Source organism: Perissodus microlepis, chromosome 22 (genome assembly GCF_051167445.1).
Source record: "Perissodus microlepis isolate ML-2025 ecotype Zambia chromosome 22, ASM5116744v1, whole genome shotgun sequence".
Classification (NCBI taxonomy): Eukaryota; Metazoa; Chordata; class Actinopteri; order Cichliformes; family Cichlidae; genus Perissodus; species Perissodus microlepis.
The window spans coordinates 21,500,403-21,571,255 of NC_140481.1; the positions used below are offsets into that span (position 1 = coordinate 21,500,403).

The 70,853-nt window shown below is 41.9% G+C and overlaps 4 protein-coding genes and 1 non-coding gene across 6 annotated transcripts in view; 2 read left to right on the forward strand and 3 right to left on the reverse strand.

Annotated features, from left to right (window-relative positions):
- Positions 1–1,344: 1,344 nt before the first annotated feature.
- On the reverse strand, positions 1,345–11,413 carry LOC146363054 (tripartite motif-containing protein 46-like). Its single transcript, XM_084919894.1, has 3 exons — positions 11,207–11,413; positions 10,366–10,461; positions 1,345–10,110 (listed from the first exon to the last, which is right to left on the reverse strand). The coding sequence occupies exons 1-3, from the start codon at positions 11,396–11,398 to the stop codon at positions 10,084–10,086; spliced, it is 315 nt and encodes a 104-aa protein (XP_084776020.1). The 5' UTR covers positions 11,399–11,413; the 3' UTR covers positions 1,345–10,083.
- Positions 11,414–12,985: 1,572 nt separating this feature from the next.
- LOC146363055 (ictacalcin-like) lies at positions 12,986–15,049 on the forward strand. 2 transcript variants are annotated; one of them, XM_084919986.1, is made up of 3 exons: positions 12,986–13,088; positions 14,390–14,535; positions 14,749–15,047. In XM_084919986.1, exons 2-3 carry the CDS (start codon positions 14,398–14,400, stop codon positions 14,887–14,889), a joined length of 279 nt encoding a protein of 92 aa, XP_084776112.1. In that variant the 5' UTR covers positions 12,986–13,088; positions 14,390–14,397; the 3' UTR covers positions 14,890–15,047. The 2 variants fall into 2 exon arrangements, with proteins under 2 accessions (XP_084776112.1, XP_084776113.1); XM_084919987.1 differs by lacking the exon at positions 12,986–13,088 and having other exon boundaries at positions 14,392–14,535; positions 14,749–15,049.
- A 7,618-nt stretch (positions 15,050–22,667) lies between these two features.
- Positions 22,668–37,293, forward strand: snx27a (sorting nexin 27a). The gene is made up of 13 exons (XM_084919407.1): positions 22,668–23,145; positions 26,092–26,317; positions 26,755–26,947; positions 27,189–27,253; positions 27,965–28,069; positions 28,165–28,243; positions 28,533–28,696; positions 30,153–30,242; positions 30,923–31,072; positions 31,753–31,881; positions 32,146–32,205; positions 32,380–32,428; positions 32,893–37,293. Exons 1-13 carry the CDS (start codon positions 22,835–22,837, stop codon positions 32,961–32,963), a joined length of 1,692 nt encoding a protein of 563 aa, XP_084775533.1. The 5' UTR covers positions 22,668–22,834; the 3' UTR covers positions 32,964–37,293.
- A 5,225-nt stretch (positions 37,294–42,518) lies between these two features.
- Positions 42,519–42,591, reverse strand: trnak-cuu (transfer RNA lysine (anticodon CUU)). The gene has a single exon. It is a non-coding gene; the product is annotated as a tRNA-Lys (tRNA).
- A 10,473-nt stretch (positions 42,592–53,064) lies between these two features.
- chrna11 (cholinergic receptor, nicotinic, alpha 11) overlaps positions 53,065–70,853 on the reverse strand; it is a 20,816-nt gene continuing 3,027 nt past the window's right edge. The window contains exons 2-10 of the mRNA XM_084919380.1: positions 70,687–70,826; positions 70,297–70,341; positions 69,012–69,121; positions 68,846–68,925; positions 66,480–66,647; positions 66,205–66,399; positions 63,907–63,993; positions 60,349–60,458; positions 53,065–58,955 (exon numbers count right to left, since the gene is read on the reverse strand). Of these exons, the coding sequence (XP_084775506.1) occupies positions 58,221–58,955; positions 60,349–60,458; positions 63,907–63,993; positions 66,205–66,399; positions 66,480–66,647; positions 68,846–68,925; positions 69,012–69,121; positions 70,297–70,341; positions 70,687–70,826 (1,670 nt within the window). The 3' untranslated portion in view covers positions 53,065–58,220. The remainder of the gene's footprint in view (positions 58,956–60,348; positions 60,459–63,906; positions 63,994–66,204; positions 66,400–66,479; positions 66,648–68,845; positions 68,926–69,011; positions 69,122–70,296; positions 70,342–70,686; positions 70,827–70,853) is intronic.

Here is a 70,853-nt window from a genome sequence, read left to right on the forward strand (position 1 = left end):
TGCATTTATCGAGACTTTCAACCCCAGGTAAGCCAAATATGGATCTTCGGATCCACATTATGCCAGCAGCTATTCTCCACTGTGAACTATGTTAAAAACAAACACCGCTCACGCCTGACAGATGACAGCTTACAGTCCTGCGTAAAGATGAAAGTGACTTCGTACAGCCCCGATCTGCAGACGCTGTGCGCAGAGGTTCAGGAGCAGAAGTCCCATTGTAAACATACCATGGCAGACCCGACGATGTTTGCATGAACGCGCTTTTCAGCATGTCTTTATTGACCACTTTTCACACACGGTTGCTGTACGCACAGTAGCGGTTTTAGATACGGGCGACACGGGCATCGTGGTGGGGGGCGGCATCACTGGCATCGGTAAAAAATAAATAAAAAATTGCTCGGCTCATGCTGCGCGACGTCATGCCAGCGCATACTGGGGATGGCATAGGCACCAATCGGTTTTCTATCGCCCATTTGCTGGGAGTAAGGGCGCCCTCCGTTTGCGAGGTGCGCCTGCTGCTTGCGGCACAGGGAGGAGAGGGCGGGGCGGCGGGGGATTCTCTGGCTGGCTCGAGCGGCATCTAATAACCAACTCGCAAAATAAAGCAAAATTAAAACAAACCAACAAACACGAAAGCAGCATACATTATGATACAGACTTATAATGTTTTTCCTCGGTGCGCCTGCTCGCTGCTGAAGTCAAAGTAAACTTTATTGTCATCTCCGCTACATACAGTCCAGTATATAGAGAGACGACGAAGTTCCAGTTACATCAGTGCAAGTAAACAAACAATAAATATAAGAAGAGTAAGAAAATAAATATACACTTTAGGACTCGAGGTAAAGGGATCAATAACAATTTAAAATTTATATTTTGATTATTTAATGTCTTACACGCAACCAGTGGAAAGGGGAGGGAGACCTGCTGCTTCCAAATAGAGCACATTTCATTTAGAATGTTGTAAATCCAAGCCCATTATGTATTCATGATTTGAATCCTGGGTTCAAAGCCATCAGGTCCTCAGTTTAGAAAAAAGAGAAAAGAAGAGGAGAAACGAGCAAAAGATACAGGTAAGCAGATGTGTCATTGGATAATGGCAGGTCATGTATCCTGAAACATGATGGCTGTTTGGTAGCCGTTTGCATACTATGCATACTCTCTCTCACTTCATGTATGTGCGTGTTTCTCTGGTGAAATTCAGTATGGTTCCAACAAGTTTTATGTTAATGTACAATCCATAATATGTTTTATATGTGTATGTGTGTGTGTATGTGTGTGTGTGTGTGGGGGGGGGGGGGCAGAGGGAGTGTTCGCCCAGGGCGCCAAACAGACTAGTGTAACCGGTTTCTGCTTCATCCCGCTGCAACAGTTCGGCCCAAACAGACTCCTCGACTCTGCGTTGTGTAGTGTTTTTAAAAAGACAAGGAGTCTCTGATCGATCGTTGCCACTTTATTTCCTGAATGGAAACAACGGTGTATTATCAGTGCACAGGCTCGCCACACACCACTCCGCACAGCACACTCTCGTATGGCTACGGCAGACTGGCAGCGATTACTGCAGCAATATTACGATTTCTAATATACAATACAATAACAGCAACAACAAGTGATGTACCTGAATGGAAAGAATGGTGTATTATCAGTGCACAGGCTCGCCACACACCACTCCGCACAGCACACTACGGCAGAACATCCCATTAGCATTCCGCTTTAGCATACAGTTTTACACAATAATAAACAAATGAAAAGTACATAAAACTGGTGTTGGACATGTGTCCACTAAGCACTTATTACACTCGGTGCCCATCAGCTAATCAAACATGTTTTGTGTGTCTGTACTACTTAGCTATATCGTGTGCGGAACAATACAACTCGCCTCTCGTATGGCTACGGCAGACTGGCAGCGATTACTGCAGCCAGCCTCACCTAACCAGCCACACCGAGAGGGGGGGGCGCTGTTTCCCCATTACACTGACATTTGTGGCAAGTGGAATAACACCACATAAACACTGTTACATTCCCCCCTGCTGAATTCCACTTGCACACTCAAATAAACAAACACCACAAACAAAAAAACACCCTTAAAAAACAGGTACACCACAGTCACCATAACACAGAGGACAAAAACCCAATAATCCTAAAAAAAAAAACAAGATTAAAAAAAAATCCAATAGCTAATCCACAGCTATCAACATGTGATAAATCTGTTCAGTAATACCAGGTCGCACAGTCACAAAGAAAATTCAGTCAGAGGACTATCCCCAAAGGAAGTAGTTAATCTAGTAGTAGGCTGTGGCATTTAGCCACAGGTGGCAGTAGTGGACTGACCTCATTTGAGACTGCTCCAGCTGCTATGTGATAGTGTATTTGCTACAAATTGAAGACCATATGCAAGTTTAGGAAATTAACCCGTGTATTATGTTGAAGAAAAAAAATGACATTGAGTGGATTTACACAGTACGGGTCAAAATGACCCGCAAAAGAATCAGAGTTGTCAAAAAACTGCACTAAAACAATAGCAACTTTAATTTCCATTAGATAAATATGTAGAACACAGACATACAGTTTGACGTTCCACAACTATTTTTAGGAACAATTTGGTAGAGGTTTTTCGTTCTTACAAACACATTTCTTTTGAACTTGCCCGATATTCTCAGTTTTCCAATGTTCAACATTTTCAGTTTTGTCCACATGATGGACAGAATGTAACTGTGTGCTTACTGCAGATGTACTTCTTGCATTTCTCACAAAAAGTGCTTGTTTTAAAACATGAATCTTCCTAACTTAGATTTAAAACAAAAGATTTCTACATCTGGCTGTAGGCTATGGCACTTGGCCAGAGGTGGCGCTGGTTGATTCGAGTCCATGTTAGTGCACACAAAGTAAACTGCTCGCTTTAGTTGTGAAGTAAAAACACTGAAATCGGAGGAATAAAACGTGCGAGGGGGATGATAACGACGACTAGATTCTCCCGATCGTTTACTCTTGCTGTCCTGTGAACAACATCGGTGTGGTGTTAATTGTTTGCCGTTTTCGCGATCGCGTCGCGCATGAGAATATCACCAGGTAAACTCGTGACATTTTTAAACATTTTGTTGTTCAACAGCATCAAGACTGACGGAGTTTGTTTGAGATAACCTCACAAGCAATGTTCCCTCTAATTTTTCATGTGTCTGAGCAACACACAAACTCCCTGAGCGGTCCCTTAGACAACTGTGAGCAACAGCAGACGTGTGCACTGTGGTCATGCCAGCATAGAATCCATCCAAGTTACATGGTTTATTAAAATAATCAAATTACAGCATTTACATTTATGTTAGACTACTTTTAATTAACTGCTTTGAATGAAAGAAAAAAAAAATCTTGTTCATGACCTGTGTAGTATGTTAACACCAGTGTTGGGACTAACGCGTTATTAAGTAACGCGTTACAGTAACCACGTTATTATTGTGGTAACGATCACGGTAACTAGTTATTATGCCAAAATCAGGAACACGTTAGTCGTTACTGGGATTTAGATAGGGTCATTACTCGTTACTTCGTGTGGTGGCTATTGCGGAGCTTCCACAGATTCAGTAACATTAGCAAGTGGTGGAGGCCAGCAGGTGGATGACAGAAAGGGGACGCAGAAGGAAGAGAGACCCGAGGCGGCCGCTGGTCCGAACTTCAGGTAAGAAGTTATGACCTGCAGTCTATCTGGGTCAGATATGAACCAAGTTTAGGTGGAGTTTATTTTCGTTATTCTGACTTTTTCATACTGTGTACTAGCTAGCATGACATACAGCTGGGTGGGTGCTATGATGTTAGTGATGTTGAACTTTATTTTGTTCATAAGGTTAATTATTAGAGTTGCCAACCGTCCCGTAAAAAACAGAATGTCCCGTATTCAGAGAAAATATCACGAGTTTCGTATTGATGTGAAAAGGAACGCAGTTTGTCCCGGACTTCAGCTACAATGAAAAAGACACAAAGCTGGAGTTATTCTGTGTTTGCTGCACAGCTGCCTCTTCTCCTCTCATCCTCTCACCCTCCCTCTCCTGTTTCTACTTCAATCATGAAAACTGATCAATGATCAGCTGATCGGCTTTTCTCTCTTGTTTGTTTATCGAAAGAAACCAGCCGATGTCCCGTTAAACAACAGCAGCACGTTGTTAGAATTTATTTAATATTAATTTCTAGTATCAGCTGATGTTTGCTGGAGCCACAGCCGTAAAAGCTGCTGGTCATGATATCGGTTAGGTTATCTGGTGAGAGGGAAACATGAAGATGAAACCAGGAAATGTTCTTACTGAATCATCAGAGCTGAGCATGTGATGGAGAAACAGGTTTACCTTTTAGGTGACGTGAATGAGTTGAAGGGAAGTTATGAACTGTTTCTGAGAGACAAATAACACCAGGATCCTTTTTTAAGTAGCTGACAGCTGGTAACTGTGCAGGGGCGGGTCTAGCAAAGTGTTGCCAGGGGGCCAGGTAGGGCATTAACAGGGAGAGGGGGGCACAAGGAAATACTTTTCTTTCTTATTCTCATTTAAAATGTCTAGCTTTTAAAAAATAATTATCTGAATCTTACAACAAGCGATTGATAGATTGATACATATATACCATCAAAACAGTGTACATCACTGTCACAACAGCGTTTGTTTTCATTCAAAGGCTTTATGATTTTTCCTATAATGGCAGGCCAGTCTCTAGTCAAAATGCCCGGGCCGATTTTTTGTCCCAGTCCAGCCCTGTATGCAGTTCATCTGCAGTCTGGTGTTACCTACATCTTCCTACTCGGAAGGCAGAATTTCCGAGTTCTGAGTACAATCGAAAGCACCACGACTGCAGTTTTTGTGTTGGATGTAAAAAGCGCACATGACGCTGTGACGTAGGCTAGAATCATGGCAGTGGTCAATGACGGTCCAGGCGTGGGATTTCTCTCGTGGAAATATGCACATTATTTTATTTTTTTTCTATTGGTAGGTGGCACAGTGCATTTGTGGCAAGTAAGCAAGCTAGAAGACTGGTAAAGTTATGGAAGCAACACATTAACAAGAGAATTCTGAGTAAAACCAAAGTTACTTTCCCTAGTAACTAGTTACTTTGAAAGTAACGAGTAACTTGAAGTAACTGAGTTACTTTTGATAGAAGTAACTAGTACTGTAACTAAGTTACTAATTTAAAGTAACTTACCCAACACTGGTTAACACTATTGGAAGTAAAAACTAACAAGCTCTGACTTGTATTATGAGTAGTGATGTGCGGATCGATCCTGAAATATCGATTCCTCCGATACCAATCATTTATGTTCTAGAATCGATTCTCACATTAAAATATCGATATTTTAGTAATTTAGGGTAAATTTATAGTTTATCATTAACAGGAACACAGTGGAAAGAAACTATATCATTCGGATTGTCTACATTCAAAGGAACTACTTCCTCTTCCGCCTTTCATAGTTATGTGCGAAATACGGCTGTATAAATGTCTCACAGCCGCTGGCGTGCGCACTCACAACAATGGCTGAGCGTAATTGGAGTCATGTGCGGACGTATTTTACCTCCACAAACAGCTGAGACATGGTTTGGATACATGTGGCAAAAAAGTGAGGTGTTGTGGCCATACTTGCCAACCTTGAGACCTCAGAATTAGGGAGACATTCAAAAGGGCTGTTGGGGTGGGGGGTGGGAGTGATAAATACATTTTACAGTGTTTATTTATCGGATAAAATACGTTAAATGTCACCATTATTATTGGCCAGCCCGGAAACAGCGGGGGTGTCCAAATTCAGAGGCTGCTTCCACCTGAGGACCCGGCCTTCGCGGTCTAAAGAAAGCGAGCTCCCTCGGTGGAGTGAAACTCTGCCGTCTGCTCCTTGCTATCTAAAATATAACCGGGCGCTGACGTAAACTCTCGACCGTCTCACACTTATGTTTAATCAGTTTTCTGTTTGACGTTTATTCAGCTGTGTGAAAACCCGGAGGAACCCACCCGATGGATTAATAAAGTTAAATTTAATTTAATCTAATCTAATAACTTTAATCTCAGCCAAACCGATTTACTCACGAACAAATAAAACACTGAAAAAGCCAAACAATAACATTTTTAAGTTATCAAAGTGACTTATATATGTTTAACCCGAGTAGCGAAAGACCGCGGGGGTTTGAAAACGATGTGTCGGGTTGGCTCAGATATTTGAAGTTTACACAGCTACATTCTCACCTGAAAATATGTTAAGTTTTTTTGCGACCCAGAAAGAGAAATGAGAGTAATATTAAAATTAAGTATCTGCCGCCATTGTTAGAGACTGGAATTGGCTGTTTTTCAATTTTGTTGTCCGGGTGGACAATCGGGAGAAATTCGGGAGAATGGTGGCTCCGGGAGATTTTCGGGAGGGGCACTGAAATTTGGGATTCTCCTGGAAAAATCGGGAGGGTTGGCATGTATGGTTGTGGCAACATCACTAACCTTGTCAAACACCTCAGAGTAAATCATATCACAGAATATGATGAGCGTATGTTGAGGCGAACTGAAGAGGAGGAGAGGGACAGGTGCTGCTAGGGCGAGACAGACGTCTCTCACGGAGTCCTTTAGTGATGCAGGCAGGCAAGGTGTTCAAATAGTGCACAACTTCAGTTTTTTTTATGTCTATATGATGAACTCTGCATTATTAAGTGATAAGAACAAGAAATCTGATGTCCTGTAATCATTATGACACTATAATTTGAGATACAATAAATAAAATAAGTTTTTGTACAAAGTATCGGTATTGGATCAGTATCGTCGATACCACCCTGAATATTACTTGGTATCGGATCGGAAAGGAAATCAGTGGTATCGCACATCACTAGTTAAGGCAACGCAAGTGAATAAATTAAATAAAAATAAAATAAATATAAATCTAAATATATAAACGCTTCTACCTCTGAGTTAAGATGGAACAGGAGGGTATGGAATTAAAACGCTACGTCACCTGACCGTATCTCAGGCGCTGACGGTGAGTCCAGGCCCTTTGAAAAGGTTGTAGGGTGCTTAAAAAACAAAAGGGAGGAGAAAAAAAAGGGGTTTGTCGTCTGAGTAAGGGTGCTGTGTTGATCCGAAAGTCAGTCTGTCTCAGTTACTGTGTGGGCTGCACAGTAGGGTGGTTGTCGATGTATCGCCGGGCCTCTTCAACGGAACGTAGCCACCTTCTCTCTCCTCCGGCTAAGGTGATACGGAGACGGGCAGGGTATGCCAATGAGGGCCTCAGGCCTCGATTGTAAAGCTCTGCCATCACCTCTCTGTAGTCGGCCCTCTGGTTTAAGATTTTGGGGCAGTAATCCTCCACGATGCGAATCGGCTGGTCCGGTAGTTTAGAACACCCCACCGACGCGTCTCCCTGATAATGAGCTCTTTGGTCTGAAACCTGTGGAAGCGTAGAATCACTGATCGTGGTCGGTCGCCCGGTTTCGGCTTTGGGGCTAATGTACGGTGAGCTCTGTCAAGTTCTGGAGGAGATGGAAGTACGTCATCGCCAAAGATTTCACAGAGGGCAGCGGCGAAAAAGTCAGTTGGGCGGCCACAAAGGTCCTTCAGAGCCAGACTGACTGGGAGAATCACTCACTGGCAGGTATTGCAAAAGCTGGATTGCAGTTCTTGCTGCCATCACAACCAATGACTAGGTTTAGGGGGTGTTATGGCCCTGGCCATAATGTGTTTTGGTGGCTGTTTCTTTTTCTGTGTCTTTAAGTCTTTGCAGGTCCCTGACTGGATAAGCTGACAGCTGCTGATTGGTCCCCTGATCATGTGGTCGCTTTCAAAATCCCTCACCAGCAGTTGTCCCGGGGCAGCAACTGACACCAGCAGCAGACCTGACCCTGGCCTCCAAACTCTGTGATATTTGTGATTCTCTTGACCTATTGAGTTTGTATATAGTGTGTAAATTAGCCTTCACTTGTAAATAGCACCTTGTAAATAGTCACTGAAGCCGAAAGGGTGAGCTGCCTTGTTGTTTTCTGTATTGTTCCCTCCTGTTTATTCAGTTAGGGAGTTAGGCGTAGCATTTGTCTTTTGTTTGTTCTTTTCATCACGTAGGGTTTAGGTAGCACCTCCTTGACTGATTAAACTGGTTTTGTTTGTTATTTTGGCCTTTGTTCACCCCGGAGTCAGCTTCAATCATCATTTAAGAACTTTAAATCATCATACAAAAACATGCTTTTTGTATTTGCATTATCTTCGTCTAATACTAAAATTAGTTTGATGATCTCAAACATGTAAGTGTGACATATGAAGAAAACTAAGACAGATGGGGCGAATACTTTTACACAACAGTGTTTATACACAACATGTTTATTATCAGTTAGCTTGGTGAAAGAGAGATACAATCATAAGGTGATAATTCTGACAAAGTCACAGTGCTTACAGAGGCTGCTTGTGCAGAAAATTTAAAAGACTTTATGCAGGAAACCATCTGAACCTTTTTGAAGCAATGCCTGAAAGTCACTGCACTTTAAACTGGGATGCAATTGCTTGGTGTCATAGTCATGATTATTAATTGGGGTAAATGTTGAGTCGGCAGATAAGATCTCATAAATAAAACATTGACTCCCAAAAATATATATGGTAGAAAACTGGTTGTAGTCCAGTTTCAAGGTGTGGTTGCTTTCCCACGATAATCTGTGACATGCATGTAAACAACCTCACGTCAAACTAGTTTGACATGTTTCTGGTTTGTTTTTTTTTCCTCAAACAGCCATGTTGTTTGGGTGTGTTTACACTGTGACAAAGTCGTCCTGTTCAGTTGTTAATAAGGACAACTAAGAAGCTCTGTGTGTTCCCTCACCTGGTGCAGGCGGGGTGTGCAGGTACACCTCCTCACTGTACTCTCCGTAGCCCGCCTTGTTGCAGCCTCTCACCCGCAGCACGTACACGCTGTCCATTTCCAACCTGTCAATCACAGCGCTGCTTCCACTCACTTCGTCCAATCGCTGCCAGCCCCAGCGTGCAGCGGCCAGTCCTCCTCTGATCCCACCTCTGGACGCTCCTCCTGGTACTACACCACGACGGCGATACTCTACAGAAAAGTGCCAGGATGGTGCAGACTCCAGCGTCAGAGGGCAAGGAAGGAAGGAATCAACAAAGGCTTTCAGGAGGGACAGTGAGGAAGACTCACAGTTTTGAAGGACGTATGAAAAAGAAAAATTAATGAATAAAAGATAAGACTGTTTTTAATCTATATTTCTATTGTAATAAAAAAATATAAACAACACATTAGTGACATCCCTTCAGTTTTTATTTCCAGATACTGTGCTGTATGTGGGGCTTTCCTTATTTCCTTTCACATATTTACATTTGAACCTAGCCAGGGTGTTCCCTGCCTCCTCTCTGATGGATATTTACTTTTACAATAACAGATGCAACAATAAACTGAACTTTCAAATAATGAGTTAAGGGTATGCACAAATAGTCCCAGTAAATGTAATAAATTGGGCAGCCAGTCATAAGAATGTAGGCTCAAAGGTGCAAGGGAGCTAAAACAGCTTGTTACAGAAAAAAAACAAACAAATATGGTACTGGAAACTTTGGCAATACACACATTTTGTGCTATTCTTTGGATTTACTGACAACACTGCTTATGCTGTTTCTTTATTTGGCAAGATGATCAGCTGAAAAACAAGTCAATTATAAGACATGAATCCTATATTGGAACCAATGAAGTTATGATTCCTATACATTCTAAGCCTGCTTCCTCTACCCTGAAGCCAAACAAAGCAGAGAAGAATGCACGAAGAGAAGTCTCTGAAGATTTCCCCTCAAAAAAAAGAAAGAAAGCGCTAATCTAAGATCTATTCTATCAAATCAGAGTGTGATTAGTCAACGTAAACAAAAGGGAAACCTGTTATGAGTCTGGCAAGAAGCCTGCACAAAACAGGGCTGATCTGTTTCTTTCAGCAGTTCCTGCGTGAACGCCATGAGCCCAGCGTGCTCCAACAAGCCACGTCTCTCCGCCACTTGAGCAGCCAGTGCCTCGCCTCGTTTCCGCCGTGCCCCCTCCAGAGCCTGGGTGAGCGAAGCGTGACGCTCGGCGAGAGCGGCCGTCAAATCCCTGATGCTCTGAGCCAGCTACTTTCTGGCCGACACGCTGTTTACCTGGTGAGGAAAAAGCACAAAGACAAGTTTGGAGAACTAACACCAGGCTTCTGCTGGTACATTCTTAAAAAGGGTCCAAATAACATTATAAAACACTTTGAGAAAAGACACATTTTTGAGTTATGTATCAAACATGCAGCAGTTGTACATAGTATCCAATCCTAAACAGCCAAGCTGAACAAATACTTGCAGTAGCTGCTGACTGATTTTAATCCCATGTTCAGGGAGATTTTGTGGGCCAGAAGTATTAATCACCTCAGTCTGTGTGATGGAACTCTCCAGCTGGGTAATCTGAGCCAAAACTGTGTCCTGGTTGGACAGAATGTAGTTCATCTCCTTTGTAATCTTCTCCTGTCAAATTAACACCAAATAAGCGACACAGAAACAACAAATGCACACGGATTATCAGTTTCACACAGCCACACATCTGCATTATCTTGCACACTATGCTTGTCTAACAGTTAAAGCTGCATTACTGTAGCTTTTTAAACAGCACTGCATCATTTTTATCTTTACCTTCATTGCATTTGGTGGTTGCATTTCAAATGTTAGTGAAGTGCAAAACTATTTTAGAGATCTAGACTAAGTCTAAGTGGCGCAACAATTCCTCCTTGATAGCTCAGAATCTCATCTCTGCAGTCTTGCGTGAAAGACTTGGAGCAGAGTCGCTACTTCTCCAAATAAAAAGGAGCTAGTCGAGGTTGTTTATCTGACCTTGTCAGATGGCACCTGGGTGAGGTGTTCCAGACAAGTGAAAGAAGATGGAAGGATAGATAGGGACGGGAATCAAGAACCGGTTCTCTAGTCCAATTCCTTGGAATTGTTAGTCTGCCTGCCGATCGATCCTGTTTATCGGTTGCATTTGCACTTGTGCTACAATCAGCTGATTTCAGTTTCTTTGTCAGAGGAAGCAGTGAAGCAGTCTTTGACTACTATAATATATTATTTTAAACTGTGAAATGTGTGAAATGGAGGGTTTCACACTATTCACATATATGCTGGCTTCACTACTACATGTTTGCTTTGTGTGTATTCCTGCCTCTAGTAAACCTTTCACTGTGCGGGACAGAGATAGATGTCAGATTGTGAGTCAAACCTTCAGCGCTTGGTACGCCTGGGCCACTGGGAGGATTTTATGTCCGGTGTGAATGCGGCGCAGTTTGCAGAGGGGGCAGAGCAGCCGCTGACATGACCGACAATAGAACTGCAGCTTCTCCTGGTCGTGTTCTGGACAAGTCAGCACCTGAGCGAGACAGGCAAAAAGAGAACAATTTAATCGGAGGCACATTTTACTGAGTAGAAAAAAACAGGAATGTAGCACACAAGTGTGAGGATGCCTGGGTAATTTATTGCTTTGCCTTTTACTAAGCAGCAAAGAGCAAGCGGAGGGCTCTGAAAAACAAAAGTAAAGTAAATGTAAAGGGGTCTCTGTATTTTCTTCTTGTGTTGTTACAATCTAAGTGGGTCAGAAATCCATATTTTGCACATGGAAAGAAACCATAACTGTTCCATCCATGCAGTCTTACAGTAATGTGCAATTACTATCCTTTATGCAACTTGAACTGTGCCTCGCATGGCAATCACACTTTCTATATAATGCAGTGCAATATAACTACACTCAGTTTACCACTTATTTAACAACATATACAATTAATACTTATAAACCCTCAGCAAAGCATGTCTTGCTAAAAAGTATAAGAAAAGACTTCATGTCTGCTGCCTCCTCTCTGATGGATATTTACTTTTACAATAACAGATGCAACAATAAACTGAACTTTCTAATAATGAGTTAAGGGTATGCACAAATAATCCCAGTAAATGTAATAAATTAGGCAGCCAGTCATATGAATGTAGGCCCAAAGGTGCAAGGGAGCTAAAACAGCTTGTTACAGAAAGAAAATAACAAAGGGGGTTAGTATTATATAAATAAGACTCATGCAAAGCAACTCCAAGAATAAAAATATGGTACTGGAAACTTTGACAATACACACATTTTGTGCTATTCTTTGGATTTACTGACAACACTGCTTATGCTGTTTCTTTATTTGGGAAGTTGATCAGCTGAAAAACAAGTCAATTATAAAACATGAATCCTATATTGGAACCAATGAAGTTATGATTCCTATACATTCTAAGCCTGCTTCCTCTACCCTGAAGCCAAACAACACAGAGAAGAATGCACGAAGAGAAGTCTCTGAAGATTTCCCCTCAAAAAAAGAAAGAAAGCGCTAAATCTAAGATCTATTCTATCAAATCAGAGAGTGATTACTCAACGTAAACAAAAAGGAAACCTGTTATGAGTCTGGCAAGAAGCCTGCACAAAACAGGGCTGATCTGTTTCTTTCAACAGTTCCTGCGTGAACGCCATGAGCCCAGCGTGCTCCAACAAGCCACGTCTCTCCGCCACTTGAGCAGCCAGTGCCTCGCCTCGTTTCCGCCGTGCCCCCTCCAGAGCCTGGGTGAGCGAAGCGTGACGCTCGGCGAGAGCGGCCGTCAAATCCCTGATGCATGACCGTTACATGTCATGCATGCGGTCATGCAAGACTGTTACATGACCATTATTTATTTAATTTACTTTAATTGTCTCATGCAAAAAGTCCTCTTAAAGACACAGCACCCCAAACTTTACATTTCATATTTTATTGTCTTTTGTTCTGCAGCAATTCCAGATTCAAAAGCAGTCCTGAGATCATAACGTCAGAAACATTTTGTAAAACATGCTGCAAGTTTTTAGAATTCTCCAAATCCTCAAATGCAAACATTCACTGTAACAGCACACGAGTGTCGTGTTTGTTAAAGAATATGTTTTAAAAAATGAAGGAAGGAGGAGTGGTTGGAGATGAAAGGAGCATTCTAGAGGGAGGGGGGAGGGATACTGGGTGTGGTGATGTATAAAGCATCTTTGCCACCCATTGGTTCATCACAACAGCTCTACCAAGATCAACAGTAGCCTCGAATTGTCTTAAACCTCAGCACTGGTGAGTAGAAAATCCTACAAGTGCTTTTTTTGTTTGTTAACTGCTTTTATTTGCTCGCTCTGGAAACTTTTCCTGGGTTTTTTTTTTTTGTTTGTTTGTTCATTTTAATCAAGCAATGCTCATTACAGTTAATTTTATATGAATGCACATTAAGAATTAGCAGAAAAGTATTGATGAACTGCAAAGTTTGTCACATCCATGTGGACTTTAATGCTTAAACTTCTCTTCTTGCTTATGAAACTTGATGCTGCAAAAGACTGAGCTCATTTTGGCTGAATCCCACTAACTTGTTTGGAAACTCATTTTTACGGATGCATTAAAGGGATTTTTTGGTTAGCAGCACCCCTCGATTCTCACCTTTAACTGCAACCTAATTAAGGAATGAGGTTTTGTGCTCTCTTTCCTTGTAACTCCCGTCTGTTTCCAAACTCTCTGATGCCAAAGTTTCCTCAGCTTAGTGTTCCCTAAAGAGGGGAAAGCACTGTATGACTCCCAACATAACCACTAGCAAATCTCTTGGGTTTATACAGTCAAGTGGAAAGAACGCATCATTTAGATATACTATGTTAGAAGAACAGACATCTGATGTTGCTTTGGGGACTTTAATTAAGCTGCAACCTGCTTCCTTATCTCCTGCTGTTGCCAGAACAATGTCCTGTGTCACTTGGCAGAGACGCTACATTAGAGACCGCTGAAAAGGGAAATAAGAGTGGTGGGGCCCAGGTGGAAATCTTGAGTTTATTTTTATCAAGCTCCACTGAGAACCTAGAGAAACCTTGGCAAAGACAAACAGTAATATCAGCCACTGTTTTCTGCTATGACCTCCAGTATGCACTTGCACATGCATATGTTTTACTGCATGTTTACATATATAATTCCAGAATTTAAATATATTAGCAATTTAATTTGCAGAAGTGGTTCAAAAGTAACTGAAAGGAGCTTCACTGCATCATTATTTTAGGCAAACCTAAAATGGACCTCACAGGGTTAAACGACTCAATCTCTTTCACTTTGGTTTTACCAAACAGGCCCTGCCTATTCCCCTTTTTCCCCCTCGTTTACTTCTAAATAATTCCTCGTGTTCCAAATATCAATGATGTCCTTTGTTAAGATCCTATATTTGACCACAATACCACGTGATTCAGCCTAATCTGCACCAGATAATGAGTCATAGCAGAATTATGTGTAAACGTTATTCAGAGGAGGCATCTTTCTTTAATCAGTGTGGATTTCCTGCATAAACAAATACCACTGCAGTCTCAGACGTAACATTATGTTTTCCTTCTGTCTCCCTAAACTAGCCCTAATCATGTCTGACATCCAGAACGCTATGGCCCTGCTCATCGCCACCTTTCATAAATACTCTAGCAAGGAGGGAGACAAACTCACCCTAAACAAGGGAGAGCTGAAGGATCTTCTTCAAAATGAGCTTGGAGACGCATTTGGCGTGAGTGGTCTCTATCCTCCTTCTATCTCACACCCAGTAGGTTGCCTGAAAACACTGGCATACTGATGCAGAACTTTTACTTTGAGAGAGTGGAAAATACACAGATTTTCCACTGTGGTTTGCGCAACTATTTGAGCAGAAGTAGGCTGAGCAGTTCTTTGTTTTATGATCACTTAGTGTCTAAATTCAAGCTAACACTTTTGTCCACTGCAGAACACCATTGACAAGGCAGAAATGGACAACATCTTCAGGGAGCTGGACGCAAACGCGGACAGCATTGTGGATTTTCAAGAGTATGTCACGCTGGTCGCCTGCATCACTATGATCTGCAACGAGTTCTTCACCGAAAAATAAGGATCCGAGCGCCACCTTGGGGCCAACTGAGAGAGCTGCCGTTCGGTGACAGGAAGTGTCCCTTGACAGCTGTTTTGAAGAAGATATAAACACAAATATATGACAGTGAAGTCAAACTTATACTGAAATCCAAAATGAAATAAATCTTTTTTTTTCTCTCTGAAAGACTAGTTTGCATTTTGTTCATTCTTACATTAACTGGGAGAGCTATTTGTTCCAGTATTGAGCAATTGCAGAAACTTTGGAAGGCTTATGATAACAAGAATGTTTGCCTCGAAAATCAAAATGTTTCTATCAGCAGAGTTCATGCTTTGCACCTGAAGTATCTTCTAAGTTTCCTAAAGTGTCTTCAGGAAAGGAGCAATACCACTGCAAGTTCTGACAGGAAGGATGTCACCAACGCTGACAGAGATGCAGAACTGAAAATATCTACCAGAGCAGGCTTTTTGAAGTTGCACTGAAGAAACCTTTTTTTTTTTTTTTTTTTTTTTGTGTCCCGTTTGGATCTTTAGCCATCAGAATTGTTGTCTTAAGGCCAAGAAAGATGCCAAGCGGATTTATTTTACCAAGTGGATCATCATGGCCTTGCCATATTGGTCCATTTGATTGACCTTTATTATAATTATGAATTTATTTTATTTTCGGTTGCTACAAACGGGACAGACATGACTGGGGGATAGGACAGGGAGAAAGAATGAAAGAAAGAGAGGGAGAGAAAGAAAACCAAAGGGGAGAAGAGACGGTGAGAAGGGGGGGAAGAAAGAAAGAAAAACAAACAAAACACCTGGATCACCTGTATGGAGAAAAAAAAAACAGAAGAGAAAGCAAACAACAAAGAGCAACATAATAAAAAACAGCACCATCACAATAAACTAGCTAGCAGTAGATAACAGTAGATACTAAATATTAAACGATATTGTGCAGCACACAAGATAGACAGCGCACAATGTGCTTTGAGGCAGCAGCCAAGAAAGGTGTAGTCCGCATCTGTGAACACCCGTGTGTACACCTGTGTGCATACCTGTGTGGATCAGCATGCTTGTATTCCAAAGGTTTCTCCATGTAACGATCTGCTAGGGAGTGTGGGGAGCCATAGCCCCGTCCACCAGGGTATGAAGCAGGTATGGAGGAGATCCAGGCCCCAGATATCCAGAGGCCCCAGAGTACAAGGACCCGAGGAGGACCACCAAAAGGGGGGGAACCGTGCCACCCTCCTGGGAAGAGCTGAGTAGAGCCCCAAACGAGAGGTCACCCAGCAGCTACGGAGCAGAGGCCAGAGGGGGTTGCAGTGGCGTGCCCGCGGGCTCTGCCAGCAGCCAGCTGTGCCAGAGAGGACCGAGCTTCAGGCACAGAGGCCAGAGGCCTGAGGGCATCCCACCCCCCGGAAGGAGCCCAGCCGGGCCACAGGCGCCAGGCCCCGCCAATCGGCCACCAGGAGTGAGCCGGTACATACATGAGCGCCCAGCCCCAGACGATAAGGACCACCAACACACCAACGTCTGAGGGCATCAGCCACCGGCAGGGAGTGTGGTGAGGGGAGATAGGCCTCCGTACTTTGGAGGGCCTGAGATGTACCCAGAGAGGTTGAGTCTAAGACCCAACCTGACATATAGACACAGACGAACAGGCGCACGCGGACACAAACGTGCATTCCCACCCCATATGCACAACCAAATACTCGGCACTCACCCAACGTGTAGACAGACACAAATAGACACTGAAGAAACTTTTGAAAGAAGCAAGAACACAAGCCTGATCTCACTGAACTTTTTAAGCAAAACATCCTTATATCATACATCCTTAAATTTAACACACTCTGGGTTTCAATTTGGAACCCATTTCCACCCAATGAATTAAGATATGTGTAATATTCGGAAATGACACAGGGAAAAAGTACTGAATGCATGAAGAAACACAAGAAACATTTAATGATGGGCAAAACTGGGGAGTTCTCTCAGGCCCTTTGCAACTTTATTGTTGCAAAACATACTGATTTCATTGGTTAAAGAAGAATTTCTAAACTACTGAAGGTTTCAGTGTTGGGGCCATAATCCGAAAGTGGAAAGAACATAATTGCAGCATATACCAGCCACGACCAGGTACTCCCCGCAAGATTTCAAGCAGAGTGTCACGGTCAGCGGGGGTAGACCGTGTGGAGAGTGTGTGTGGTGGACCCAGGCGCGAACACAGTCGAGGAGACGGGAGTGAACTTAAACTAAGAGCGAGCCTTTATTCGGGCTAATGCAGAGGGGAGTGGACAAAACATAATAGGGACAGAGACTGCAACTAACCAAAAACCTAAACTGGAGAAACACTAACCTGACTGAAAAGAATAACTATGATCACTGTGAACAGAATGCTGTGCAGATGCATGGTAACTCAACCAAATGGCGTGACGAAACAGATATGAACATGACCTGCACGGAACCTCATCGTGCGGCTGCATGAAAAACAACATAAACCAAATGGCAAACATGAACTGCACAGAATCCTGAAAAACACTTAACTTGACCAGGGGGCGGTACACAGACAACACAACAACAAACAAAGGAAGACTGAGGACTTAAATACACACATGAGGTGATCAGGGGAAGTGGAGACACATGAGAACACAGCTGACTCGAATGAAACATAATGACAATACAGGGGAGAGTAACACTAACTACAATGAACAAAGAACACCAGACTCTTACAAAATAAAACAGGAAACACGGAGACATAGACATGGAGATAAAACATGAGATGAACTTAACCACAAACATTAAACATGACATGAACTTAACCGCATACACATGAAACGTAGACGCGGGAACCAGGGAGACTGAGTACGGGGGGAGATGACAGAAATAGCTAAGAAATAAGGTCTGAACAGCAACCTAGAAATTAACTAGTTTGAAAATGAATACAAAAAATACATAAAACTCAAACACTGGGTCACACGACCCAGTACCGTGACACAGAGGAGTGAAAAGAATTATCTGAAGAGTTGAAATAAAACAATAAGTAATGCACTCAACCACGTTGCCCTGTATCCATGCTCATTGCTGAAGAAAAAGCATGTTAAAGCATGTTTAAAGTTTACTGAACAACATTTAGATAAGCCTGTGAAATACTGGAAGAAAATCTGTGAAAATCGCCGTGATGTGGGACTGTTTTTTATCGTACGGTACTGGCACGTTTCATATAATAAAGGAAGGATGGAAAAATATACCGAGACATTTTTGATAAAGATCTGCTGCCATCTGATGAAGATGAAATGCAGACAATGATCCCAACTACACAGCCAAGGAAACTCTCAGTTTGTTTCAGAGGAAGAATGACTCAGCCAATCACCTGACCTGAATTCAATTGAAAATCTATAGAAAGAACTAAAGGTCAGAGTTCAGAAGGGGCTCACGGAACCTTCGGGATATGAAGACTGTGTGGAACAATGGGCCAAAATCACACCTGAGCACAGCATACGACTAGTTTCTCCATACAGGAGGCATCTAGAAGCTGTCATCACCAACAAAGACTTTTGTGCAAAGTGTTGAATAAATTTCAGTAAGCGTGTTCAATACTTTTTCCCTGTGTCATTTCTCAGTTTTATACACAGTTTATGTATATCTGTGGTTTCATTTCTTTGCATGTGTGGATGTGATCGGTTGTTACTGACATCTGGTGAGAATTTCACATCAATAACACCTTTAGAAATATGTTTACTTAGAAAAGTGGTGACGTGTTCAAAACTTATTTTAACCGCTGTACTTTTTTTGATTGTTTGAATTAGCTACTCTGCCTTGTTCGCTTGTTATCCTGCAAAAATAGGGTACTGTCTTGAGCAATAGTGCTTCAGACTTTCTGAAGGTGTCCCTGGACTTTCAGTGGCTCCAAAGTCTCAGTGTAAGGAAGCTATAAAGAAGTCATTCTTAAGATAGGAAAGCAAGGAGAAAAGACTGCTATATACTAAATTACACAAATATTATAAGGCGAAGGTATATTGCAACAAAACCGTGACAGACAACAGGAAAAAAAACAACACAAAAAATGTTTTTTAGGTCATTGAAGAAACCTGGAGAGCTAATCCTGAAGACTACTTAAAGAATTGGCTAGAAAACTACTCTAATATGTCAAAGAATAGGTGGTCATACCAAAGATTTTTGGATCATTCAAACTCTGTTTTTGTTGTTTGTGCTGTATTTCCATGTATCTTTGCCCAGGTCTCCATAAATCACTGCATCTATTTCCCATTTTCCTAGAAAACCATGACAACAGCACATGACTGCACATGACTTTGCATGTGTAACATTTAAGTAACTCCTGTAAGACTGAAAATGAATTAATACTTGGGGCATAATATTGGATTCCTGTTTATTTCATAGCTTTTGTTGCATAGTTAGAGTGTGTGTTGCACTGCTGCATATAGTATTTTCAAAAAGTTATCCATCTCCCACTTTTGCTACTTTAATTGTACATTTTTTCTTGAAAATTAATCAATGAATGAATCTTTGGAATTCTAGGCAATCGTTCACAGTACTAATACGATGGATATTTGAGTCATGTGAAAAATAATTTCTCACAGGCTTCTATGCAGTCCTGTGAAAAACTACCTACAACCCATGATTCAGTACTTGTAAAACCACATTTAGCAGCAATAACTTGAAGTAATCACTTTCTGTATGACTTTATCGGTTTCTTGCATTGCTGTGGAGGAATTTTGGCCTACTCATCTTTACAATGTTGCTTCAGTGCATTGAGGTTTGTGGGCATTTGTTTTTGCACAGCTTTCTTAAAGTGCCACTACAATATATTTATCTGGCTGAGGTCTGGACTTTGACTGTGTCATTGTAACACTTTGAGTCTTTTCTTTTTCATTTATTCTGTTGGAGATTTGCTGCTGTTCTTACATTTATTGTCCTGTTGCATGATCCAGTTTCAGCCAAGCTTCAGCTGTCAGACAATTGGCTTCACAATTGACTTTGGTATACAGACGAGTTCTTAGTCAACTTAATGACTGCAAGGTGGCCAAGTCTTGTGGCTGCAAAACAAGCCCAATCACTATCATCACAATCAGTGGTTATGCACCTGCGTCTGTCTCTCTGACACAAAAAACGAGTCACACCACTAATTAGAATCTGGAGATTTCAAACATCATTACTTGAAAAACAAGACTTCATTAATTATAATAAAAAGGAATGGGCAATGTATTAAGATAACAATGACCTACCGGCAGTTTCACCATGTCTTCTGTGTGAAACAGGAAAGATAGTAATGCGAGGAAAATAATATCTTACTGTTCACATAAGATAAAGCAGGGATTAAACGCTTTTATTAGAAGTAGAACAAAAACAAGAGAACAGTTAAAGCTAAATAAAGAAAAAACAACTACAACTATTTATTCTATGAAGGATTCCACTGGGAACATTACTCATGATCCACAACAAATAAATAAATCTTTTAGTCTTTTATGAAGCTTTATACTCCACACAGATTAATCCTTCCAGCGCTGACATTGCAGAAGATAAATCTACCGAAACTACATGACAGATTGTGGATCTGGATTCACCTCTTTCAATGTCCAAAATTCCCAGAAGCCCCACAGCATCTCCCAAACAACAAAGCTCCAGGTCCACATGGTTTTCCAGCAGAGTTTTACAAAGATTCTGGCCTACACTAGCACCTATTTTTTTTCAGTCATCACCAAACCCTCACTCCGCCACCGTTGTGCTTGATAGTTGGTGCGAGGTATTTGTGCTGATTTGTTTGTTTTTTGCCATATCTGAGTATCATGGCCTAACATCTCCACTTTGAATTTGTGAGACCTTCTCGTGGCAACACTTGTAAACAAGCTGTACTTGTTCATTCTTTTTCTATTTGTACTGTCATGAACTTTAACATTTGTTCATGCTAACTAGGCAGAGTCTGAGATGTAGTTGATGGACTGTTGCAGTTTCTCTGAGCATTGCACTTTGGCAAGAATGTGGCATTCTTTTAACACACACCTGAATGCTCCAGACCAGGAAACTGCCAAAATATCTGCTTTTATAGAGGTGCTCACACTCGCTGACGATCATTTAATCAACCGCATTTGATTAGCAGCAACTAGCTAATACTTGCCCTCTTAATTCCCATGGAAACGGTAAGAGTTTACTTAAGTTTTATATGTCTGCAAAAACTTTTTTAACATGACTGCATATTATTCTACCGTAGTGCATTGTTGGCAATAAAGACAAGTCATGTGGTTTAGTGGTTTACAACCTGCAAGTTTTCATTCCAATCAAATAAGACAGGAAGTGACAGCTTATCTCTCCCTAGGTACTCTAAAACAAGGAATCAGCAAATGTGTTGTGCAATCTTGTTTAGCAGGCTTACACAAGATAACATAAAACAATCAGCTGTTCAGCATAAATGAGAAAGAAATGTTGAACATTAAAATAAGACAAGGTTGTGAAAAGTATTTGCTCCCTTCTTGATTTATTTAATTAATTAATTAATTTATTTGCCTTTTTGTCACTCTTGCATGTTGCAGATCATCAAACAAATTTTAATATTAGACAAAGATAACCCGAGTAAATACAAAATGCAGTTTTTAAATCATGATTTTATTTATTAAGGGGAAAGACTAAACAAACCTGGTCCTATGTGATAAAGTCGTCGGCCTTTGTTGTACCACCCTAGGTAGCAAGAACACCAGAGGAAAAAAGTAATAAACATCTATCAGTCTGCAAAGGATCACAAAGACATTTCTAAGGCTTTGGGACTCTGGTGAACCACAGTGATATTAAGACTCATTACATCTGGTGTAAAGCTACAACAGCATTTAATAAAAAGAATATCAGTCAAAGCAGTCAAACATGGTAGTGGTAGCATGGCAGTCTGGGATGATTTGCTGCTTCAGGACCTGGACGATTTGCAATGAATTCTGCTCACTACCAGTAAATCCCGAGGGAGAATGTCCAGCCATCAGATCATGCTCTGAAGTGCAGCTGGGTTTTGCAGCAGGACAATCATAAAACACACCAACAAGTTCAGCTCTGAATGGCTCAAAAAGGACAAAATTGAGATTTTGGAGTGGCCTAGTCAAAGTCTCGACTTAAAACCATTTGAGATGCTTTGGCATGGCTTTAAACGGGTCGTTCAAGCTCACAAACCCTCCAATGTGGGTGAATAAAAACATTTCTGCAAAGAAGAGTGGACAGATTGGACTCCAATCCAATGCTTTTGTGAAAGACTCACAAAAGTATTGAATTGCAGTTCTTGCTACCAAGGGTGGCAAAACCAGTTATTAGGTTTAGGGGGTGAGTGCAGGGTAAGGTAGGTGTGTATAGTTAATTTTTTTCTGGTAATAAATGAAATAATTATTTAAAACTTGCATTTTGTGTCTACTCGAGGTTATCTGTAATATTAAAATAATAGAAGAAATCAGAAAAAAGCTAAATATTTTTACAGCACTATATGTGTACATGTCTGATAAAATGCTGTACGTATTTATAATTATAATGTCTTTATTTCTGGATTCCTCTGTAGAATCATAACTAAAATTGTGGGGGGAAAAAAATACATTTATATTTCTCAATAGTGGTTGGGTCCAGTGCCTCTCATCCTTTAACTCCTGCCGTTTGCAAAGTTTGCAGCATCATTTAAATGCAATCACTGGCACTCTTTGTCTGTTAAGATAAAACAGAAAGGGTTTAGTAGAAAATAAAGGGATTAAGAATGCGTTTTAATCAACAACGACATTGTTTCATTCAATGCGTTGAATGGAAACGAGAGTAAACAACACACTTTCGGTGACGCCTCCGGCAGGTCACGTTGCATGACCGTGTCCCGTGACGCTGCCAGGGGCGGGTTATCACCAACAGAGTCGGTCTGTGGAGCTAACCTCACAGAGAGGATCGGAGCCCGAGTGTTGTTTTGAATTTGCTGGAAGACGCCGATTTGGAGAGGGGTAGTGCCTGTGAATAAGATGGCGGATGTAGGAGGCGATGAAACTCGGCCCGTTCTCCCTTCGGCATCCCGTAACGGTCCGGTTGTCGGTTCGTCGGCTGGCACCGCGGGCCACGGCGCAGCAATGGTCACATCGGGACCGCGGATGGTCAGGATCGTCAAGTCGGAGTCCGGCTACGGGTTCAATGTCCGCGGTCAAGTGAGCGAAGGAGGACAGCTTCGGAGCATCAACGGGGAGCTGTACGCCCCTCTTCAGCATGTCAGCGCTGTTTTACCCGGAGGTGCTGCGGACCGAGCCGGGATAGTGAAGGGTGACAGGATCCTGGAGGTGTAAGTCAGCTTCTGTCCCCTCCAGTTAGGACGCGGAGTTAGCAATTGGAGCTAGCTACCCAGTTTAGCCTGTGTGGATCCAGTTTCAAGCATGTGTTATTCCGTCTTCGAGGTTTGCTTCTTGTTGCCATTAAAGTAACTCACTAGTTTATTAATTATTCAGCTTTGGAGCGTTTTGACCTGAGTAAATATTTAAGGCTGTAGCTCCGGTGAGATAACTAGAAAGCTAACCAGCTTACATAAGTTGGACAACAGCCTGTGCATGTTGATTAGCTGTAGCTCGCTAGCGAGCCAGGTAGCTAATGTGTTTGGCTAGCTCCTTGCTCAGTGTCAGCTCCAGCGGGAGATGGAGGACGACATTTAGACGACAGTCCACTTTCCACTGCGTTGTCATATGCATAACAGTGTTGATATGTGTTCTTAGCCTGTGAAATGACAGAGGATGGCAGTGTTGTCACTCAAATTCAGCATCATATGACAGGAGTGTGTGGTCTTACTTGCTTTCACTGGCTAGCATTCGCACCAGCCGTGCTGTTTACATGGGAAGTTTTAGGTGCTTTCTATTGATTTTTAGGGTTTGCTTTTGTTCTATCGCTATATGTAACCTCGAGTGGGTTTGATATACGTGAAGAGATCATTTTAGAAGTGCTTTTATGTTTTGTTGACACTCTTATCTGTCGTGCCAGCATTCGTCAAGTCTGCTTTCAAGTCTCTTTCCATTTATCAGCGTTCGGTGAAACACTGCTTCTCTTTGAGTCATAGCTGGCATTTAAATGTAACAGGAAATGTGTCCATACACAGAACCTGTAATAATGTCAGCCAAGTGAACAAATCTACAAGCAGGAATGTAAAGCCCTGGCCTTCAGTAAAACCTGAAGTGTTAATGGTAATAGAGCAGTTCTTACAAACTCTTTTGCTTACGTTTAAAATCAGTGTTTAGTTAGTGTGAGTAGTGTTGATGTCACTTGACAGTGGAGCAATAAAGCTGACTTAGAAAAAGGAAGAACAGAAACCGTAAAGAAGGAACACTGCTCTCACTTCCATTTGCTGAGGCATCAGCATGTTGTTTTCCGTTGTTGTTGTTTTTTTTGTTGTTGTTTTTTACTCATTAGTTCTTTCTGCTGTCATATGATAGAGGCAATACTTATCATGTGACCTGTTAACCCGTTTGACCATTTTGCAAAAAAAAAAGCCTCATAACTGGACTTCAGCCGGTTAAATATGTTAGTTGTCAGCATTTTACTTAGCAAACAAAGAAAGCCAGCAATGTACTTTATTTACAGTAAGCAGCTCAGGTGGTGTTTCTTGTCTGAGTGTATCACTACTGCCTGAGTGAGCATAGAGGTTTTTTTTTTTTCATGATTTCCTTAAAAGACAAGAAAAAGGGGAAACAAATAAAAATGACCTTGCTTTGCCCTTGTGTGTGTTTTTAGAAGATAATGCTGTGTTCAGTAAAGTTCAACTTGTAAAACATTATATAACCAGGAAGTGAAACTAGTGATCGAGAACCTCTTTTGCAAGAGCATCCTGGGCCCACATAAGCACCGTTAACCTGGTACGGTTTTCTGAGGTGGGAGAAACCAGAGCAGCTGGGGAAAAACCCACAGAATCATGGGCAGAACATGAAAACTCCCCACGGGTTTGAACCCATGACTCTGTACTCAGAGTGTAAACCACTGTGCCTCCCAGCTGCCAAATTAGGGGATCAGTTGACTGTTAATCAGTGAGCTTTTATCAGTTTTGACCAGCGACTTTATTTTACAGTAAAGAGTAACAAGTGGAATGGCTGATAAAAAATATAATTAATAACAGTAAAAGCCTGCAAGACACACATATCTGCTCGCATATAATTATTTTATATTATTATTTCTTTATTATTGTTAGTATTATTTTAAGCTCTGAGTAATATTTCATCAAACAGTTTCACTAAGCAATTAAAAGTATTAATACTGTTTTATTTCTGCCTTAGCCAAATTTACATTGTAGTCATGACGACGGTTTCACCCTTTTCGTTCTGTCCCACCCTTAATTTGGCTTTTCACTCAAACAACTCAGATTAGCTCCCCCCATCACCACACTCCAAATCTTCTTCTGTTAACTATTATGTACACCCCTTCTTTTTCTGTATGTTTAACTTCCTATTTTAAGTCAGTGACACTACACAGATAAATGCTACGTCTAACATGGCAATCAATGGGCAGGCCTACGCCTACACTTTTCCTCGCCCCCTCCTTTTCAGTGTCTGTCCCACAGTTTCTTATTGGAAGATTAGCAAAGACACCTGATGCTTGTGCCATCTGCTCTCAGCGAAGTCAAAAAGGCACCAGGAGAAAAAGGACACGGGAGCCAACCTAATTGCTTAAGCCTCACAGCCTTGTGTTAGTAAATGGGGAACAATGGGCTAATATTACCAGACAGTATGTTAGGACAGTGCGTACATTAGCAGCTAAAAGAGTACCAGTTTTATTCGAATGATGTATAGATTATACTGTGTTACTGTAATCCCAGCTGCATTGATCTGTAGCAGTAGTGACTGCATTAAGTGCATCAGTTATCAGCTGCGACATAACCAGCCCGCACCAATTGCAGTTTATCTATCAGTGTGGTCGTTTCTCACATTCCAAATCCCTTCGGTCAAAGTTTTTTTTAAAGTTTGTTTTGTACCAGTCTAGCTTTAAATTTAACTGCTTATAATAGTGACAGATCCTTTTTTTCTTTTGGAAGATGCATTGATTTAATGTATAGAATTGGAATCTGGAGAGAGCTTAATATCTCTCCAGAGGTATTTTTAAATGCTTTGAATTGTATCCGTCATTCCCTTTTTTGTAGAGAGTTGAATGAACTTCCATTTTTAAATATAGTCTGAATGTGTGAGAACAAGTCAGAGCTGCTTGTTCCTCCCCTTTGCCTCATGTTTCTCCTGCGCTCTTTCTCTCTTTTTTCTAGTAATGGCGTGAACGTGGAAGGTGCAACTCATAAGCAGGTGGTGGACCTGATCCGTGCTGGGGAGAAGGAGCTGGTTCTGGCTGTGCTGTCTGTTCCACCTCAGGAGGCTGACGGTTTGGAAGGAGGAGAGGAAGTCCAGCCCAACTACGACTACAGTGACAAGCAGGCCGTGCCCATTTCTATTCCCACATACAAGCACGTAGAACAGCACTCCGAGAGGTTTGTGGTAAGTGCTGATTTGACAGTTGACATGTTTCCGCCTGGGACTGGGCTTCTCTGGAAGGGTGGAGAGGGCAGCCATGAGTGTGTGTGTTTGCCTGATTTTTAAAATACTTTTGGACCTGTCCATCTTCAGTTTTAAGTGGAATAACATGTTTGAGCTTAAGCGTTCGATCTAAAGACAGTTCTTAAAGATCTTTCAACCCATCTCACCTCAGGAGGTGGTCTGTCCTCCCGAGGCAGCTGTAGAGGCAACACTGTTACCTTAAATTCTTTCTTGAAAAAAACAAAACCGAAGAAACGGCTTCCTGTGGTTGCTCTAAACATGTTTTTTTAATGCTGTGGTAGAAAGAAAACTTTTAACCCTCTGATGCAATCATTCCCTTCTCTCGGTCTTCTCTAAAGTTGCTTCATGTTTTTTTTGTTTTTTTTTAATGCATCTAGGTATACAATGTGTATATGTCAGGGAGGCAGCTGTGTTCAAAACGCTATCGTGAGTTTGCCATCCTGCACCAGAACCTGAAAAGGGAATTCTCCAACTTCAACTTCCCAAAGCTTCCTGGTAAATGGCCCTTCTCCCTATCGGAACAGCAGCTGGATGCACGACGTAGAGGCTTGGAGGAATATCTCGAGCGAGGTAAGATGATTTGGACAGATCACTAGCTCTTCTGTCCCAGAAGAATTAAATGTATTTAAATATTGAATATGTAGTTAGGATGGAAAATACACCATGCACCCACTGTTATTAGTTTTCTAAATTACACAGTAAATCTAAACACTGGATTCATAGTGTTATTTAGCTGCCCTTTGTTGATTTCATTTACCTTGATTTAATATATTGCTCGCCATTTTTCTTTTCCCTTCCTATTCGTCTCTAGTGTGCTCTGTGCGGGTGATTGGGGAGAGTGACATCATGCAGGAGTTTCTCTCGGAATCAGATGAGGTATGCATCTCATGCATTATTGTTGTAGCAATGCGACTTTTTATTCTGGGTGTTGAAATATTGCGGCTTGAACTTTCTTTTCCTACCAAACTGTTAGGACTTGTGACTTTCTGAATTGGCACAGTGCTCAACAGTCCATTTTTTTTTGTTTATTATATTATATTGTCAGATATGTACTATCTTAGTTAGAGATTTAATTTCCGAAGATGTTATTGTTTGTATTCCATAATTATAGGAATTCAAACTCAAAAATGGAGGGGGGGGGTTTCAGCATTGGATCTGACTCCAAGTCTCTTAAGCTGTATTTAAACTGTTCTGGCCCATTTTGAGAATCATTTAGTATCATTTAGCTTTCAATGGTTAAAGGGAGCTTAGTTGAGAGCTGTGTTGGCCAGTGACGCAGGCTGGAAATTGGTTACCTTGCTGGTGTTTTAAGGAAGTGCAGCAGCAAAACAAATACCAATGCACTGATGTAATCCCACATTTAAAGAAGCTCAATTTGGGGGATTAAGACTTCTTGCAGATTGTAAATCTTGTTTGGCTATGGCTTGTTGGTTTTTTGTTTGTGTTTTTTAATCCACAAGTACTTAGTGGTAACTTAGAACAAACAAAGGCTTGCATATTCAAACAAGCACATACAAACCCTCATTAATCCACTGGGGTAAACACAGCTCTACAGCTGTTCTCATTCTGTTTGGCTTCACTGTACAGAACTACAACGGCGTGTCAGATGTAGAACTGCGGATAGCCCTACCAGACAAGACCACCATCTCCGTCAGAGTCCGTAAGAACAGTACCACAGACCAGGTGTATCAGGTAAGACCACTCCCATTTGTACAGCTATATTGTACAATATTTTCCATCAGTGTTTTTTTCCCACAACTAACTGATGTTGTGTTGATCTTCTCTAGGCATTAGTGATGAAGGTTGGGATGGACAGTATTATGGCGAGCTACTTTGCTCTGTTTGAAGTTATCAACCACTCCTTTGGTAAGAGCTGCACGTGTGTTTGTTGCACTTCACACGGAAATATGTCTGACCTTTTTTTCACATTCTCTCCTGTTTAATTTGCACATCCTGTTTCGGGGGTTTATGACATGACCACTAAAAATAAATAAAACCCTCTGAATTTAAATCACTGGGCCTCTGGGTATATGAGTAATCATGGGCAGCAAGGGCAGGTATTTTGGTATAGGTTACTAGTATGTTTTTTTTTTTTTTTTTTTAAGTAACAAACCCCGTTCATCACCCTTCTCCTTCTACCCGGTTTTTGTTGCAGTGCGGAAGCTGGCGCCTAACGAGTTTCCCCACAAGCTATATGTGCAGAACTACACGTCGGCCGTCCCGGGGACCTGCTTAGCACTCCGCAAATGGTTGTTCAGCTTCCAGGAGGAGGAGTTGCTCAGAGACAATCCGCTGGCACTGCACTACTGCTTTCACCAGGTAATAACAGTAATTGAATTCCTCTTGCCGTGGATTTCGGGGAGCTGAACACAGTGATTTGATTCAGAGTTTATTCTTCTGAGCTGAAAATGCTTAAACATATTGAGGGAAAGTTGGTCAATTACACTGCTGATTTACACTAAACTGATCATACTGGTCTCAGTGTCTCCATAGTGTAGTGGTTTACACATTGGCCTAACGAGCAAAAGATCCCTGGATCGGTCCTGACATGCAGGGAATGTTCAGGGCCAGACTTGAGCCTGGATCCCTGCTGCAGCCTTTAGCATAAAGGTCACTTGCTCAACCAGGTGAGCTACTGTGGCACCTGCTAGCTGCTTTCTCACTTTGTGATGACTGAATTATTTCTAGCTTAGGAGTATTTTCTGTTATAATTCTGGACACAGACTATAACAGAAACCTTTACCTATAATGTCACCCTAATAAAAGAGCGCTCGGAGATATCATACTTCTTCCGAGGCTGAAAAATTCCCTTCACAAGATGGGTGAATAGAGTCTCTGTCTTTTTTCCTTTTCCCGAGGACATCAAGATGATCCCCAGGTTCTTCTTCTTTCAGCTAAATATGCGTTTATGGAGATACGATGTGAAATGTCCATTTTTGCCCTGTCTTACAATGTTATTAAAATGTCTGGATCCAGATCTGGGTCGACACCCAAAGTTAATAATTTCTCTGCTGGTCAAAGCCCCACCTCGGGTCAGTTTTCATGCAAATACATCCACAAAAACCTCCGCAGTTTTTCAAGTAGAAGAGGTGAACTTGAGAAAAATACTCCTCATTTAAATTCACTAAAATTAGCTTCAGTACCCACCTACAGGCTGTCCACTGACCAGTAAAGGTCACTAGCTGAAGCAAGATAAGCATGCAAAGTTCAGCAGTGACCCATTAAAGCATGCCTCATGAAAAAGAATCACACCAGTGTGTGCGAACCTGCAATAACTCCATGACTTTTGTGGGGTTTGTCCAAGGGGGCAAAGTTGGGAACACAATGGTAACATATCACCCACTAAGCTGGTAAAGATTGTTATATCAGTGAAAAGCAGTTTTTTATACACACAGTTATGAAGTACACTTTCATTTATTTGTACCTGGCAAATATAACTCTAATATTCTCACGCTCTCAGAAGACAGCTGAGAGAGAGGCTGAACAGTTGGTGCACAGCTGCCTGCTGCAGCCAGAAATGACACTGAGACGAGAGTGAACCAAAGCATTAAAGTTATGGGCTAGAAGGCTGAAAGTCATTCAATAAAAAAATATATAAATGCATCATGACTGCCTAAAAATGCACATACGTAATTTTTACGGTCATTGTTTGAATTTTCTCAAACGAGGGAGAATGCCTTCATGACGAATGACTTTAATGTATACATGTGCTTATATTTTATGACCTTAAATGATAAATGTTGTGTCTCCCCATCCCCTCTCCCTGTTCGTGTAGGCACTGGATGATGTGAAGAAGGGATTCATAAAAACAGAGGACAAATCCTACCAGCTGCAGAAACTGGCAGAGCAGCGCAAGATGGCCACGGTCAGTACCACAGACCAGTCTTTGTTCAGGAAGGGGATTGGAATAAGTACACTTTGTGCCTGCTGACCAGCGCTATCACCAAAACACTACCAAATAAAAATGGACAGTCTCAGAAGCCTTTCACACTTCAGAATTCTGCCCTCTGTGGTGTAAAGAGAGATAAAGGAATTGGGTTTATTTGAATATTTGTTGAACATTAACTGAAAGTGGCATGTGTGTAAATTTGGATGACATTCGCAGCTATGTTACTGCTTTCACGCAGTATTTCTGAGGCTTTGAATGTCAGCCTTAGAAGGAAAAAGGTTCATTTATTTGTTCATTCACGTGTCGACAAGCAATCTAATAGCTCCAAATGTTAGGAAGTATTCAGCATGGTTTTCTAAACTTAAAACAAAATAAAAAGCAGAAAAATTACATATACTTTACTTGGATCTACAGCCGTGTTTGTATGACAGAGACACGGGGACGTAAGTGCAGTGTTATAGTTCATCCACATTGTGAGTCAGTCTTCACAGCTCAAACTGTAAGCTCTTCTGAGACCGTCAGCTCAAATGTGTTAACAATAAAAAAACAGCATTGTCACATCAGTAATGAGATTTCTCATGAGTTAACTTCTTTCCTTAGTGTGTTCTGTGGAGGAAAATAAAATTGACTGTTACTTTTCCTCTATAATACCGTAGTACCTGAGTCTATTGCGGACATGCGAGGGCTACAACGAGGTGGTCTTCCCTCACTGCTCTTGTGACTCCAGAAGGAAGGGCCACGTCATCACAGCGATCAGCATCAATCACTTCAAGTTGCATGCTTGCACTGAGGACGGCACGCTGGAGGTGAGCATTTAAATAGATAACGTTTTATATTTTTAAGCTAAACGTCAATACAGTGCTCCCTCGCTATTACGCGGTTTACCTTTTGCGGCCTCGCTGTTTCGCAGATTTTTTTGGTGCAATTTTGCATGCTTTGTTTTTTTGTTTGTTTGTTTTTTTTACAGCGCATTGTGTTCTGCGTCCTGATTGGCTGTAGAGCATTGTCAGTCAATCTCGTGCTGTATCTCCTGCACAGTACAGAATGCGTTCAGCTTGTCAAATTTACATACATCTTCGATCGCTAGCAGTGTGACTCTGAAGTGTTGTACTGTATGTTTGTAAGTTTTCTCCCCAACAAACGCAACACTGTCGACGAAATGTTGTCACCTTCGGGTGCCTTTGGTTTCATTCTATAATACTGGACTTATTTTTCTACAAGGTTTGAACTTTGAGAGTGTTTAAACAAGAGATAGAAATGTGAACATGTTCATGCCTGTCTGAGAAAAGTGTATAAAGTGTGTAGTGGGGTTTTTTACAGCCTTAAAACATCTATAATTATTGTAAAAAATAAAGTTGGCTACTTCGCGGATTTCACTTATTGCGGGTTATTTTTAGAACGCAACTCCCGCGATAAACGAGGGACCACTGTATAGATTTCTGTGCATGGAGCTTAACTTCTATCATCTCTTGTTTCTCTCTCTCAGAACCAGGTAATAGCTTTTGAGTGGGGGGAGATGCAGCGCTGGGACACGGACGAGGAGGGGATGGCTTTCTGCTTTGAGTATGCCAGAGGAGAAAAGAAACCTCGCTGGGTCAAGATCTTCACTCCGTATGTAAGTGTACACTCAAGTGTGCCATTCTCTGGTTTTTTTGTTGTGTTAGCAGCTTTTAGAGTGACACACCTTGATGGGAACAAACGCTTAATAAATAGGAAAATCCCCGATTTATTAATCAACCCACTTTCCTTCACGTGTAATAAAATCTTTAGTAATGAGAAGCAGGAAAAGTAAACAGAAACATGACTTTTACACAGTGACTCTCCTAATTGTGGTGTATTAGAAGCCTGGATAACAATAACGTCTACTTTTTCCTCCCAGTTCAACTACATGCACGAGTGCTTTGAGCGGATCTTTTGTGAGCTGAAGTGGAGGAAACAGGTAAGAACCACTCCTTTCCTCTTTCATTCTGGGAAGCATGCAACTCTATGCCAGCTTCGGTTTTCTAAACATAGCCTGTTCTTGTATTCTATTTAAATCCAGGAGCCTTTCTTTAGTCTTTTCTTTAAAATGATTAGTCTTATATTTCTGGTGTATTGATTTCTTTGCTCTCAGGTTGAGGAAGAAGCGTCCGATAAAGACAACAAAAACTGCAGCAACAACGGTAAGCAGCAAGCGTTTGTTTGTGCTCCTTTTTGCCCTCAATTCAAAGAGATAAACAGCATCACTGAAAGATTAGAGCCTCCAATTTGATCAGAGGCAAATCATAAAGAAATTTGCATTCAGATCTGGTACAGAGTTATGTTTTGATTGATGGCACACATCAGGCGGCATGAATTATGCAAAAAACAAAGAAATCCAATATGACAGAAGTTAAAATGTCAAGGGCAGGGATAAGGTTTAATGCATGCTTTTATTTTTGTGCATTATGGTAAAAGTTTACGTGAAATGTAATGAAATATGGACAAGAGACCACAAAGGCAGGAGGATAACAGACAGCTGAGGCCTGAGAAATCTGAGGACATTCAGATAAGAGGCTTTCAGGATGCTGCACGGGGACTGTGCAGTAATTAATTCACAGCGTCTTCAAACTTCCTCCTATTCTGAATCGTCTTATCTATGTTGCAGAGTTTCTGCCTCCTCTGGAGACGCAGCAGAAGGGATGGCGCCACCTAGGGGGAGAGATTGCAACTTCCTAAAGCCGTCACTTGTCATCACTTGAACTAAAACTGGTCCACTTGCATCATCACAGCCACCCCAGAGAGAGCCCATCGACAAACACAGTACTGAGTGACAGACTCGAGGCGAACCCTGCCCCAAAAACAAACTGGGAGTGACCGACTTGGGAAATTGGATTATTAACACTTGCCGAACCCAGGGACACACACACACACACACATATAGACACACACATGCAAACAGTAGGAAGAGCATCGAAAGAAGATAAACAAGAGCCAACTTTCACGTCACTTATTAGATCCTCCATAGTGTAACTGTTGTTTTCCTCCATGCATCTGGCCCATGATGTGAGGCAAGACATGAGAGAATTCTCACCACAGCGTGTGATTGGTCAGGGTCACCACAGCGCGAAGAGAGCGCCGCAGTGAAACGCCGCTTGTCGAGAGAGCTGACAGTCCAGAATTGAGATTGCGACGTTCAGTTTTTCCAACAGGACCCATCCAGATCCCGCGGCGGTGACCTTGTCTGCTGAACTGAGCTGAGATGAAAATAATAATGGAGGGAAACAGAAAAAAGTTCGGTGGTTCTTTCACGGTTGTGATAAAGGACGAAAGTAAAATCATCCTTTACGCCGATGCTGGACATTAACACAGAAGTTGTGTTTTATGTCTCTGGAGTCCTCTGTTTCATCAGAAATCATAAACGGCACAAATGTAACTACATGAAACGGATGTTGAGAGAATGTGTTTGTAATTATTTGTATGTTTAACAATCTTACTTCTGATAAAATATAGATTAATATAAGAGCTGTAATAACTGGTTTCTTGAGATAACACAGTGAAACGCTAACTGAATTTCATTCGAGAACTAATTTCCATTTTTCACCTTGACTACAGAGCAACATCTGTTGGCAGTCAGCCCATTAATGTTAGTATGGCTATCCCCCCTCCAGTGTGTGTTTTGCAGGGCTTGGAAGCTGAGGAGAGGAGGCGTTCTCATTTTTAGCTCTGTGCAGGAGTAATTTCTGGAACAAAAGGTTGACGGGCCAAAGCGTTTGTTTGGGTTTTTTTTAAATTTCACACCTTATATGTGGGCTGTCTTGTCGACAGATTGTGAAGGCGAACAGGGAGTTTTGATTGTAATGCCTGCAGTTACCTGAGCAGGCAGCAGGGAGCAGCAGAGCATACGTATGAGGAGTCTTCTCAGACTTTCCTAAAGACTGATGCCTCTGGCTCTGTAACTCACCCAAAAGTATCACTCCACTGCAATTTGTCCATTAACCAAGAGTCAGGAGGATAGATGGGGTGTGTGCACGTGTGCTGCAGAAAGTAGATGGTGCATAAGGTTGTGTGAGCCATCAGCATACATAGCAGTGCAGTCATCTGTCCCCCTCCTGCTGCACCTAAATGAATACAGTATTAGTTGTGTATGTGTTAATGTAATATAATATAATTTCATGATTATTTTACAGTTCGGGTTTACTTGTGTTTCTCTTTATCTCTGTAAAAGTCGGATTTTACTCTTCTCTCACCTGAAATATGTAGAAAGCAGATTTACATGCTGACAAGAAAGAAAAATCACAGATTCTTTCCATACATGTATTGATTTAAGTTTTGTTTAATCTTACCAAGGGCTACTAGTTTATCTTGGCATTGGGTGGGGAAAAAAAGCCAAAAAAAATCCCTGAAACTGACACAAATTTTTAGAGCACGGGTCCAAGTTTTCCTTTACGCTGAAGTTGAAATTAGTTGAAACAGTTCAAATTAGGTTTCAGCTATATAAATGTTCATTTTAGGCCTAGGTTTTAGCCGTATATTTGTTCTCAGTCGGTTACCTTGGGGCATGTTTGTGTGCTGTGCCAGAGTGTGTCCTCTGTGTTTATCATTGACATTGCTGATAAGCTTTTAGGCTCTGATTGGCCGCGTCTGATGAGCTGCCGGTGTCAGAGCCAGCAAATGAAGATGGGGGTTTTTGTATCTGTACGACAGCAGAGACGCCAGACAGATGGAGACAAATGGGGAAGCGTCTCCTATTGTCTAGCAAACATTCCTTGCCGCTCACATGCTTTTTCAGCGTAGCGCACATACGCGCACCCCCCACCCCCCCCACCCCCCACCCCCAATGCCACCAATCCAGCTCCCTGCTACTACAAAACTGTTGCAGCCGCACAAAATATTTTAATTGCGGCCCAATTGTTGCTTCTGAGCACAGGCCTCAGTTATACAGGAGTTTATAGAAATACATACCTCAGTGTAGTATCATGTTTGTTTGTTCTTTGCAACACATCACAAGTAGCTGGAATAAGAGGGGGAAAAACTGCAATGCAGGATGGGCATTTTGACAGGCAGAGTAATAGGCAATTTAGAGATGGATGACATAAGAATCAAAGCTATTCAACCATGATGGGTTTTTTTTATTTATTTTGGGGTGGGGGGTATAAGCTAGATTGTGTGCTTGCGTGCAGGTTTGTCTGTCCTCTGCTCGTACTCTCTCCAGGTTGGTCTCCCGTCAGCGCAGGAGATGCGGTTGCCGTGGCAGCACCACGTTGTCTCCACACGCTCAGTGCAGCCTCTGTTCCTTTTATTCCTGTCAGCCAACTGACTCGGTCCTCCCAATAATGTATTCAAAGCGGTGTGTTTTTTACTGTTTGATGTTTGTTCTCTGTCCCCGTGGCTCGTGCTGCTGTGAATAGGCTTTTAGAAAGCTGCTGTTTTCCCTGTGGGTTTTTTTTGTGTTTTTTGTTTAGTTGTTTTTTGTTTTTTGTTTTTTTTTCCTTTTCTTTTCTCGCTGGTTCGGTTTGTCTTGTCTGCACCAGATGCCATCTTAAGCTCAGTCACAGGCAGGTGTGTGTACCCTGTGAGCTGTTGTCCGTTTGAGACGTTTCTTCTGCGAGCTAAATGTCATAGAAAGCAGCGCGTAGGTGACAGCTAAGAGATGAAGGGAATGTTAAGAAGCGTGTCTTTGTACAGTCGATCTGTGTTACTTTCTGTTTGTCAGCGTATTTGCGGTGCCGTGGCCCACCTGGGCTTCAAAGTGAGTATTTAATTATGAAGATGAGATAAAATTTTCACACAGTGCTTAAGCTTTTAACATCCAGCAGGTCACCGGGGACCTGGTTGCGATTTGTCTGCATGTTAAACGAGCACATGTCCAGAACCATTAACATTCAGATTAATCCTCATACGTCCATTTTTGTCCTCACGGTTCTCCCAATCTGCTTTTTTTCCCCATTTGGCTATGCTGTTGTCCCCGTTGTCCTAGCACTAGGTCACCAGCAACCGGGGTGGATTGTAAGAGGTTAACAGATGACGTGAATGCAAACGTGGTGATGGCAGAATAAAAAAATGTCCATGCGTGGACTGCACACGAGGGCTCAGAAAGTTTGTCTTCGTCACTAACCAGCACTGAAACGCTCATCTACATGATACTGTTGCTATAGTAACACATCAGTCTTGTGTGCCAAATCAGTGCTGATTTTCATAACATCTTTCAGTGGCAGATAATATATGAAGGCCTGTTTGTTTGAACGCTGCAGCGTTTCGATTAATCTGTTTGAAATTTTGATTTATTTTTTGTTTTTTTGACACTGGGACTTCGTCCAGAGGTTATGTTGGTGTCGTCAGCAGCATTTTTCTGTAAACTTGATGTCTTTGGACCTCTGGAATGCACATCTGGGTCAGAGCACATTAGCTGTAGGCTTGTCTGTTTTTAGCTGATGTGTCCTCCCTATGACTAATCTGAAGGGTGGATGTAATTGGTGTTCAAAAAGTGCTCGCCTCCATGTGATTAATTTCTCTTCATTGCTTACAGAGACGGGGGCTTTCCCATTGCAAGCTGACACCGACGTTGATTACAAATCTAAGCCTTGTTGCTATCTCCAGCATAACCTGTAAATAGCGGTTTTAAAAAGTAAAAGAATATTCTTCTGACAAAAAAAATAATAATGCACTCTTGTTTCTCCAACTCAGAACTTTTATTTATTTAAAAAAAAGAAACTATAAAGATTGGGGAAATTATAGTGTACAATGTTAGAGCCACCAGTGATCTTTTTTTTTGTGTGTGTGTTTGTGTGCGTGCGCGTGTGTGAGTGTGTGTCGAGGAGGGGAACGTTTGTGAAACACACAGAGAAAAGGTGTTTAAAAGAGAAGCGGTGTCTCATTTACTAAGTGTATAAAGACATCATTAACACCTGAGGCTTAAAAAAAAAAGGAAAAAATGGAGAGTTTTATATCTAAAATTATCCAGGAAGGTTTACTAACCAGTGTAAGAAAAAGAGAAAAGTTTTGAAAATGTTGTGTAGAGTAATAAATTGTAACAATATTTTAAATAAAGTTATATATTGGGAAAATATCCTATTGATCTGCTTTCTTTTACTCCCCTCAAAACGTACACTCATAAGCATCAACTGTGCCCCGCTGGTGCTGGCTTGGACCCCCTTCTTTTTCATGGCACAGTTTCAGTAAGGTGCTGAAAAGATTCCTGACATGATAGCATCACACAGTTGCTTCAGATTTGCAGTAGCCTGAGCTATTGATACAAAGAAGGATGCATCCATGCTTTAATGTGTGTACCTAATTCTGATCCTACCATCCGAATGTCACAGAAGAAATCAAGGTTCAGCACACCAGACAACATTTTTCTAATCTTCTATTAGCCATCTGCTTCAAAGTTTGACATACCGTGCGTTCATAGATGCTCTTCTGCGTACCTTGTTTGTATCAAGTGGTTATTAGAGTTCCCGTTGCCGTCCTACTAACTTGAAGCAGTCTGGACGATCTTCTGTCACGAGTGGCCTCAACAAGGCATTTTCACCCAGAGAACTGCCGCTTACTGGATATTTTCTGTTTTTCAGATCATTCTCTGTAAATCCTGGAGATGTTGTGTGGGAAAATCCCAGCAGATCAGCAGTTTCTGAGGTACTGAGATCAGACTGTCTGGCACCAACAACCATGCCACATTCAGAGGCCCTTATATCACCTTTCTTCCCTATTCTGATGATCCATTTGGACTTAAGTAGATTGTCTTCACCGTGTCTATATGCCTACATGCACATAGTGGATGCCACAAGACCGGCTGATGTGATTTATAATAAAGAGTAGTTGAACAGGTATACCTAATAAAGTGGCTGGTGAGAGGATAAATTAATTTCATGGAGTATTTTCACTTGCTGTTAAATGAAATGGCTCTCAGACCGTTCTAGCAGTGTACAGACTCTTCCTGTCTGGTAAGACCTCGCTAATGTGAAGACTGTCCACCTATAAAGACACAGCAGTGCTCATCTCAGACCGATTAACTTGTTGAGGAAAAATATGAGACCACTTGAGAGGCTTTAAATGTCTTCATATTTAGATTAGTCAAAATATTATTCAGGATATCTTAACCACATCTATAAGCGTTTCTTTCCTGAGCTGCCCAGCATGCTGCTGTTTCAGGTACGTTTCATTCATGCCTTTTATTCATCTCTCAGGCTTACATTAACTGCCCCATTTGGAGGAATAAAACCTGTAATTTTTTTGCGTGTGTGGGTGACATTTATGCAAATTCAGTTCAAACTGAGCCGCTGATTGTAAGTGGTAAGTTCAGAGCAAAACAGTTTGGCACAGAATGACTGAGTTAAGGGGCTGAAGCTGATCTGACAGCAATTTTTGTCTTTATATGCTGCAGTGGTTACAAAGTGAAGGCAGGCTGTTCACGACGAGGAACAAATGTGACAGTTTGCTGGCAGGAAACATTTCAACAGCTAAGAAGGTCTCGGATGAATAGGAAGTGTAATGTCACAACTTTTTGGATTTATTTATAACTGTCTTGTGTGTTTGTCCTCATCTTAAAAAAACAAAAAACAAAAAAAACACACATTTGCCTCCAAATTAGCCTCAGGTTTGAAGGAACAGGAGAGGCCCTGTGCAGCATGTTACAAGTCCCAAGGCAGCCACTAACAAGTCCACAGGCACATTACTCTGGCAGAGAAACGAGCACAGTGACATTTTGATGGTCACATGCTGCTCAGATCTTAATGTTGTTCAGTGCTCAACAGGAGCTGTCGAGGTCCGTTGGGAGGCAGGGGGAGACTTGAGGTGAGGCATTATTCAGACCAAAAAATACAAGGTCTCTTAATGCACCCCGTGGAACGGAGCCCATAAAATGTTGTGTGTATTGGCACTGCTGAGGTGAAAATACTCATCTCATTAGAGCCATCTCACGGGGGCGCTACGTGCTGACTGCAGGCTGCCACCCCTACTTTACCACCTGCCCTCACGACTTCATTTTTCTTATGTCCACCTCCCCAGTTGGTAATGCTCGTTATCTATCACATTTTAACACTGGCCTGCCATTAATCCTAATTAAGAATATATGAACTGCTACTGGCAGTTTACACAGAATATTTAATACTTAAAAAGATGATTATCTGTAGCCAAAGTTACCAACTGTGCTTGTCATTTAGCTCCGTAGCCTCCGATTTCCTTCTAATATGAATAATTGTCTTTATTATAGGCCTCATCTGATAATTAATTAAGTGTTGGAACTGACTCCCTAGCAAGCAGTATTATGAGGTTTTTGAAGGTCAAAGTTTATTGAGAGTAATATGCGGTACCTGAAGTTAATGATGGTGAAGATTCCTTAAAAACAAACACTGAGTTGATATTTTGTCAAGAAAATTCTCTAGTTTGACACTCAAAGGTAAAAACATGTTCTCAAAGACTGTATGAAAGTACAGCGTTCTCTGTTGATATTATTTCTGTTTTATGACTCTTTATATTGCTGTGTTGTAGCACAAAGACATATACAGATAGTTATTTAGAATATTAAGAATTTTAAATAGAATAGAATTCACCTTTATTGTCATTGCACATGTCACAGGTACAAGGCAACGAAATGCAGTTTGCATCCATCCAGAAGTGCTTTAGCCATGATATAGATATATTACAATATATATTAGCAATAGTATAGATATGTAAGTATATTACAGAAATGGGTCTATTATGGTATGTTATAATGTACACGGTATGAAGGTATGTTATGAATATGCTATAACTATAAGTATGTACAGGCTGTAGTGAGTACAAGCTATGAACAGGATATAAATATGAAAAACTATACAGAAATATGAAATAAAAAAATAAAAAAAACTATACAAAATATGAGATATACAGCTATACAGAAATGTGAACTATGCAAGTTATAAACAGTTGTAGAATTAAAAATTATCATATTGTACAGAATGATTATTTATACAGAATTATACAGTAGTGCAGTTAAGATAAGTGAGATATGTGGATAATTTCTACAGAGGCTATATAAAGTGCTAGTGGTTGTGAGTGGTGGTTCAGTCCATGTTATTATTGTGTGTATGAGGGTACAGTTGTCCATTGTGTGTGTGTGTGTGTGTGTGTGTGTGTGTGTGTGTGTGTGTGTGTGTGTGTGTGTAAGTGGTTGTGGGTGTTTGTATGTCCAGTCCATGTGTTTAATCTGAGTCAGATGTCAGGAGTCTGACAGCTGTGAGGAAGAAGCTGTTCCGGTACCTGGTGGTCTCCTGTGGCGCCTCCCAGAGGGCAGGAGGGTGTGGAGTCCATGTGATGTGTGACTGGGGTCTTTGATGATTTTCCCAGCCCTTTCCAGACACCGCTTCCTGTAGATGTCCTTTATGGCAGGAAGTGGTGCTCCGGCGATGCGCTGGGCAGTTTTCACAACCCTCTGCAACGCCTTCCGGTCTGAGGCAGAGCAGTTCCCGTACCAAACTGTTATACAGTTGGTCAGGATGCTTTCGATGGTGCAGCGACAGAAGTTCACCAGGATGTCTGAGGACAGGTGGTTCTTCCTCAGAGTCCTCAAGAAGAAGAGGCGCTGGTGAGCCTTCTTGATCAGTTTGGAGCAGTTGGTCGTCCAGATGAGATCCTCGGAGATGTGGACTCCCAGAAACTTGAAGCTGCTCACACGCTCCACAGCCATCCCCTTAATGTGGATGGGTGGATGTGGGTCAGCATTCCTCCTGTAGTCCACGATGAGCTTCTTCGTCTTCTCAGTGTTAAGCAGCAGGTTGTTTGTGTCGCACCACTCAGCCAGACGATCCACCTCCTCCCTGTAGGCGGCCTCATCGTTGTCATTGATGAGGCCAATCACCGTGGTGTCATCTGCAAACTTAATGATGGTGTTAGAACCATCGGCAGGTCTGCAGTCATGGGTGAAGAGGGAGTAGAGGAAAGGGCTCATCACACAGCCTTGTGGTACACCGGTGTTCATTGTGATTGTAGATGAGCAGTGGTTATCCAGCCGGACATGTTGGGGGCGGTTGGTCAGGAAGTCCAGTAACCATTTGCACATGAGGGAACTGATGCCCAGGTCTGTCAGTTTCCTGATGAGTTGTGAGGGGTGGATTGTATTGAATGCTGAACTGAAGTCTATAAACAGCATTCTGGCGTAGGTGTTGTTGTTGTCCAGGTGTGAGAGGACAGAGTGCAGTGCGATGGAGACTGCATCCTCTGTGCTCCTGTTCTGACAGTATGCAAATTGGTGGGGGTCCAGGGTGGGGGGGAGACAGGATTTGAAGTGTGCTAGGACCAGCTGCTCTAAGCACTTAGTGATAATGGGGGTGAGTGCTACTGGGCGGTAGTCATTGAGGCTAGATGGGTTGGAGTTTTTGGGTATCGGGACGATGGAGGTGGATTTGAAGCAGGCCGGTACCACAGCGTGGGCCAAGGACAGGTTGAATATGTCTGTCAGCACTCCTGCAAGCTTCCCAGAACACGCTCTGAGAACACGCCCGGGGATGCCATCAGGACCTGCAGCCTTGTGGACATTAATCCTGCTCAGCACCGCTCCTACATCGGTGGGGGAGAGCGTCAGAGGTTGGTGGTCTGGCGTCATGTCTGCTTTGGTTGTAGTTGTTGGGTTCCCTCGCTCAAAACGAGCATAAAAGTTGTTGAGCTCATTGAGGAAGGAGACATCAGAGGATGCGGGGGAGGGTTTGGTGGTCCTGTAGTCTGTAATGGTCTGGAGTCCTTGCCACATGCATCGGGGGTTGGAGTTGGAGAAGTGTTCTTCTACCTTCTTTTTGTAATGGTGTTTGGCTTTTTTGATGCCCTTCTTTAGATTAGCCCTGGCTGTACTGTAGGCGTGTGCATCTCCTGACCTAAAGGCGGTGTTGTGGGCCTTCAGGAGGAGACGAACATCCCGGTTCATCCAAGGCTTCTGGTTGGGGTACATGGTGATCCGTTTCTGGGTGGTAAATGGTAATGGTAAATGGACTGGTTCTTATATAGCGCTTTTAAGATAAGATAAGCTTTATTAGTCCAACAGGTGGGAAATTTGTTTTCTACTCATCTGAGCACTCAAAGCGCTTTATACAACTTGTGCGTTCACCCATTCACACAAGCACATTTTTCTAAGTGCTTTATAGCTAACATTCACACACACTCATACTCCGATGGATGCATCGGAGAGCAATTTGGGGTTAGTATCTTGCCCAAGGATATTTGGCATGCAGACTAGGGGAAGCCAGGAATCGAACCACCAACTTTCCAATCAGTAGATGATCTGCTCTACCACCTGAGCTACAGCCACCCTCAAAAAAATCTCACCGCCCAACGTGGGGCTCAAACCCACGACCCTGAGATTAAGAGTCTCATCCTCTACCGACTGAGCTAGCCAGGCACTAGACAGTGACACTGTCTGTAGTTTTGGAGATGTAATCCAGTACAGATGAGGCATACTGGTCCAGGTCTGTGTGGGTGAACGTATTCCAGTCTGTGTTTTTGAATCTGTCCTGGAGCACTGCGTCTGTCCCCTCTGGCCACACTTTAATTGTCCTCACAGCAGGTTTCACACGTTGGATGAGTGGTGAATACCAAGGTGTGAGGAACAGGGAGAGATGGTCCGATTGTCCAATGTAGGGGAGGGGTGTTGCTTTGTAGGCTCCAGCCAGGTTGGAATAAACATGGTCAAGTCTTGTCCCCTCTGGTGTGGCAGGAGACATGTTGGTGGAATCTGGGGAGGACTGTCTTTAAGTTTGTGTGGTTAAAGTCGCCAACAACAATAGAGATTGACAGACAACGTGACTTTCGCGCATTGCATTGTAGGTACGAGTGGCAACAAAATCAAAACACTGCATCAAGCGCTAGCATTTCCAGCACCGGTAATCATTAATTCTGCGGTTTTAATCCCTACTTGCATTTTATTTGCCCCAAAAACAGTTATGTACAAAACGACAGAGAGCACAGCAGGTCCATACAAAGACAGAGTTGACGAAAAGGCAAAAAAAAGTATGAGGGAAAAAATCAAAGGAGTGAAAGGGTCAGACGAGCATACAGAGCGGTGTAAGGACGTTAGCGTGCTGCCTAACTTTCATCACGCACATATTTATTATGGTCCTAAGTGTGAGTGCATACACTCACAAAATGTTTAGTAACTTCAGATCCCTGCAACAAGCCCAGGTCCAGTTTACTTTGGTGATTTGGATTTCACAGCTGTTGTTAGATTTTTTTTTCTTTATCTCCTGTACAGGCCAATGCAATCTAATTGTCGTTTCAGGTTGTAGTGTTACACAATATTTTCGGATCTAATAGAAAAAAAAATGAGTTTCGTAATTCATTCAATTTATTGTCTTTATTTATAAATGGCATTATTGTTTCATTCTATTATAGAATCTTACAGGAAAGATGCAAAATTGTATTCCATTGTGCTTTATTAGCTGCTTCGGTGAAAAACAGGGACTTTTCGTGGCTGTTTTGATCTCGCTCTCCCTCTTAACTGATTAAATCTCGCTGTGGTAGCAGCTTTAAACTCGGTATGACCCAGGTTGATAGAGGGTGCCCAGTCTGGATCGCATTCCAGCATTTTGTAGGCTGGTTGTCCTACAAAACACAACAAACATTAGCCCGCAAAGCCACCGCGAACAAAGCAGCATAGCGCAACGAATTCAATTCAAATTAAGACTTATGTGTAACCTACATCAACAATTATGTTATGATAAAATACGTAATAACTACAACAGAAGACTTAACTTTGTGGAAATGCTTGGAGCAGACTAACATGTGAGCTGGAGTGTTCTGAAACGTTATATTTGGTCTTCGAATGGCTGCAATCCAGGCCATCCGTCGGCTCTTTGTTACTTCGGAAACACGGCTTGAACAATTTCTTTTCCACGACGGAATCCGATAAAAACCGATCACTTTACCCGTCGGCTTCCCGTGGCTGTCATGCGACCGGCTATTGCAGTTAATAATACAACAGCTTCTTGCCATTCTTTGTGTTTCTTTTTATCGCTGTGTGACTATTTTCATGTGAAAGCCTGCGTGCGCTAGTACCGTTTGCCACTCGTACCCACAATTCTTTGCGGTTTTACCCCGGAAATGACGTCACATTTTCAATCTCCATAAAAGCAGCCTCGGCGTGTTTATTCTGGTGTTTGTTAATGGCTGCAGAAAGTTCTTTCATGCCAACCTAGCATTAGCGTCAGGGGGGATATACACTGCAGTGAGTATGATAGAAGTGAGTTCTCTGGGGAGATAATAAGGTCTGCATTTGACCATTAAAAACTCTGCATTAGGTGAGCAAATAATATTTTGATATAAACAAATGCACGGCTGTATGTACTGTTCTTTAGCTTAACACAAACTCAAAAGAGTCTAGAACAATATTGATATTTTTCTCTATATATTTTACTCTGCCAGAGAAGCTTTGCTTTATTCATGGTACATCATCATTTATGGGCCTTTTGTGGACCTTCATTTCATCTACTGTGTGAAATAAGCAGTTTAGCTCCTCCCCGATTAAGCCAAGTTTCTTCTGATTGGCTGCCCGTCAAAAACAGAAGGTTTAAACTGCTGCTGGGTTTGGCATCTGTGTTTATAGCTATAAATGTTGTATGGTATAATTGTGTACAGTTGCTACTGTTTGTAGTGACGATAGGTTAACAAATGAGTCTCTGTGGAGTTTGCAGATGATGTTGTGATCTGTAGTGAGCCTGGAGAGGTGGAGGTATGCCCTAAAGACAAGAGTAAAAGTCAGGAGAAGCAAGACAGAATACATGATGCGTGAAGATGGAGACAGGTAAAGATGTGAGGAGTAGAGCTAGTGAAGGCCGATGAGGTCAAACATGTAAGGCAACAGACTCGTGAGAGAGGAAGAGAGCGCAGGCAGGGTGGAGACGAGCATCAGCAAGAGTGAAAGGAAAGTTTTAAAAAATGGTAGTGAGACCTGTTACGATGTATGATTTGGAGACAGTGGCACTAACAAACAAACAAGGAGGCTGAGCTGGAGGTGGCAGAGTTGAAGATGCTAAGATTTTCATTGGTAGTGACCAGAATGGACAAGATTAGAGATGAGTACATCAGAAGGACAGCACAGGATGGAGACAAAATTGGAGAATCCAGGCTGAGATGGTTTGGACATGTGCAGGGGAGGGATAGTGGATATACTGGGCATATTATGTTGAAAATGGAGCTGCAAGGCAGGAGGAAAAGACCACAGAGAAGATTAATGGATGTAGAGGGCTGGTTTCACACAAGAAAAGAGGATGGAGCCAGATTGAGCCACTGTGGGGACTCCTTAAGTGAGCAAGGGAGTCTCCTTTAAGTATATTTAATAAAAGGCTAGCAGTTGACCTTTAATAGTGCAGTATTTTTACACTGACCATTGATCCTCAAGTACAATATTACAGTATTGTTTCCACCACTGTTTACTGAAATTCACCAATCAATAAGTAGTATAAACAGTCCAGAGTCAGACCAGAGTTGAGGGCTAAGATGGAGCTACAGCAACTGTTTGATCGATCAGATGTGGTGGTGGTGGTGGTGGTGGTGAGGAGGAGGAGGAACAAGAAGGCCTGTCTGCCGAACAGTCGAGCCACTTTATCTGTCAGGTTGGAACAATGTCCTCAGACCCACAGAGTGGCTGCTTATCTTGTGGTCACACCTGAGGGAAAATGTGTTGAGTCCACTTAATGTCCACTTGTGTCGAAGTCGCAGTGAAACAGTGTGGGAGTCTTTTCGACGTGCCATTCTCAGTTTAACACAGAGCCATCTGAGAGGATCTTTACTCCTTGATTGATTCTTTCTGTGTCCTTTCTGGTGTATTTTTTTCAATGTGTGAAGCAAATAGCTTCTTTAATTTAAGTGTTCTCTTCTTATTTTGTAGTTTGACATCGTAAATAGTGTTATATAATAACGAAATGCATAATTAAAAGTAATTGGAGTATCAGGTCACTACACACTGCTTTGGGTTTTCAGTGAATTGCAGATTTTCCAGAGAGCAACAACTAAACATAAGACAGTCTGTTATTGTATAAATATATCCCACAAATCACACCATTATTACACTCACTCACATGTTTAGTTTACATGTCACAAAAAGAGGCCAATGCTTACAGTGGTCTTCTGAAGATTTAACTCAAAACTTAAATGCAGGATATTTTTAAACAGGAATCATGCATTGCAGGGTTTTTTTTTTTTTTTCAAATGAGATTAAAAAGCCAGGAGCTGTCAAATAGGTGGGAGATCTAATCATATAACTTTAGGTCAGAATATTTCTGCTTCTGCTGCTTTAAGTTTAATTTCTTTTCTGTAATGGTTTCCCAACTTTATCAAAGTGAAATGTCACATCAAGGGAGAGCACACTGAAAAAGATAACTGAAGAGATTAGTCTCAGTCCATTATTTCTGTTTAAAAGTGGAGTAAAAACTTCTAAGGATTCATGTCTTTGCCAGTGCTCTATGATCACTGAGTATATATTTGTTGGAAGGATTTTTTGTTTTGGCATGCTGAGAGTATCTCCCGCTAGCCAGTGAGCTTAGAATATAGCAGGCAACTAGCCAGTAATGTAAAGCGCAGTCAGCCACCCCTGCCTTATTTGTTAGGGGGTCCGTGTTCCTCGTGCAGACACCTCGTGTCCACTTAACCTTGTGACCGCAGCAGCCCAGGCTGGTTAAACGGCGGTCTGTAAAGTGAGTGGATGTGGCTTGGCAGGATTAATCAAGTCTAACAACACATCTGTAGGTAGGCTCACTGGGAAGAGTGAGCATCAATCAAAGTCTGGAGCATCTCTCTCTCTCTCTGCTGCATCGACCAGTGCTTTGGGCCCTTGGTAATTAAAAGGCATTGATTGGCTTCAGCCGCAAGATGCTGGGATGCAGTCAAGCAGCACAGCGCAGTGGGATGCTCAGAAAGAACAGGTGTGGATGTTCATGTGTGGGTGCATTTGCATGTGTTTACACATGTAATTAATGTGTCATAGCCACGCAAATGTCAGTAGTTTTGTTGTAGTTTGCTTTTAGCTCATGCAATAGATGTCCTTATGCTTTAAGTCCTTTTTTTCTAGCTTAACTTGTTTTCGTTCTGTTTGATTTATAAACATTGCAGTAATTGCATCTTTTTAGCTTACATAAAGCTGGCTGCATGAGGCCGAATGTGCCTCTAGTGAGGTTTAGTTGACTCATCCATTTGATAAAATCTGAAGCCTGAGAGAAACCTTTAGGTCTGTGCGCCCTTATTAAATGAGAATCAGGAGAGAAAAAAACAAAAAGGGGGGAAAAAAACACGACTGATTCTGTGCATATACCCGAACCCTGAGGCTCATCTTCCCCATGGACACACACAGTCCTCGCACACTCGCTCTTCTTTTATTCCATCTGAGTGAACACAGTAAATCTAAGTGCTGCCAGATTGCTAGCGCTGCACATTTTTCGACCCTCAAGTTGGCTCATCAAGCAGGGAGCCTTGCCTGGGCTGAATAAGGACCAGAATACTACTATAAATACACTCCCTGACTCTTTACTCCGTCTGACACACTGACTGAGTGACAGTGAAGGCCACACATAAACACACACTCAGAGTCCCCTTTGATGGGTTTATCGATGTGTTAAAATACATAGTGGTTTTTGTTTTTGTTTTTTGGTGCACTATCCTTTGAATTACTAGGATTTCTGCAAAATAATCCTTCAGATCCTCTCTTCTGTCTTCAGTTTGATATTACATTCACTCCAATTTGCTGCCTATAGAGGTTTCCCAGATAATTACTAGAGAACAAACATATTTACAAGAGTCTAATATCGTTTAAAGTCTATACTGATGCACTAATAAGCCAAAAAAAGAAGAAGAAGCTGGATTTAGCAGGCGTTAAAGGGTTTAGCAAAGAAGAAGTAAAAGCTGTTCAGCCTGTTCCTTCATTTGTCGTGTGGAGGGGGAGCACCGGCTGTTTAAAGGATGCCTGTCTCACTCCATCGTTTGACCACAGCTTGACAATGATGATAATCCCACCCATGGTGCCGAGTCTTAGTCTTCCTGCTGTGCTCATAGGACCGATTAACGCTTTGATCGAAAAGCCTCTGTTTAATGTCAGGATGGCAGATGAATCATTAACCTAGTGAAGTGGACTGATTCGAGGTCTAAATCCAGGCAGAAATTCAGTAACTTGTGATCTTATTTAGCACATATTCCCTGTAGCTGTCCTGTAGCTGCTAATGAGACGTCTGAGGAGATGAGGGGGAATATTGGATGATTCCTCCCAAAAAAACTGTCTGATTTCATCAATATTTTGAGCATGTATTGACTGAACAACAGTCTTCAGTTCAGGCCACAGTATCTCAATTGGGGTAAAGTAAAGAATTTGGCTTGCCTTTTCCAAAACATGAATTTGTGTATTTTGCAAACATTATGTTGTTGATTTATTTGTGTTCTCTCTGTGATTTTCTTTTTATTCTTAAGATGCTTCAATCCACGACACATCTGGGTCAGGGGTGTCAAGCATAAGGACCAGAACCCAGAGGACATAAATTTGAGACTTTTAACTGTACAGGGAGTGCAGAATTATTAGGCAAATGAGTATTTTGTCCACATCATCCTCTTCATGCATGTTGTCTTACTCCAAGCTGTATAGGCTCGAAAGCCTACTACCAATTAAGCATATTAGGTGATGTGCATCTCTGTAATGAGAAGGGGTGTGGTCTAATGACATCAACACCCTATATCAGGTGTGCATAATTATTAGGCAACGTCCTTTCCTTTGGCAAAATGGGTCAAAAGAAGGACTCGACAGGCTCAGAAAAGTCAAAAATAGTGAGATATCTTGCAGAGGGATGCAGCAGTCTCAAAATTGCAAAGCTTCTGAAGCGTGATCATCGAACAATCAAGCGTTTCATTCAAAATAGTCAACAGGGTCGCAAGAAGCGTGTGGAAAAACCAAGGCGCAAAATAACTGCCCATGAACTGAGAAAAGTCAAGCGTGCAGCTGCCAACATGCCACTTGTCACCAGTTTGGCCATATTTCAGAGCTGCAACATCACTGGAGTGCCCAAAAGCACAAGGTGTGCAATACTCAGAGACATGGCCAAGGTAAGAAAGGCTGAAAGACGACCACCACTGAACAAGACACACAAGCTGAAACGTCAAGACTGGGCCAAGAAATATCTCAAGACTGATTTTTCTAAGGTTTTATGGACTGATGAAATGAGAGTGAGTCTTGATGGGCCAGATGGATGGGCCCGTGGCTGGATTGGTAAAGGGCAGAGAGCTCCAGTCCGACTCAGACGCCAGCAAGGTGGAGGTGGAGTACTGGTTTGGGCTGGTATCATCAAAGATGAGCTTGTGGGGCCTTTTCGGGTTGAGGATGGAGTCAAGCTCAACTCCCAGTCCTACTGCCAGTTTCTGGAAGACACCTTCTTCAAGCAGTGGTACAGGAAGAAGTCTGCATCCTTCAAGAAAAACATGATTTTCATGCAGGACAATGCTCCATCACACGCGTCCAAGTACTCCACAGCGTGGCTGGCAAGAAAGGGTATAAAAGAAGAAAAACTAATGACATGGCCTCCTTGTTCACCTGATCTGAACCCCATTGAGAACCTGTGGTCCATCATCAAATGTGAGATTTACAAGGAGGGAAAACAGTACACCTCTCTGAACAGTGTCTGGGAGGCTGTGGTTGCTGCTGCACGCAATGTTGATGGTGAACAGATCAAAACACTGACAGAATCCATGGATGGCAGGCTTTTGAGTGTCCTTGCAAAGAAAGGTGGCTATATTGGTCGCTGATTTGTTTTTGTTTTGTTTTTGAATGTCAGAAATGTATATTTGTGAATGTGGAGATGTTATATTGGTTTCACTGGTAAAAATAAATAATTGAAATGGGTATATATTTGTTTTTTGTTAAGTTGCCTAATAATTATGCACAGTAATAGTCACCTGCACACACAGATATCCCCCTAAAATAGCTAAAACTAAAAACAAACTAAAAACTACTTCCAAAAACATTCAGCTTTGATATTAATGAGTTTTTTGGGTTCATTGAGAACATGGTTGTTGTTCAATAATAAAATTATTCCTCAAAAATACAACTTGCCTAATAATTCTGCACTCCCTGTATTTTGATTTCATTTCAGTCGTGCTGGCAGATTTCATTCATTTCTTCATAGAAAATTTGAGACATTCTGTTGAAATTGTACTTTTTTTTTGCTGTATTAAGATATCTCAAGGATTACATGTCTAGTTAAACTTCTTAACACTGAGCGAAAGATGGTTTTTGCTGCTCCGGCCCACAAGATCAAAGTGGGCTGATGTCTGGCCCACAATCTAAAATGAGTTTGACATCTGTGATCTAGGTCTTTCACAAAGTTAACACAAGCAGCTTTTTCCTTTGGTATTCCTCAAAGTGGACACATGAACACAGGATTTAGCTGGGTTTCGGGACTTCTGCAGGTGCTTTGCTGTTATTCCTGGCTAAGAGGAGTGCACATGGTCCTGGCGTGATTTCTGCAGGATGCCCACTCTGAGCGACAACAGCAGCAGCTCACACTTTCCTCTGTTTGTTTTTAGAAATGTTTTCGTAGCATTTTCCTGCTTTGTTCATCTGTACAATACCAAGGTCCTGTGAAAGTTGCTGTGATAGAGCATTGATTCACACGAACAGTCTTCCAGGAGTAGAGCAGACTTTGAAGGTAAAGTCAGTCCTTTTATTTTTTGCTTTGAGGTTATTTGACAGAAAAACAGAATATTGTGCTCATAAATATACACTGATTAGCATGTAATTATGTTTTCCATCACCTGATGTGTTCTCACAGATTTATAACTATTCTAGCAAACATAAAAAAGAGCAGGTTCTGTTTATTTGGAGCTGTCATGTTTCCCTGCCATCATGAATACGGTGGCCAAGATGAACATCTTAACATCTGCCTAACTGTGTTTTATGTATGTTGCTTGAGACCATCCACATATGTAGTACACCAAAGGCAGAGGTGTGAAGGTCCTCCAGTCTACTGGTTTCCTTGCATATCTCTCGCTCTCTGTCTGTTGTCACTAAACATACCTTGCTTTGTGGAGGTGTGTCTTCCACCGGTCCCAGCATATCTGCACCTGGGCTAAATACCACACCTGCCAGGGATTTGGTCTTCAGCCAGTTTCCATTTAAAGCAGAAGAAGATATTCATTAACTGCCAGATTGTTGACTAAGCTAGAGTCCCAGACCCTGGTAAGAGTGGACTTAGGAGTGAGTGTTCTGGACTTTGAGTCAAGGGTTGTGGACCTGTTTCTGCTGTTGCTTCTTGCCAAGCCCATACCGAGGCTTGGAGCCTTCAGGACTTCCAGCTGGCTCAGAACCCAGACACCAAATTGTTGCTCTTCTGTGTAATCATTTGTCGCTGTAAATAAATGCACTGTACGGAGGATTCGAGAGTCTGCATTATGAGTCCTTCCGACCACTAACCGTGACAGGAGAAGGAGGGAACTTGGAGGCGTTCAGACGCCATGGAGGTAAATTTGAATTTACCCACATGAGAGATAATTTTTTGTCACGTAAGATGGGGTCCACTTCACCAAAGAGGCAAAAACATGAAGGAAAGAGAGAATGCAACCAGTATTTAGATAACACATTGTCTTCCTCCTCACTTCAAGCCTGATCTCCTCAATTGATGTCAGGACACTTAATACAAAAAAACCTGGGCAGATTGCTCATTTATTCCCAATATTATCACAATTACTTATTGTCAGCGGACTGGACATGTGACCTGTCTCTGGACAGCTGACAACAAACCGGCTAAACAGTAAAAACAGCTGGCTATATGCTAACATTATGCCAGCTAGTGTTAGGCTCCAGTGTCCTAACAATTACACTTTCCCTCTGATTAACAGTTTGATTAAATTCTCATATTGTATGAGAGTTTATTCACTAAGTGTCAAAGTCTACCTCAAAGAAAGTTTCGCTAACACCGGCTAATAGCAGCTAACAGAGGCTAACAGCAGGCGTTACCAATAGAAAAGTTCAGGATATGCACAACAACTTGTCTCAGTATCGCAGTTGCTGGACAGAAGTGAGCTTCACAGACTCATCGACTTTGTATTGAACGCCTTTCACAAAGTTTTACAGCCTCGGCGTGTACACCAGTTGAGGTAAACAGCAGATTGACAGCCTACACTTGAACTACAGATGAATGATAGTCAGAGTTGTTTGTCCTATAGCGACCACCGTCGCTAGGAGGAGGGGTAAGAAAACAGGAATCAGTTGACTGTAATCTACTGACATCTAGTGGTGAGATTTTAAACACTGTGCCTTTAAAGATTGACAGCTTTGAAACAGACACTTTTACTGGAATTCCTGACTGGAGATCTGGAGAGGTCGTTTGTAAAGAATTCCACTTAATATTTCTACCGACAACGATTAGTGTCGATAAAGATATTATTATATTCCCTGTAAAGCACTTTGTAATAGATTCCTGTCTTTAAAAGTGCTATATAAATAGATTTTAGTGAGAAAGTGTTTGTCTTTAGTTGTGAACCGTGAATCTTCAATTTAAATATGTATGTATTTTCCCTTGCGGTGTGATATAGTGCATGGCCTTTCGTCTAATGTCTGTGACTGAGCTATACTTGTCTGCGAGCCTATTTCCTCTGCCGCTGTCCTTCATAAATCCAATGAATTACCCAGTATCCCCCCTCTTTCCTCCATTAACCCTCCCCTACTGCCCACCTCCCTCTTCTCTCCCTCCTGAACGAGTGATCAATTAAGGCCCTGTCCAGCGCTCAGTGCACGTCAGCACTTTCTCTCCTCCTCTTATCCCCTCCCTGTCATTTTTCTCTTCTTTTCAGGTGTTGGGCCAGCCACCACCAAGACGACAGGATAGGGAGCAGAACAGACCAAAGGCAGTAGGAAAAACAAAAAGAGAGAATCTTTTATTTTCAGGATGAGAAATGCTCTGTACAGAGATGTGAGTGTTCAGGTGTCAGTATGTGCTCGAAGGAAAACATCCTTTCATAAACCCTCTGGCAGGAAGTTTACCTTCTGCCTTGCTAGAGGACTTTGCTTTAAAGAGGAAGAGAGAGAAGACAAAAGATGAAGGCAAGTAGAGAGCAGTTATAAAGGACTTGTACAGCTGTCTCTACACTCTATCAGTTCACAGTGAGAAAATACATGTGCACAGACAGTGCTGGTCAGGAATGTAATGCAGTAAACATATTTTGTCCTAGAGGAGTAAAGTAGGAGATTTTTGTTTATTATCATCAAGTCCCATTAAAACTAAAACAAATCTGCTGAAATTACTGCCTGTGTGGTCAAAGCTTCCTTTTCCTTTGTGTCATAAAATTTTAAGGAACGCATTAATGAGCCACGCTTCACACTGAGTGTCATGCTCCTCTGTTATAATGAACACGGGCTCTGTTGTATTTTATCAGGGTAAATCCCTCAGCCATTGTTCTGTTGCTGCAAGAACAGCAACAAATGTGCGTCTGACGGTGTAAAACGCTCGCTAGAAAGTGCACTGCTTAGCTGTTTTTTCAAATTAAAAGAAGAAAAATAGCGTCAACCTTGGGATTTGTTGAAAAATACAGAGAAACTCTGCTTTTATCCTTCAGTGGGTTGTTTAGTATCTGAGGATATTCTCCCACACAGCAGTCAGGTAAACTGAATGAAAGTGATTTATGTCTCTGCTTACAGTTTAAAGGTATGGTTCAATAGTGAGCTTAGTGAGATCCAACACCTGCCACACAGTTGAAGAAAACACAAGTTATCCACAGTTTAATGTTAAAACAGACCTCTGTGGGCTGTTTAAGGCTCCGTGTTTGGGAAGTCGCGCATATTTTGTACTTCTGCACGCCGGCAAAGTGGATTTTAAAGCAAACACTGAATATGTGATTAAAGTGCAGTTTTAATTCAAGTGTTGCTTGAATTTACTGTTTAGTAATTACAGCCTTTTTCATCCGCACTCCCCCATTTTCAGAGGCTCAAAATTAATTGGACTCACTAACATATTATTAAATATATATGGACTTATTTTTAAGCACTTGTATGAAAGTTTTTTGTAGTCACTGCCTGAAGTCTAGAACCCATGGATATCACCAAATGCTGGGCTTCCTCTCTTGAAATGAGTCTCTTTCTTCAGTTTTGTATTTAATAAGTGAAAAGCATGCTTTTTGGGGCTGAGATCAGGTCACTGACTTGCTTTTGCAGTTTGCTTTGGGTCATTATCCATTTGCACTGTGAAGCGCTCGACTGAGTTTGGCAGAAAATGTGGTAGGCTTCAAATTATGAGCTGTTTTTCTCCTTCTTCCCATCATTTTGGTACAAATTCATCTTAGTTTCATCTGTTCAAAGATTTTTTTTTCTCTAGGATGTTGCAGACTCACATCCAGTCTAAAAATGGGGGAATACGTATAAAAGTGGTTGTCACATTGTGATTGTTTGATTTGAAATCCTCTGTAGTGGTGTATAGACGGAAAACTATAACAGTTGTGTCTCGACCATCAAATGATGGACTTTGCTGTATTTGCATTACATCCTAATAGACAACCACTCATATTATCTCTTTCAAAAGCAACACACAGACTAGTTTGAACAATTTCCATTCATCCCTCCATCTTTTTTAACCACTTATCCAATTCTGAGTTGTGTGGGAGTTTGAACATTTTTTAGTAGCTGTGCACTAGAATTGTACTCACATAGAAATTCACATTGAAATGCTCAGATAATAGCATCACTGAAACACTGGCAGACTCTGAGCTGTTAAAGGTGGGCTCTATCCTAGCTGTTTCAATGACTCATCCTTCCCTTATAATCTTTGTGCTCAAAATCCCCGCATCATTAAACTCCCATTATTTCAGTATGGCTTACTCCATAGTGAGGATCAAATTGAGATTTCAGACACTTATAAATTCTCCTTTCCCATCTCCGCTGTCACTGACTAAATGTAGGGTCACACGACTTTAGTATTTTTCACAATGTTACATTTCCATTCAGTTCTGGGACTTGTTAAGTGCACTCGTGTTGTGTTATATAACAACGAGGGAACACTTTTAGATACAACCTGTGCAAGTACAATGAAAGCACATTGGACTTTTTTTTATAATTTCCTCCTCTTTTTACCGTAAATTGCTGAGAAACACTCAAAGTTAGGGAAGCGAGTCTAACTTTGTCAAGACCGGAGAGGAGAAGCTACATTAATCCATAGATATTTGTAAACAGGACTAACTTTGCATTCTGCATACCTTCAAACTGTTTGCAGACACCCAAATATAAAGCATATATAAAAGGTAGATAAAGCTACAGAGTCTAAAAGGTGCAGCCAATACATAACTGTCTCAGACCAAAAATAGAGTCTATGGGGAAAACAAATATCCTACTCACTTTATCTTTGATTTCAATAAACACTCTCGATGAGTTTATGATTGTGATTGCTACTTTCAATTCTTGGATAATACGATGTTTATTTAGTAAAATATGATCCCCTCACTGTCCTTAAAGGTAGATAAAGCAGGGTGTGTGTGCATTAGGGCGTGCCTGTCCTGTGACTGACAAGTTGCTACCCTACGAGCATGCAGTATCCCTCAGTTTCTCAGTCACATCCTCCCTCCTCATCGTTTCCAGTTTTAAATCATCAAGATGGCAAACAGCCAGCATGCTCAGCTCAGGCTCTGGACTGGGATGGGGACTTTGCTAACCATCGCTGACATCACGATTACTACATTAATCTTTTATATGCGTTCTGCAGAGACAATTCATTTGTTGTTTGACTGGACTTGCACTGTATGGACAAAAGCACTGGCACACTGCCTCTACAAGAGCTGCTCGGCCATGGAAACCCATGCTATGAAGCTCCCAGCGAACAGATATTGTGCTGATATTAACGTCAGGGGAGGTTTATCTCTCTGCAGAGGATTGGCAACTTTTACGGACTATGCACCTCAGCGTTCAACAACACCGCTCTGTAACTTCATGTGTCAGAGTTGCTGTGTTTCCTTCCACTTCTACACTACAATAATACAAATTACTTCAGGAAGGGCATCCGTATGGTGCCTCTGAGGGTTCACATGCACTCCAACTAAAAAAAACAAAAACAACCCACCAGCAAATAGGAAAAAGCACACAAAACCCAACAGAAGTGTGATGGAACAGCTGCGGATGTGACAGAAACCAAAATATGCGAACTGTAGTGAGACACGCTTAAAGGAAGCAGAGGCTTCATCTGTGCTGTGTGGCAGAAAAAGACAACAACTAATGATATTCTCACCATTAGCCGTCAGGATTAGCTGTTTTTGTTTTTTGTGAGCTTTTATTGCATTTTTTTTTCCATTTCCGTTGTGTATTGGTCGCCTTTGCAGCATTTTACTATTTGCTGTTGTTGTTGTTTTTAATTTGCCTTGCAGTACATCCGGCAAACATGTAGAGCTACCCGCTGCAGCGACCCTGTAGTGACAGGGTAGCAGCTGAAAGCAACAATGCTACAGCTGGTCTTTAAATATCAATATAAGCTTCACAAACTGAACATGAGTACCACGCTGTAATTCACTCGCTCACCCATTCACAAATGTTTTTGAATGCAGACTGCATGGCTGAGTGCTTGCTGTTATACACCTGCAGCAATGGGACTAAAAGCATTTGGATTCAAAGATTCAGAGGTGTGCTCCGTTACTTTTGTCCATATAAGTAGTTTGTGTGTTGGCATAAACCTTCAAAATGCCACTGCAGTGTATTTCATGGAAAATATGATCCTATTAAATTCTCTTATCTCATTTTAGATCACTGAGGAGACTCTAAACCTTTCAATAGATCATACAGAAATTTGATGGGATGTTTTTTCACTGTAATATATATTTTTTATTTAGAATGCCCTCGCCTTATTTTTCCTGCATCTCGTGTCCTTTTAAAACACTGACCTCCCCTCTGAGTTATTAAACCTTTTAATACGAAATCCAATGAGTTTCGCTGGTCTATTACGAGCTGCCAGATCCACTTAGATGACTGCCTCGTAAGTTATTATCAGTTCAGGTCTCCGCTGTGGTGCAGCTACCGGCCACTGCATCACTGATGACCAGTTAATTCAGTTTCCCAGTCATGATTAGCGCCGCACACTGTGCACACTGCTGAGGAGCTTTGATCTCTGCTGATTGTTGCAGATTGGCAATCGTCTCAAAGAGATAAGGCCTCGCAAATTTAAAGTGGCTCGCGAGCAGTGGAGGGACTTCATCTTTTAAAAGCTTATTAGTCTTGAAGATTATCCGAGGTCTTTCAATTTGACGGTCATTAGATGGGTGCGATTGAATAATAGATGTGATCCTCTTCTGTTCCTCTGTGCTTTCTTGCTCTTCGGTCCACTTTTGCGTATCCAGCAACAAGCCGCTTACTGCGCCTCGCTGTGCCAGTGCCGTGGGAGAGGCAGTCTCGTTCCTTCACGACTGCTCTTTGTTGTCTGTCCTTGTAAAAGTCTCTGTCTCCTCTCCCCACCCTCTCGTCCTCACATCACTCTAAATGATGCAGTATTTTCTCAACATGTGGGAGTCTGGGGCTGTCTTCTCTCGTCAAGAAAATAAAACAGTAAAATGTCTGCCTCATTTATCTATCTGCCTCTCTCTTCTCCACCCTTATTCTTTCAATCTCTCTCTCTTGCTCTAAGAGCTTTCTTACTCCAGGTTGGATTACACTGATAATCCTCCCTTTCTTTATCCATTTCTGGCTCAGCGCTCACCCTAATTTTGGAGGAAAGTCTTTGAATTAACCAGAAGAATCCATTTCACCTTTTCAAGAATCTGATAAAGCACCCTGCTTGCCGTAATCTCATTTTACCTTCACTCTCCATCCCCTTCTTCATCTGTTTTCTTCTTTTATTTCAGTTCCAAAACAGAATGTACTGCAAAGAAAACCTTTTTTTTTTGTTTCCGATTGCTTTGCAATCACAAATCATAGAGCCTACAGTCCACTGGAAATTGGGTTTCCTTGGATCGGGGCCCACTCCATCTTTTATCCCATATTTAGTTTCTTTCATCCTTTCCTTCACGCTTCTCCTCCTCTTTTTTTTTTCTTTTTCTTTGTTTTCAGACAAAGTCTTTTGAAATAGCGTCCGCAAAGTTGGGAGCAGACATGAGGATTGAGATGGTGCATATGATGTTGAAAACACTAAATGCCACCAGACAGAGGCGGTCAATCACAGCGCCTGCAAATTTCCACTGCTCCGCCATGCTTTCGTTCTCATCTTGCTCCCGGAAGCGGTCCGCCATGTAACGCACCTCCTCCAGGATGGCCTGGAGCTGGGGGTCTCCCATCCCTACAGTGGAGCACCCTCCAAGACCTCCCGCCCCACCTCCAAAGCCCCCACCACTGGAGACAGTGCTGGGACATCCTAAAGTTTCCACATTAGGGGTAGGCGGTGGAGGGGAGCTGCAAAATTGTGACGGCAGGTGTGGAGGTGGGCTTCCCGCCACTCGCAGAGGCCCAGCGGAGATGTTGTTTCTCTGGATGCTCTCCGGGAGCACCGAGGGGTCGTCCATGCTCTGAAAACCCATATATAGAAGATTCCCGTTGTTGTTAGCACTCGTCTGAGCCTGGAGGTGAGGGTGCCCTGCATGAAGCGGCCCTGTTTGGAGGGGAGCCAGGTTCTGTGGGTGCAGCGGGTGGAGGGAGTCCGGAGGGTTAGGGATGCTTCCGCTCTGTGACCCCGAGGAGCAGCGGCGCAGGTGGGGGGCGCAAGGTGGCCGCTCTGGGTCATCACTCTCACCCGGGCGCTTCATCCGCAGGAACCACGCGACCCACTGCAGCAAAACGAGCTGCACCTAGTAAGAGAGAGAGAGAGAGGGACACTGAGATATGTAGAGATGAGAGCGGGGGACTCGAGGGAGCACAGAGCATCAAAGCACTCAAAGAAGTAAAAGAAAACATAAGAAAGCAGCCACAAAGCACTAAAAGCAGCTACACATCCTGACCTGCACCTAACGCCAGTTAAGCTGGGCTAATAGGCAGTTATTTGTCTCTTTCAAACTGCAGCTGCACTTGTAGAAGTATAAGATCCTCACCAGGGTCGCCTGAGGAAAAGATTTTTTTTCTTTGACTGCATTCCCCACAGAGAGGAAACTTAGAAAGGTAGGCATACATTCAAACTGTGGAAATATTGAGAGCAGTGCTCACATTACTGCTTTATGACTCTAACAAGTTTGCTGTAATGTTTCATTGAACAGTGTTTAAATAAAGACCTTATTCAAATTTAAACCTTCGCTTCTGCTTTCCCAAAAAATACAAAAAAGACTCCAAGTCCCCTGAAAGTCATTCTGGCCCAGCAGAGTCCAGATGGGTGTCTGGCATCTAATGAGCAGCTAATGTCCAGATGACTGCTCAATTACACTCGACAGAGTATGTTTACCAGCCAGGTAACCGTCTCTGTTGCTGCTGCCGTTGACGTAGGTTTTTTTCAGGGGCTGTAATTATGAACTGTGCTGGTTCGATGCTCTCATCTGAACCACATCAATTAGCCTGTTAATTGGCCATTGGACTGTCTGAACGAGCCATTCATCAACAAAGCGTCCTTGAATTGTGTCGATACATCGAGCATCTGCGCTGTCATGCAGTAAAGCTGATGCACATGTATTGAAAACTGCAGGCCTGTCAGTTCGTCTCTGCAGTCCACACATAAATCACCGGATAAATACATCTTAAGATGTTGGTTAATATTACATTACATGACATTTATTTTCATTTCACACCTTCTTTTAACATTTTTCATGTTTTAAAAAATTCACGTTATGACAAAACTTTTGTTAAAACAAAGCTTGATGAATTTTTTATCATTAAAAAGGCGAGGAAAATAAAAAAAGAAGAAATGAGCCAAATCAAATCCTCCCACACATCCAGAGTGCTTTGAAATGCACTCCTGTTGAAGTCTGTGGTGAGGCATTTGATGAACACACTCAGGCAGACTGATACTGCTGGATGAGTCACAGCCGAGGAAGTCGGAGAATAAAAAGCGAAAGAAAACTGGCAGAGGAGCACAGGTATAGAGCTAACAAATGCATGACATGTTATTGAAAATGGCAGAGCAGAAGAATTATACTAAAGCTTGAACAGATATTAACAAAAAGATTAATTTGAATATATCTGCGTGAATTAGAAATACCGATCTCTTATTAAAGCAGCGAAGCGTGTAAGTGATGATGTTTGTGGAGTTAGGCTCACCCATTTGGGCATTTTTCCTCCGGTTGGATCGTGATGATGATACTGCAGAACCACCACTGTGGCGATGACTGACATCCCAACGATGATCATTATACTGGCAAAGTACTGACCTGGGAGGAGTGGGAGAGAGTAAGATATTTCATTTTTAAGTCGCACCGTAATTTCCTATACTGCCTCACTGAACTTCACAGTATCTGCTACAGCTTGTTATTTAGGAAACAGCCCGGCAATCGTTGTATAGAAGTAAAAGATCTACAAAATGATGGCTTAATGTCTGTTTTCAAGGACTCTAAGGTCAGCAAGATGAGGTATTTCACTGAAACACATTATGATGGGATCTCAAGAAAAATGTGAATTTTTAAGGATGGTGTGTTCCTGTTTTTTTCAAGGTGGATGTCTTCATAACACAACTTCTGCCAAGTTTATACTCCTGGGGGAAAAATCATCAAACAGATTAAATCCACAGCAGATTCTCCTAATTAAAAAAACAAGCAGAAAGGAAAACACTAATGATTATGACTCTGCTTTTTTTTCTTCTCTTACGCTTTTAATGACCAGGATTTGTGTCTTCAGGCAAAGATGGCCTTGCATCTGTGTCGGTTGCCGTCTAAGCTCGCTAAACATAATTTCCAGCAGCGTGCCCACAATCAATTTAGACTATTAAACTTTAAGGTGAGCAGGTGGCCACAGTAAATCCTGTGATTACAGTTTTTTGGGGGGGAGCATTGTGCAGATTTTCTGGTCTCCTGTAGTGCAGTACTGTGCAAAAGTCCCTCAATTTTCCATGTTTTGCAATGAAAATGGGAAATAGGTGCAAAAATTGATTAAAATGTGCAAAATGAAATCCATGGAAATAAAGTGTATAAGGCAATCTGTACAATTCAAACAGCTTGAAAGTCAGTGTTTGGTATGACCACCCTTATTCTTCTGTCTTAGGGAAGCTTTCCTGGTGTGTCTTTAAGTAGTCTTCATGAATAGTTCTCCGGGCTTCTTGAAGGACATTCAAAACTCCTCTTTGGATGTTGGCTGCCTTTTATTCTGTTCTCTGTCAAGATGATCCCACACTGCTTCAGTAATGTTGAGGTCCGGGCTCTGGGCTCTGTGAGTTTTTCTATCCAGGTGTGGTTTTACTGCTTTAGTGTGTTTAGGATCATTGTCATGCTGAAAGATGAAGCTGTCGTCAATCAGACACTTTCAAGATGGTATTGCATTATGGATCAAAACCTGACTGCACTTTTTGTGTATTCAGAATTTCATCAATTTTGACAAGATCACTGTTGCCACTGATTTTCACTGCAGTTCCCTGTTTCCCTTCCCTAAGAATGGCTTTTTTGACAGCCACTCTTCCACTCAGACTATTTCTGATGAGGGTCCAGTGAACAGTAGATGGATCAACTGAAGGGTCAGACACATTTCTCAGGTCCTCTATCAGGTCTTTGCTGCATTTTTTCCTATTTCTTAAGGACACGGCTTTCGGATACTGTTCATCAGCTGTAGATACTTTTTTTAGGTCACTTCTTTTTTCCTCCACTTGTCAAGTTTCCTTAAATGTTTTAGAACACAATGCACATCATCCAGAGAACTGCCAAGTTTTCAGCTAACAGCTCACTGAATATGACAAAAATACTGTTTTATGTCTGCCAAACTGTGTTATCTTTGGCCCTGGTTTTAGATTTAAAGGTAATTAAATGGAAACAATGTATGTTCTTTTGCAACAGGCTGCTAATAAATTTAAAATGAAGTTTTCTGTTATGTATAAGAATAACACTGGTTTGTGTCTGGAGTTAGAAGCCTGTTGCATGCTTGAATGAGCCATGGGTTACTGTTAAATGGCTTAAAAAGCACAAAGAATCCCATTCCTCTGAAAATTGTCAGGTAAAAGAGAGCCTGGCTCCTTGGAAGCAAATGTTAAATACATGAGAGGTGGATCGAGAAAAAAAAATCCTCTGTACATTGTAAAGTCATCTGTGAAAAACCTGGCTGTTGGACAGATGGTCCATTACTGTGGTTCAAATTTAAATATCTTCACTATGGGATGAATTGCCCTGGAATTTTGTGTGACATTTGCCAGGTACGGTTAAGTGAGAACTACTGTCTCTGGTAGCTTTTCATGTAGTTTCAGGGTTCTCAGATTATCAGAACAGCAGCTGTTGGGAACATTTTGTGCAGCCTGCAATTGGGTTATGTTCCTTTCATCCATCCATAGTTCATGTTATACTCTTGCACTGCAGAAAGACCGTTGCAGAAGACAGCATACTTCCTCCGTTTCAGCCTTGAAGGCAACGTATAAAAGGCAGCATCACTCAGCTAATGATTTTAAAAAAAACTGTAAACCTGAAAGCATTACCAGCATATAAAAACACCATCTGAATGGTCACAGGGACACTTGTGTATCCCCTCTAAATTGACACTTGGTCATTGAAACCTTGAGAAAGTCTACAGTCTACAGTTAGGTCCATAATTTGTTGGACACAGTATTTGTAATTTCAACAGTTTTTTAAAAAGAAGGAATGCACTGGCCAACACCAAAATGTCTAACAGACCACAGAAGACAAGTTCACAACATCTAACAGTCACCAAGGCTCTCAGAGATGCTGATCTACAATCAGCAGAGCCTTCAAGATGAACTTGTCCTAGAAAGATGGGAAGAGAAAAGTAAGGAGAAGGACAGACGCAGCTCATCAATCCAAATTTACCACATCATCTGTGAAACAAGGTAGAGGCAATCTTGTGGCATGGGCGTGTATGGCTGCCAACTGAACTGGACTACTAGTGCTTATTGATGATGTGACTCCTGATAGAAGCAGCAGGATGAATTGTGAAGTGTACAGGGCTGTACTCCCTGCTCAGAATCGGCCTAAAGTGGATTGCACAGTGCAAATGGATAATGACTCAAACCAAACTACTAAAGCAACCCAAGAGTTTCTCAAGGAGAAGAAATGGGATTTTCTTCAAATGGTTGGTCACCTGATGTCAACCCAAGACAGCATGTTTAGGCCTGCAACTGAAGGTGGCTGCACTAAACGCCCAGCAGAGCATCTCAAAGAGGAATCACAACATCTGGTGATGTTCACGGGTTCTAGAGTTGAGCCTTGGATTTTACTCCAAAAGTCCTGATATTTAAAACTATATTAGTCTGTCCGATTACGCCCGAGTCTCTAAAAATGGGGAATTGTGTACAAAAATCACCGTAGTTCCTAAACAGTTCATTTGAATTTGTTGTAAAACCCCAGAATCAAAGCCTCGAATTAAAGCCTGCACTTCAATCACGTCTTAATTGTTCAGTTTAAAATCCACTGAGGTGATGCACAGAGGCGAAACTACAAAAAAAATGTGTCTTTGCCCAACTAATTATCAACCTAACTGTTTAATCAACATGTTCAGCATCCACAGGCTAACTATCAATTATAACAAACAAAAACTCACAAAGTATCGATCGCGCCCATCAGATAGAAACTGCATGCAGTATTTCCAGTGAGTCAGACAGCCTGATTTAATGCTGTGTGTTGTGATGGCAGCAGATTCTTTTTCCTATGAATATATCCATCTTTCACATACCTATGAGAGGGACGGAGTCAGATGTGGCTGGCATGATCTCTGCGACCAGCAGCATGAAAACAGTGAGAGACAGCAGGATGGTGATACCTGCAGATAGAAAGAGAAATAATACATTTTGTTAGGCGATCGATCCAGCGGTTTGGTCTCCTCCCCTCAGTCGCTCTGTCTACTTCTGAGAAACTGCATTAGTCTGTTTGGTATTTTGATAAATAGTCACACTCAGGAGGAGATCTGGTTCGATTTATGTAAATGACCGGCTAACGCTCGTACAGTGAATCACTTTTTTGGCATTGTGCACCTCTAAAGCAAAAAAAAGCACTTCCGCATACACAGCACATAACCCTTTTTAAAGGTGTTCAAACACCACCGGTGTGCACGCGAACACACTCCTCACACCCTCCCGCAATTCCATCTTCATTTATCCACCGCCACGCAATCTGTCTCACTTCTCCAGCAGACGGAATTTAGGGAGTGCTTTGCTGGCATAACTGTCCCCATTCAGAGGCATTCAATTAAACTCCCAGGCCGAGAGATAAAATATGAATGCTCTTTAAGGATATTAGGTGAATTAAAAATGCGTCTTTTATGTCGCTTTTTCTCTTCACATATGACATTTATTCTTTTTAAAAGCATGCTCCTCTAACCCTAACGGCCCGGCCGCTCGGTGCACGCATCTCCTCCATCAAGTGTAGTGACAGAGAATTTTTCTGGAAGCCAGTGTGTAAGCTCTCCCCCCAATCAATTCACTAGCTTTAATTACATCAATAGGTTAATTGTCCGTGTGTGTAAGGCTTGGCATCCCCCCCCCACCTCCTCCTTTTATGGAGAAATGCTGCGTAATGCATCCTGCATCGGGGGTGAGGTTAGGCTTTGACAATGCTGTTGCCTCCCAAACAGACATGAGTCAAAGAGCATTTAGATAGAAAGATTTATCCAGTTATCAAGGTGAACTTAATGCAATATCAAGCTGCAATCTTCTATTTTCTTAAACAATTTGTCAAATAAATGGTGGAAAAATTATGCAAAATTTCACAAAATTCAAAAGTGACACAAAAAAAATCTTGAGCCAATTAAATTAGATTTAAAAAAAATGTAAAGCTGAGACTTTTTCTCTATTTTTACTTTATAAAACTTAATCGGTTTCCCAAACATACAGCCATAAATTTTCAACCACTTCCCTCTTCCATTAGTTGCCTAACAGCTTTACCTCTATAAATGTCAGATAACGTGAAATCTGGACTATTTAATGTCCTGAGGAGATGAACATTAGTCATCTCTAAACAGGTTGAAGCAGATATTAAAACATATTTGCAGCTGCTGCTTGATCACAGCAATGCTCTCTCTCTCTCTCTTCCAGCCCATTATTGTGCGATTTGGATGTCTCTCCCCTTCTCCTCCTCATCAGTCGTCCCTCTCTCTTTTGTGCTGTCCTCTCTCATCCTTTTCGAATTCTTCTCCTGTCGGTGTTATCTTTTTGCTTCCCTCCCACACCCATCGGTCTGTGTTCCTCCTCCTCGCATTTCTCATCTTTCTATTTTATCCTGTAATCCCTCTCCTCTCTCAGCTCCCCACCCCTCTCCCTTTGTCTGTTTCATGCCTCCCCGTAGTCTCCAGTGCCACTCCTTCGATTCTTTTTTTTTTCTTGAATTTATTCCGGGATGGCTTGCTTGTTGTGAGCTCAGTTTTTGGCAGCCTATAAACTACTTCACTCAAACCCGGGAGCAAGTTGGAGATTTTTGCATATTTGACACGTTCTTTTTACAAAATATATACATTCGTTTAAAAAAGCCCGAGCACTGTGTAAAACCTGCAAGTCGTTTCAATCATATAAGGGACATTCGGAAGTCTTACTGCATTTGCAGCAACATGCTTGGAGAAAGTTGAAAGCAGTGCAATGAAAAACTACAAACAGTCATGGCCACAAGTGCTGCTTTTGAGGCGCCATCTTTTTCATAGAAGATCCCTCGCTTCTTCCATGTATTACAGCAGCTTCGCTCTGTAGTGAGTTTATGTGCTTGAAGTTTCTATCTTCCTTCAGGTTTAGTCTTTACACCGTGTGCATCTTGCACTTGAAGCTTTCATTGTTTGCATTCATGATTACCTGCTTTACAGTTCCCTGGTATTTTACCGGTGTCCCTTTGTTTCTTGGCTACACGCAGATTAGTGACTAGAGGCAAGAAACTGCAAAAATTACAAAGAATGTTTTAACTCAAATGAGCTTGCATTGATGTGTGTGTGTGTGGGGGGGGGGTTCATGTTTCTGTGAAGTCTTTTAAAACTCGTTTTTGATCCACTCACCCAATGAGATCTTCTCCCCGGAGTCAGCAGGCAGCACAAAAATGAGCAACGTCATAGAAGAGAGCAGCACACATGGGATGAGAAGGTTCAAGGCGTAGTAAAGTGTTCGCCGCCTTATTGTAATAACAAATGTCACATCCGTGTAGGGCTCCTTACAGCAGTCATAGAAGACCTCATTCCGCTTTCCAGGAACTCCTGGAAGTAGGAGAGAAACTGGTTTGGTTGCTCATGCCTGAATAAAAGTGAATGCAATGCAAACTTTTTTCCCTACTCACCTATTAGGTCCCATTCTCCGTTGGGCATGTAGCCGGAGATGTCAGCATCGACCATCTGGAGGTCCAGCAGCCAGCCGTCATACGTCCAAGAGCCAAATTTCAGCTCACATTTCTGAATGTCAAAAGGAAACCAGCGAACATCCACATTGCATGTGCTCATAAAGATTCCTGAGAAAAGGACAAAAGCACAGGGGCTCCTCAATCAATTGACTAAATGACAATAATGAACCGCCGCTTCCTGAGGAGAGGTGACAAGGGAAAGATGTACAGCCGGACCATTTGTTTAGTGCAGGGAGTCTGTCCAGAATATCAAGTTCCTTGTTAGAGAAATCATTCATTCACTTCAAGACCTCTTTTTTTTAAACTTTCTACAACTGTGTGAAAAATGTTACATCACAACCAAAAGTGTACACTGCAACAGCATTTTTATGAACACCCTGCAGGTCTACAGAGAGTTTTTAAATTTAGTTTGGAGGCTGAGGAAGTGAAAGAAAGGACTAGATTAGAAACCAGCTCCCGTCAAAGAGATGGCTATAAAAACAAAACTTGGCAGCTATATATATTGTCACTCACAGGTTTCAGATATTTTCTGCTGTGAACAAATGCTGCTTCTGCTCTCTGCCTGCACACACACACACAGCTGTTAGCTAAGCCTCAGCTAGAGAAGAAAACATCAACGATGACACTGAAAAATGAGATTGTGCACAGTGCCATAATCAGATTCCCACTTCTATTATGCAGAAATAATAAATGCAACCGCTTCCATATGCACGGCATAAGTGACCAAGAAATCATAAAGGCACAATTCCACCCCCAAACGAAAAATTGCAATGATCCTCGCTGTGGTCGCTGGTGAGCTGCAGCTCTTAAAGTAATTACTGAAATAAAACGGTCTCACACACACACACACACACACACACACACACACAAGTGCAGAGAACCAAAATGCCAGTGAAGCCTTGCAGCTCTCAAAGACGTTCATTATGAGCCTGCCCACATGCAAATCAGCCTGTGGAGGTAAATGACAACAGGGAAAGGGGGCTAACAGGTGGAAATCAGAGCTTCATCACCAAATGGAGTAGAAAGTATAGATTTTCTCTCTCCCTGCACTTCTTACTCACTAAAATCCAGCTCCTAACCTCAGGTTCCAACCTTTGCTTCATGAGTGTGTCTTTATAATTACTCCAGTTATGAGCTCCTAAGGCCCTAAAATCTAAACGTACACCGATTAAGTTAAAGCAGATCCACCTCTCTGTGCTTCAAATCCATGCATATTTGCAGCCTGCCTCTCGAATATATCCAGTAACCTTGAAACAACACCTTCAAACAAGGCGCCAGAATCTTCTCTGCAGCTTGGAACAATCTGTCTCGCAGCGCGTACGGCTCCCAAAATAAAACTCCATCATTCCGAGCATTTCAAGGCCTAGAGACAAGATTACCTTGTTATAAATGTCATCCGGTCCAGATATGAGCTAAAGCCTGTTACACGACGTTTCCTGTTAGGCCATTAACACAACACAGCACCTTTACCTCTGCAGCAAGAGGAGTTATTCAGACGGCATGCAGCAGACATCTGGGATCCTCCACATCTGAATTATTTACTGTGTGTCAAGCTCCCCGCTCCATGCCTGACACCCACAAACTTGTTGCCTCTTATTTACTGACAATAACCAGCTGAACAACAGGAATTGTAGCCAGGCATGTGTCAGGGAGCTGATTTGTTTCTCATTCTTTTGCTTTTTCTTACTTTTTCTCATTTACTAATAAAATACACACATCAAACCACTCCTTCTCATATATTTCCAAATCGTAATCTTTATATTCTCCCACTAATTGACTCTAGACAAAGAATTAAGCAGCTGTATTTACATTCAGCAGCAGCTCATAGAATGGCTTTTGGGGCTTGCAGTCTTCGACTTTTTATTCAAAAAGTCTTTTCAGGCCCTCCCAGTCGCTCTCTCCTCACCCCAAGAGATGGGATTCAGTCTCAGGCTTTGATAATCTGGTGTATAACGAAAAGACTGAGAAACTGCAAAGCAAAGGCCTGTGGAAACACGAGAGGGGAGTCTATACTTTTGTGGGCTTGCATTTGGGTTAAGGCAGGAAGCAGAGGAAGTGAGCGTCTCCTATTTATAGGTGTTACTCACAGAGCTGGGAATCCGTAACCAGTGACTAACTAGGGATGCTGTTTTACAGTGATAAAATATTAATGTCAAGTGTACAAACAGTAGGGAGACATGACTCGATTGTAGAATGAGACGCTGCCGTTGCACCTCGGGGAAATGTGGAGGGGATAAGGAGGGAGATGAGCGACGGGGAGAGCAGGAACGATGATTAAAATCTAAGAAATATGCGGAAAGCCTCACCTGGGGGAAGATACTTGGCAAAGCCGCTGGAGTTTACCAGAACATTGGTCTTAAAGGTGGAGTCAAAGTCATCATCTGCACTGAGGAAGGACAGAGGAAGAAGTGACACGACTTGTTGACGTGTGTGCGTACGAGGCGAGCGTTTAGGGGTTTATGCAGGGTTTACCTGTTGTAGAGGAGGATGTCTGGGGTCCAAATTTGATCTGTGGTAAAGCGAAGATTTTTCACTCCAGGATGTTCGCTCTGGTTCCACTGGAGATAGTGGTCGTACCAAGTCTTCAACACACAAACACAGACATGCTGTCTGAGCCAACAACCTGCAGTCAAATTATTGCACACTAATATTGCACACAAATTGCCAAAAGTATTCGCTCATCTGCCTTTACGCACGCGTGTATTTGAGTAACATCCAAATCTTAATCCATAGGGTTTAATATGATGTCAGCTTCAACTTTTCAGGAAAGGCTGTCGACAAGATTTAGGAGTGTGTTCGTGGGAATTCTTGACCATTCTTCCGGAAATGCATTTGTGATTCATCTCAAAGGTGTTCTGTCAGGTTGAGGTCAGGACTCTGTGCAGGCCAGTCAAGTTCTTCCACACCAAACTATCCATGTCTTCATGGAGTTTGCTTTGTGCACTGGTGCGCAGTGCTTTTGGAACAGGAAGCGGCTATTCCCAAACCCATTCCCTGAAGCTCTATGCACTGGTCTTGAGCTAATCTGAAGGCCACATGAAGTTCGGAGGTCTGTAGTGATTCACTTTTTGTAGAAGTACATTTTATACACCTCTGGCTGTGGAAGTGATTGGAACACCTGAATTCAGTGATTTGGATGTGTGATGAATACTTTTGGCAATATGGTGTATTTCCAAAGCCCTCTACTGTTCATCAAAATAAAACAGAAGATAAAAGGAGGGCACTCTTCCATCTACTGTGTTATTCTGATAACAGTGTGCAGTTTCTTTTTAATTTCCTGCCGTTGAAATCGAAGGTGCTTGGTAAGAAGCCTGACTTGACCTTTTTAAGTTTCTTGAAGACGTTTTCACCTCTCATCCAAGATGCTTCTTCAGTTCTAAGACTGTCTTCAAGAAACTTAAAGAAGTCTAGTCACTTTCCAAGCTCCTTGGATTGTCATGACCTGGATGACTGAGAACCAGCACAGATATTCCTGCTTTTGTCTTTTTGCCCATCCTCATTAAATTCACTTCTGTTCAATCCTTTTTGCATTACAGTCTTCCCTCTCTCCTTTTTTGCTCATCTTATGTCTCTCTATGTTCATCAAGCCTGTGTCTACATTTAGGTCCTCCACACTGAAGTGATTACAATGATACATGGACTTCAGGGTGACCTTAATTTGCATGTTAAAGACTGAGAAAACTAGTTTTTGCCGCTGGAATACAATTAAAAAAAAATTATCACCCCAAAACATTCAGAGTCTCTCAGGGGTCCTTACCATCTGCAGCCACATATTAGAGGTTAACACCTGGTTCTTCTCATCCTGCAAAACATTTACACCACTTAAATCATCATTCGCCATATAAACCACAAGGCAAGAGGTGTGAGCGCTGCTCTTGAACCATAAATCCACAAACAAATATCAAATATTTGAAAAAAAAAAATCTGGTGCATTATTAATACCACAGTTTCAGGCATAAACAAACTACATGCTCAATGCTTGTTTTGTTTTTTTCAGTCTAATTTCCATTTTAATTGCAAACAAGCAAATGCTCAGTGTTCTCCATGAAAAACTAAATCTTAATCCAAGGATCTGAATTTGTCCTTTTTAAAATGTTTTGTCTGATGTCAGAAATCAACAGCCCCCAAATGAGTCGGAGATGCCTACCACATCCATGATCTGTATCAAACTGAGGCTGAAGGAGACGTTGAGAGGTAGGGAGTCGTTGGCCACTGGTCGCTCCATGTGGTTGTAGTCCTTCAGGAGGTTTTTCAGCAGAGTCCTCTGATGAGGGCCCTGCAATGATACTGAAAGGCAGAAAAAGGGCTCATGTT

What these genes read in the sequence shown, in the direction of transcription:
- LOC146363054 (XM_084919894.1), bottom strand. Translation starts at nt 11,398, where the DNA reads ATGTGCCTCCGATTAAATTGTTCTCTTTTTGCCTGTCTCGCTCAGGTG. An exon ending in AGGCGTACCAAGCGCTGAAG is followed by an intron (nt 10,462 to 11,206) that starts GTTTGACTCACA and finishes TTAATTTGACAG; the next exon opens with GAGAAGATTACAAAGGAGAT. An exon ending in GTTCCATCACACAGACTGAG is followed by an intron (nt 10,111 to 10,365) that starts GTGATTAATACT and finishes TTTCCTCACCAG; the next exon opens with GTAAACAGCGTGTCGGCCAG.
- LOC146363055 (XM_084919986.1), top strand. Translation starts at nt 14,398, where the DNA reads ATGTCTGACATCCAGAACGCTATGGCCCTGCTCATCGCCACCTTTCAT. An exon ending in AGCTTGGAGACGCATTTGGC is followed by an intron (nt 14,536 to 14,748) that starts GTGAGTGGTCTC and finishes TGTCCACTGCAG; the next exon opens with AACACCATTGACAAGGCAGA.
- snx27a (XM_084919407.1), top strand. Translation starts at nt 22,835, where the DNA reads ATGGCGGATGTAGGAGGCGATGAAACTCGGCCCGTTCTCCCTTCGGCA. An exon ending in TTCTCTCGGAATCAGATGAG is followed by an intron (nt 27,254 to 27,964) that starts GTATGCATCTCA and finishes TTCACTGTACAG; the next exon opens with AACTACAACGGCGTGTCAGA. An exon ending in CTGAGGACGGCACGCTGGAG is followed by an intron (nt 31,073 to 31,752) that starts GTGAGCATTTAA and finishes TCTCTCTCTCAG; the next exon opens with AACCAGGTAATAGCTTTTGA.